The 61,202-nt window shown below is 45.6% G+C and overlaps 3 protein-coding genes across 5 annotated transcripts; 1 reads left to right on the top strand and 2 right to left on the bottom strand.

Moving 5' to 3' along the window:
* Window positions 1-5,510: 5,510 nt before the first annotated feature.
* TRMT12 (tRNA methyltransferase 12 homolog) lies at window positions 5,511-12,039 on the bottom strand. 2 transcript variants are annotated; one of them, XM_060249315.1, is made up of 7 exons: window positions 11,876-12,039; window positions 10,755-10,923; window positions 9,815-10,013; window positions 9,572-9,722; window positions 8,613-8,722; window positions 7,592-7,749; window positions 5,511-6,119 (listed from the first exon to the last, which is right to left on the bottom strand). In XM_060249315.1, the coding sequence occupies exons 1-7, from the start codon at window positions 11,947-11,949 to the stop codon at window positions 5,679-5,681; spliced, it is 1,302 nt and encodes a 433-aa protein (XP_060105298.1). In that variant the 5' UTR covers window positions 11,950-12,039; the 3' UTR covers window positions 5,511-5,678. The 2 variants fall into 2 exon arrangements, with proteins under 2 accessions (XP_060105298.1, XP_060105297.1); XM_060249314.1 differs by having other exon boundaries at window positions 8,613-8,749; window positions 11,876-11,986.
* Window positions 12,040-15,728: 3,689 nt separating this feature from the next.
* Window positions 15,729-43,801, top strand: CSTF2 (cleavage stimulation factor subunit 2). Of its 2 annotated transcripts, XM_060249072.1 has the most exons (16): window positions 15,729-15,854; window positions 20,218-20,296; window positions 20,513-20,682; window positions 20,820-20,956; window positions 21,476-21,595; window positions 21,723-21,881; window positions 24,700-24,817; window positions 26,668-26,712; window positions 26,938-26,979; window positions 31,229-31,288; window positions 33,674-33,815; window positions 35,484-35,653; window positions 38,140-38,756; window positions 40,029-40,154; window positions 41,656-41,794; window positions 43,596-43,801. In XM_060249072.1, the coding sequence occupies exons 1-15, from the start codon at window positions 15,797-15,799 to the stop codon at window positions 41,776-41,778; spliced, it is 2,166 nt and encodes a 721-aa protein (XP_060105055.1). In that variant the 5' UTR covers window positions 15,729-15,796; the 3' UTR covers window positions 41,779-41,794; window positions 43,596-43,801. The 2 variants fall into 2 exon arrangements, with proteins under 2 accessions (XP_060105055.1, XP_060105057.1); XM_060249074.1 differs by lacking the exon at window positions 31,229-31,288.
* Window positions 43,802-46,023: 2,222 nt separating this feature from the next.
* On the bottom strand, window positions 46,024-58,716 carry NOX1 (NADPH oxidase 1). Its single transcript, XM_060249124.1, has 10 exons — window positions 58,647-58,716; window positions 56,931-57,073; window positions 54,260-54,441; window positions 53,136-53,274; window positions 52,179-52,271; window positions 50,838-51,073; window positions 49,792-49,954; window positions 48,861-49,007; window positions 47,208-47,332; window positions 46,024-46,166 (listed from the first exon to the last, which is right to left on the bottom strand). The coding sequence occupies exons 1-10, from the start codon at window positions 58,714-58,716 to the stop codon at window positions 46,040-46,042; spliced, it is 1,425 nt and encodes a 474-aa protein (XP_060105107.1). The 3' UTR covers window positions 46,024-46,039.
* Window positions 58,717-61,202: the final 2,486 nt, after the last annotated feature.

Below are 61,202 nucleotides of genomic sequence, written 5' to 3'. Positions count from 1 at the left end.
ATTGTATCTGAGGAAGTGTGCATGCACAGAAAAGCTCACACCAGAAATAAAACATTGGTATCAAGGGTTCCACTGGACTCAAAATTTGTAAGTAAAAAGGCTGTGGGAGAAGGACAAGTGGATGATAGTACAGGTGGTGGGAAGGCTTACAAACCAGCAAACTGGTGTGGAAGGAAGCGCAGGCAAGCAGGGCCTGATGAACAATTAGGCCAACTAGGCACTGGCCTATGGGCCCCCACAGCTTTACGGGCCCTGGGCCAGCCTTCCCCACCCCCCGTTTTCCCCCTGCTTGCAGTCCTCCCAGCCTGCACGCACAGCCAGCAACTGAGCTGCTCTTTGCTCGACTTGCCTGGTGCGGCTGCTGCTGGCATCATTACCAAGTTTGCCTCTCTCTGCTTCTCCCCCACAGTTTTGTCAAAGGGGCTTTTGAGAAAGGACCTGCAGGCTGCAGTGGGGGCTGCGGACAGCAGAGTGGGCACTCTGACTCAGAGATAATTTGCAAGGGGGCCCCTGAGATTTTGACTACCTAGGGCCTCCACAGGGTTTAATCCAGCACTGCTGAGGCAAGTAGTGAGGAATGGGCATGTGGGTGGATGGGTGGGCAGTCCAGTGGCAGGCAGGGGATGGGCCCCCAGGCTTACTGCAAAACCTGAGATTGGCCTTGCAGTGGAGAATAAAGACCCGGCAACTTTAATTTGCCTTTTCTGTTCAGATTTTCCTCAACAGTTATGTAGCTCTGGTGTCATGCTGTTGTCTTAATGGCCATTGGCCTCATTTTGTAATGACTACTTGAGGTTCTAAATCCATCGGTGCCTTGCCAGGATTGTCAGCTGCTGCTTTATTGTTATTGCGAACTGCTTTGGGAGCTTTCACAGCTGAAAAACAATATGCAAATGCTGTACATTTAAAAAGACATATAACATTGTGTCAAATTTGGCATCACAAGAGTAAAGCAAAGGTGGGCTGGCCCACTCCAAGGAGCGTACAGGTAGCATATTTGCACAGCATCACCTGCAAGGCAGGAGCTCCTCCCCACGAATACACAAAGAACCCAGCAAGAGATTATGCAGGTGGGGTCCAGGGTCGGAGGATAGCCTGAAAGCTGCCTTATAACCTTTTTGCCAAGGAGGACTTCCAAGTCTCCTCCTCTTCCTCCTCTGTCTCTTTGCTTGCTCTCCTGATCTTCCCCTTGGCAGCTGTTTCTTCTCGGGTCTGGGTTTGAGACAAGGCAAACACATCCTCTGAAACAGGGAGGCAGTGTCCAGAACAAACAGAATGTTGGCCAACCATGACTCACCTTCCATTTGCTCAGGGCTCTATCTCTGGGCAATGTTAACACAGAGGACAGGCCAAAAGTGCCACGGGGGAGCCGCCCAAACTGGGAGTTTGCAGCTCCCATTGTTCTCCTGCAGCGGGAGATTAGATTAAGGCAAAGGGCATCGTCTCTGCATCCCGGAGTGAACCAATGTCATGCAAGCCTCTTCTGCCCAACCAGGAAAAGGCCAACCGGAAAAGGAGCCCTTTCTGCAGATATCAGAAGGGAACAAGGGGCAGTGCAGAGCAGTGCAGCAATCAGCGTTGGCTCAGAGTTGGAAGACCCAGGTTCATATCCTAAACAGCGATACACTCTACAAGATGACTGTAGGGCAGGGTGTCATACTCATTTGTTGTAAGGCAGGGGTCCCCAACCACTAGGCCATGGACCAGTACCGGTCCGTGGCCTGCTAGCAACCAGGCCGTGAAATGAGGCAGAGCAGCCCTGGACTAAAGAGGCAGCACAGCCTTGCTCCAGAAGGACACAGCACAACAGAAGGGGCAGCACTGCTATGACCTTAGCCTACCCCTCATTTATAGACCTCCACCGATCAACTGATCAGCGGGGTCTTTAAATGGGAGAGGAAGGCAGAAACAGCCCCAGTCTCCCCACCACCACCACTATTTAAAGACCTCCACGGGGGACATGGATGTGGCATGGGCAGGGGGGGCAGCCTGGGGTGGCAAAAATCCCAGTGCTGCCCCCCTCCACCGGTCCATGGAAAAATTGACTTCCACAAAGCCTGTCCCTGGTGCCAAAAAGGTTGGGGGCCACTGTTATAAGGGATGGATCTGACATAAATGAGACCTCGTCAGGCCAGGCCATGGGTGTCATAAAACGTAACGTCAAGAGGCAGAGCTATAAACTTTATAAAGGACACAAGCACAATTTAAGATTTAAAAAAAAAAACCCTTAAAATAAAACATGCTTAAAAGATTAGCATTCTTCCAATATTTTGTTTATTTAAGTCTCGGATAACGGACACCTCTTGCTCTGAATTATTGCATGAAAATTGCAATAAGCTGCGTTGTGATCCACCCTGAGCCCACTTCAGTGGGGAGGGCAGGATAGAAACAGCAAAAATAATAAATGAAATCTGAAGACAATGTCTGCGCTGTAGCAATCTTTTTCATTTACTGACACTCATTACAGAAATCTCATGGTCAACGCTTTGAGCCTAAGACCCAGATGCAAACATGAAATGGCTGGGCTTTGCAATTTTTGCTCTGCTCTGTAGCTCCTGTGCGATTGAGCAAGCCTGGCAAAGCAAGCTGCAATGCAGAAAGAAGCAAAGAGAAGGAAGCAGACTTGCTTGCAGGCCTGATAGGAGCCTTCTGATCCGGCCCCCCGGCCACGTTTGCCACCTCTGCATCCACTATTCCTCAGGCTAACTTATGGCACAGGGCTGTGGCAAGGATGAAATGAAGAAGAGGCACATGAATGCTATCCTAAACTCCTTGAAGTTAGAGTGGGATAAAAATGAGAGAGAATTGCTGAATTCTCCTCAGCTCTCTCTATGCACTTTCTGCACATACAGGAATTTGCTTTTTTTACACTCCACAAGTTCAGTAAAGTTCTGGGAAGGCAGAGGAAGAGGCCTTCTCTGCTCAGCTGCCCAGAGCAATTCATCTTCATGCTATGGTAGACAGAGGCAAAATGGGAAAAAATCAAGTAGGTTGCACTCTTAATATACCTCTACACAAACAATTCAGGATGAAGGCGTGGACTTGTCTGGGAAAAGGAATGTGTTTCCCCCTGCTTTCCTCTGTCCTTTAATTCCTGCTTTGGGCCCGTATCTAACCAAACCAACAGCTGCACAGTTTTATCTATTGTGATTTTCTTACCCTTCTGGCAGTCGGCTCAGTTCCCTCCCTGTGCTGCATCCCAGTTGATCACCACAACCCCCGTGTGAGGCCAGTTAGGCCAAAACATGACAAGGCTTCATCGCTGAGGGGGAAACCTGAATCTGGGCCTCCTGGCTTCAACCACTATAACACAATGGATCCTCACCTATGGAAATGGCACCATGTGAAGGGCCAAGAAAGTTGTCCACACAGAATATTGAATCTGAGGCTCGATTCAAGTCAACTTTAATTTCATTGGAAAGGGACAGAGAAGCCATTAGGTGGGGTATTGATTTGAACATTACAAAATATTATAATTAATCCCTCGGGGCTTTTGACAGGGGATGTAAATCACAGGACACTTCTTTGCGTGAATTGACAGCCAGACTGCTGATCTGTCCTCGCTCATTAGTACTTTGCTTCCTCTCTCTCCTGCTGGGGTTGCCAACCTCCAGGGGGTATGAGCAACATCCTCTTTTCCTGTGAACTTCCCATTGTCGTAACCTCCAGGGGGTGGCTGGTGATCTTCCGGAGTTACAACTGATCTCCAGAGGGACATAATACAGTTCCCCTGGAGAAAATGGCTGCCGTGGTGGGTTGGCTGTATGGCATACTCCACTGAAGTCCCACCCCTTCCCAAACCCCACTCCCCAACTGCCAGGCATTCCAAACAGGAGCTGGCAACCCTCTGTACCTCCCATGTTCCCCAAAGCCTCTCAAAAGTCAAGAAAGGCCTGAGCCATTTCCATTCCTTGAGGCTCCTGGTACATTAAAAAAAAAATAAGAAATGCCAAAACAGTATTACAAAAATCCTGGTACATTTATTTTAAATGTTTCAGAGCGTGCACTACAGGCAGTGTGACTCAGTAATGGGACACACAAGCTTAAAACTGTATGATGAACATCATCTTCTTCAGTTCTGCCAGTGTATTTCTGCAACGGCATGTATAACATCAGTTGGAGAGAACATCAAAAGTCTAAATTTGAATGTGAAGCCTTCCTTTCCCCGCCCCCAGGATAGGTCCTGGGAAGGAACAGAATTCTTTCCTCCTTCCTCACAGTTCCTCCACCATCTACAGAAGAAGATGACCCGCAGATTTATACCCCACCCTTCTCTCTGAATCAGTCTCTAGAGTGGCTCACAATCTCCTTTATCTTCTTCCACCACAACAGACACCCTGTGAGGTAGGTGGGGTTGAGAGAGCTCTCGCAGAAGCTGCCCTTTCAAGGACAGATCTGCGAAAGCTATGGCTGACCCAGGGCCATTTCAGCAGCTGCAAGTGGAGGAGAGGGGAATCAAACCCAGTTCTCCCAGATAAGAGTCTACACATTTAACCACTACACCAAACTGGCTCCACTGCAGGAGACAGGCATGCTCATTCTTCTTCCACAAAGTTGCTATGGGTAGGGAGGAGAAAGGAGTTTAGCAGGGAAAGGCAATGTGACTTCACAGCAAATGGTCATCCAAGGATTCTAACAGGCCCACAGTCTGCAAGGTGCAATAGGAAGCTGAGAGCATCAGTGAGCTCACTGAGATGCACAAAATGCTGACGGCATGAAAAAGGTGCACTGAAGTGTTCTTTAGCTACGCTACACTAACACAGTTAGTGCTTTGGAATCAGCATTAAAAGAAACATCCTGGTAGAAAAAAGCAGCTTGACTATGAAGCCAATAACCAGAGAGGGAGCAAAAGACTTGCCCACTCTGAGGCTTTTGGAGCAGACGCCATACCATCATCTGCTGGGAATGATCTGGACTAGATTTCTTGCAAGGGACACAGGGTGTGTAAACACAGTCCCTTCTGTTTTTAGGACTATGGTTCACAGCAAGTGGAGCAGCCAACCTGGCCCTTTTTTCACCACGTTCACAAATTGAACAAGTTCAGTGACCTGCCCGATTTTTGAAAGACTAACAAGAAAATGGGGAAGGACACAAAATCTTTCCTCCATAGGACACAATTTAAAACAGAAAACCTCTCCCGCTGCTCAGAAGACACTTCTGATCACCTGCTTCTTGCTGGGTACAAGTGAACTGAATTCGTTTATCGACTTCCCGTTCCAGCTAGCAGGTTAGCATGCTCAGAAGGCCAAGACTACAACTCCCATCTTCCTCTGGCAGCTCCAAAGGCTGTAAAAGGTTGACCCTGTCCAAACTAAGCGTATGTGAAGTGCTGTCAAGTCATGGCCAACTTGCAGCAACACCTTAGGGTTTTCAAAGCAAGGGGCCATGGAGGCAGTTTCCCATTGCCTGCCTCTGCATAGCAACCCTGGACTTCCTTGGTGGTCTCCCACTGAAGCACTGACCAAGGTCAACCCTGCTTAGCTCCTCTGATCTGATGTGACTGGGCGAGACTAAGTCATCCAGATCAGAGCCAAACCATATCAGCTTTTTACTGACTTTGAGCTTGGCACAAAGTCCTGCTTGGGCACAGCTTCATTTCCACTGAGACTTTGTCCATTACCATGAAGAGAAGAGGACATTCTGGGGCTGCCCCATGCAGAAGAACCAGTTCCTGGGTGTTATGAGAGAGGGCGACAGTCCAGATCTAACACGATATGGTGCACATGGGGAGCATAGGATTTCACAAGCTCTATGTGCAGGATGTTTGTCCTCCACGGCTTCCCATTCAGCTTCTGAAGCAACGTCCTGATCTGGGTCCCCGTAGCTTCTGCCCACTTCTGCCACGCAGTCTGGGCTGTGGGGCACAGGGCCCTCCTACCAGTTCCTGATACCACATCCTTCCCCCCATGGATTCCTTTGTCCTCGTGCTTCTCGGTCGCCGGAAGCTGGTGATCCTGTCCTGGCTGAAGGGCCTTCCCAGGAAAGGATTCTACGTTCTGGTGGATGTGAAGGATCCCTCCAATGTCCTTTCGCAAGACCTTGCAGGCAACCGGCCAGCCTTCTTCTGACATTGGGATGAGTCCCAGATTCACTCTGTTGGCTACATCTCGCAGTTCCAGCTGCAGACAGGAGAAAAAAATGAGAGCAGACAGAGGGAAAAAAAGAACAGACCGAGGAGAAGCCTCAACATGCCGTTTGATCTAAACTTTCAGATCTGCGACACACCATTCATTTCAATCTTTTACCAAACGGAGGGGCCGCCTTACAATAGGTGTCAAACCATTTGTGGGCTCCAAATTACCAGCTAAAGACATCTGTACAGAATGCAGGAAAAGACAGCCCAGAACTGTCTTAAGGTTACAGCCCTATGCACACTTGCTAGGGAGTAAGCCCCACTAAACTAAGTGGAAATAACTCTTGAATAAACATGCACGGTATTGGGCTCACTCACTCACAGCAGTGGCTGCAGATATGACAAGGCCGGAATACCCACATTTCCCTTTCCAACCCCTTCACAGCTGTTCCCCCCTGGAACACAGAATCCTCCTTTCCTCATTTCTTCTCTAAGCTTCTCGAAAGAGATCATACCAAACTCCAGGGCTCCCTGAATTCTTTCAAGATTACTTTCTCTTACAAGATGTTCATCCACCCTTTTGGTAACCAAACCTTCACGAGAATTTGGGAACGGAGAGGTACAGATTCTGTGCCATTTTTTTAAAAGGGCTGGGGGCCAGGAGCAAAGGGAATGATCTCCTCTAGTTCCTAGGCAGGGGAAACAGTCAGCTGCACTAGCCAGCAATAAGCTGATAAAATACAATCCGAGAGAGGTCACTATAATGGATAATACAACAAAAAAATGCAAGCTAGTGATCAATTTACTAAGAAATATACAGAAACCAGTCCAAATGTCCAAAACATGTACATTCAAGTCCCAAAGTAGTGTGGTGACAAGCCAATCGATTAAGTACTTGTTTCTTTCCAGTCTTCATCAGACCTGGGACCAATATTGATTCAATTATATAGATTCTTTACATAATTTTTTTTTTAAAAAGGGGACGCAGAGCATCTCCAGAAGCAATTTCACATCGGCTATAGCTTAGTATGAGGCTTCTTGCGCCAAGAAACAATACTGGAAAGAAACAAGTACTTAATCAATTGGCTTGTCACCACACTACTTTGGGACTTGAATGTACATGTTTTGGACATCTGGACTGGTTTCTATATATTTCTTAGTAAATTGTTCACTAACTTGCATTTTTTGTTGTGTTAGCAATAAGCTGATGGCAGTCAGGATGAGAGGGCACCAAACCTGCCACCTGGGTCAACCATCTCAGGTCACCTCCTTACCAAGTAGCCCTTTTCCATCTCAGGAGCAAAAGGCTCCCACTGAATGGTTCCCATAGTTTGAAATTAAAAGTTTGGGAAGTGGGGGAAGAAATGATGATGCATAGCCAGGCAAGAAAGAAAGAGGAATGAGCACGCACTTTGCAGGAAGCTGCTTTGGGGGAAAGCCTCTTTGCCTTCTCAGTCTGGCCATTCAAACCACTTTCTCCTTCAAACTGTTTTCCCCCACCCCCACCCCGCCACTTACCTTCCTGTTGTCTCCCTGGTGAATGCGGCACCGATGCTGAACCCCATTCAGCTGGAGGTTCTGCTGCAGGGCTTCCACAGCATGGGGGTTCCACTCGCAAGCATGAACGAAAGCAGCGCCAGCATGAACCAAATAAGGCAGGGTGAAATAGCCAATCCCTGAGGACAAAGGAGGGGAAAGCGGCCGGCTGCAAGATCTGGGAGCAACCATTTAGCTTGCTCTGCAGTTTAACAGCATAAGGGAGGGGGTGGGAAAGAAGGTTGCTCACTAAGGCCAGAGAAACACATCAGGCTCGCACTAAAAGCTCTGAAGGAGAGAGGAAAAAATTCCCAGTCAGCAAAAAACACCCAGCATGTGTGGGAAACTAATTCTGCCCAGCACCGTCCCACAGTGCTTCCTGTCTGTGGAACCACACCAGCCCTGATATTTCTGCTTTGACATTTACCATGAGCTAAGAATGATGTGGTTTACAGCGCTGCTCATTATTCCTTTAAAGAACATAAGAACGTAAGAGAAGCCATGTTGGATCAGGCCAATGGCCCATCCAGTCCAACACTCTGTGTCACACAGTGGCCAAAAAAACCCAGGCGCCATCAGGAGGTCCATCATTGGGACCAGAACTCTAGAAGCCCCTCCCACGCACCAAGAATACAAAGCATCACTGCCCCAATTTTCTAAATCTTGCCTAAAACTTAAAAGCAGCACGTGTGGCTTCTACTCCCATTTTCTCACAACAACCCTGTTAAGTAGTTAGCCAGAGAGTGAGTCATTGGCCTATGATCACTCGGGCAGGTTCGTGATAGAATAAGGATTTGAATCTGGGTCTCTCTGATCCCAGTCACTCACTAAACCACACCAGCACTGAAAGAGGGGAGAGAGAAGAAGTAGGTGGGTGAAGACCCCATTCACGCTGCGACCCTACGGTGGCCAGAACCCAGCCCTCCAGATTCCTCAATTCCTTAGAAAGTGCTGGCAGTAAAGAAACAATTGCCCTTTTTTCACTGCACAGAGCGATACTCACCAGCATACAGATCCACTACTACTTCCCCAGCACAATGCAGAGATGCTATCCGCAGCTTCTCGGTGATGTTTCCAGGAGACAACATGCACAGCGTCACATCGAACCTATACCTGGGGATGCAACACAGATTCAGAGGCCTGAGAGAAACAAACTTTTCCCGAGGATAATCTAATGAAGTATGGCTTGGTTAAAAGGATCGTACCTCATTTTTGACCAGCCCTTCTTTAGATTCAGGGATTCGAAGCAATAAGTAGAATAATCAGAAATAATGAATAATGTTGAGTGTTCTTTGGAAAAGGGAGCAAAACCCCCTGAAAACTATTTTAATTGGATTATTGGTTGGATCCAACTGACTTTTATACTGGGAAAAATGGAAAAAGAGGGTTTCCACTCTAGCAACAAAAAAGACTATGCTAGGAATGATGGGATCTGCATAGACCCTGGTCTGCAATTTGAAGGGGTGAAAAAACAAATATGGGTCTACTGGCTCTATGAGAACTAAGGCTGTAATCCTAGTAAGGTATGTCTCACAGGAGGTATGTAATTGGGCCTCCCAAATTAACTGAAACGCAGTAGCAGAGGATTACCAGTTTTGATTCGAGTTGCAAAGGAGGGGTGCTAACTTTGGTCACTTTCTGGTGCAGTCTTCTCAATCAAAATCACACAAATACCCCCAGGTTGTTTTCCCACAGGGGAAAAGAGTAAAAGAATACAGGTGTCTGTATTCCACCCCACCCCCCCTAAGGCAAACAGCAGCTTGGGGAAGAAATGGTTTTGAGTGGGAAAACAGTAGAGAAAAATACTAAGCATAGACACGTTCTAATTACATTGGTAGTCCCTTGCATCTATATTTCAGGGATTTTAAAGATTAAGAATCAGAAAGTCCAACTGACTTCTTGCATAACATGCAACCCAGCCCCTATTTAAAGAAGAAAAGGGGGGTGAAATCTTGCACTGACCGGATTCCGTTGTCGACATGTTCAACCCAGCCATCTTCCCCCAACAACAAGGTGACTGTCGGGGATCGAAAGGAATCTGACTGAACGCAGCCGCGTCTTGCTAAACGTTTGGCACCCACAGCACCAGCAACCGTCTCCCAGAGCTCTTGTCCTGAAAGAGAGCCCAACCTGGGGTCTTCGAGAGCCACACAAGGCAGGAGGATGCCTTGAACAGCCCACCAAAGCACCACATTATCCATTTACCCATCTCTCCCCAAAGTGTCGCTCTGAAGCAGTCCTTGCTCAGCAGAACCAGGTCCCCGTGCCGCTGCCAGGATTTCGGCAGATCTTTTTCCAGTTCTTCAGACCACGCAGCTCCACAGCGCAATACCAGAGACTCCAGCTCTTCACGCAGTTTCTGGGTGGGTGAGCGGACCTGAGCTGATTTTGAGAGAATGGGATTCTGGGAAATAATTGCAAATGATTAGCTAGTGACCTCTCTCTGGCTCTTTCCAGTTCACTCTCAATGCCCTCCATTTTCAGATCTCATCCAACAATTAGCAGGAAGACAGAAAGACTATTCATCTCGGCCTGTTACTCAAGCCATACTTTTACAGGCAAGGGGGTTTGACTTCCCCTATACAAGTTGCTGGACCTCCTATCTCACATTCTAAGACCACAAAGCATTCCATTAAGCACTGATTCAAGACAGGTCAGTCCCTTTATGGCATCAGAGCAACGAAGCCAATAGTATCAAGCAAGGCAATGCAAGCAGAGAGAAAGAGGAAGAAGAGGAAGAATACTGCAAATTTATACCCTGCCCTTCTCTCTGAATCAGAGACTCAGAGTGGCTTACAATCTCCTATATCTTCTCCCCCCCGACAACAGACACTCTGTGAGGTGGGTGGGGCTGAGAGGGCTCTCACAGCGGCTGCCCTTTCAAGGACAACTCCTCCGATAGCTATGGCTGACCCAAGGCCATTCCAGCAGCTGCAAGTGGAGGAGTAGGGAACCAAACCCAGTTCTCCCAGATAAGAGTCCACGCACTTAACCACTATACCAAACTGCAAAGTAAAAATGAGAAAGGAAGAGGAGCAGGCAAGGGGGAAGATGTGCCCAAAATCCTTGTTTGTTATGCTGCTAAATTCCCTGCTAGTTATTGAAAAAAATGCTTGCCTCCTTTCCAACAAGATAAACAATTTACCTGGATCCAAATCAAAGCACAGGTCCTCCCAGGTGGGATACTCTCCTTCAAGTGCTGCAGGTGATGCTCCTGGAGGCTTTGGCCTAGCACAGGCAGTGCCACGGCGCCATCCGGAAGCTTCTGCACACGGAAACGGCTATCTATGACTCCCTCTCTTTCTAAATATTTCCTGCAAAAGCCAATAAATCTATGAGGGGTCAAAGAACAGAAAACTAACACCACTACTGCAGAGGGGGGAGGGATGCAGTGGGAACCTTAATCAGCTCTAGAAAAATCATAATTAAGCCAAGTCTGCAGTACAGCGCCCCAGCCCAGTTCAACTGACAGCGGGTGAAAGTTATGACTTGGAAGCCAAATGGAAAATGGCAGAACAAGGCAAGTCCAATGAGCCTGGGTGCTGGGGGAACCTATCAAATTGGGAAACTGGGAAGGATAGAAAGAGGCTTACTTCAACAAGGAAGACATCAGGCTGCAGGCCAAATGTTAGCCCAGGGGTGGCCAAACCTGCTTAACCTAGGAGCCGCATAGAAAAAACACCAGATGTTTGAAAGCTGCAAAAAAGGGAGGAAGAAATGGAAAGAAGGCAACTTTAACTTTAAATGCATTCTCCAAGCCATCAGTTGGCTTGACTTGGAGAAATGATTCAAAGAGAGAAATGCCTTCTCCAAGACGGCCGACAGGACACTGGGGTCTTCGAGAGCCACACAATATGTGTGAAAGAACCACGTGCGGCTCCCAAGCTGCAGTATGGCCACCCCTGTGTTAGCCTCTAGTGACCCTAATCACTCCGAATCAGTCCTACTCCTAGCCATACAATCTCATCCCACTGCCAACACAGACTAATCTTGGACTCTGTTTCTTAGTCACATTTTTTAAAAAAAGGTAGTTCCCTGTGTAAGTACCAGTCCTTTCCGACTCTGGGGTGACGTTGCTTTCACAACGTTTTCACGGCAGCCTTTTTACGAGGTGGTTTGCCATTGCCTTTCCCAGTCATCTACACTTTCCCCCCAGCAAGCTGGGTACTCATTTTACTGACCTCGGAAGGATGGACTCAATTTCATACAGACAGAAGATGGTCTTTCCATAGAATGTACATTTTGTTCCATTTCCTGTGCTCTTACCTGAATAGCTGAGTAAACTGTGGTTCAGTAACGAGAGCAGCAGTTCCATGAGAGTTCAAATCTTCTGCCTCCATCTTGTCAGAAATCAGGAGGGAGGGGAACAGTTTGCTTGAATCAGAAGTTTCATATGTGGGCTGGCATTCCCATCTCAAAATGTTTTTTCCACCCAGCTGAAAAGAAAACCCAACATTTTTTTTAAACCACTTTTAGCCATTTTATTAAATATAAAATGATGCCCATAATAATTATAAAGAAAAACCAGAATGTCACATTAAAAACAATCCTGGTTGCCTACATCAATGATTTGTAAAATAGAACAATTTTCTGAACAGATATTCACTTACAGACTGTGAAGGCTGAAGCACAGGAACAAAAAGACAAGATATATTTGTGAAGAGGTACATGAACAAGATAATTTGGGCCAAGCCTGTTAATCTCCCTACAACACCTCCCTCCCATTTGAATAGGATGTTTCTGTTCAGGTTCATTTAGTGCTTATCATTTCTTTTAATTATGCTGTAATGCTTTTGAGCTGTGGTGCTGGAGAAGAATCTTGAGAGTCCCTTGGACTGCAAGAAGATCAAGTCAGTCAGTTCTAAGGGAAATCAACCCAGACTGTTCACTGGAAGGTCAGATGCTGAAGCTCAAATACTTTGGCCACCAAATGAGAAGGCAGCACTCCCTGGAGAAGATCCTGATGCTAGGAAAGACAGAATGCAAAAGAAGAAGGGGACAGCAAAAGATGAGCTGGCTGGACAGCATTACTGATGTAACAAAACACGAATTTGAGCAGACATCAGAGGATGGTGGAAGACAGGAGGGCCTGGTGTGACTTTGTCCATGGGGTCGCCAAGAGTCAGACTCGACTGTGCAACTGAACAACAACAATAACAACAATGTTATGACTTAAAACAGTCTTTAAAAGTCTATTGTTATCCTCTTCTGGGAAAACACCCCCCCACAACATTTCTAAAATTAACCCTTCTCTTCCAAGGTTGTCAACATTAGGAAATGTTCATAACAGGAGTTGTCAGTCCAGTTGTATAGTAATGTTAGTTTGTCACCACAAAAAACAAACAGCACAATCACAGGCAAGTCTATGCAGAAGCTAGTCCTATTACAATCAATCCTGTACATGCTCCCAGGGGTACATACAGGGTCACTACCAGAGAATTTGGAGGCACCTTAAAGACTAATTTCTTAGGGCAGGTATGGATTTGAGCTCTCTCCAGCAGATGCATGAAAAGAAGCTAGCAGATTATAGAAGGAACAACATTACACAGTGGGGTCAAAAAGCCAAGGAAATGCATAGAATCAGAATTGGAAGGAACTCCAAGGTCATCTAGTCCAACCCCCTGCACAATGCAGGAAATTAATGAATACCTCTCCCCATGTGCACCCAGTGAGAAATAACCCTGCTCCATGCCCAGAAAATGACAAAAAACTTTCAGGATCCCTGGCCAAACAGGCCTGGAAAAAAACTGCTGCCTAACCCCAAAGGGGCAATCAGCATTTCCCTGGACATGTAAGAAAAGGCCATGAGAACGAAGCACTGCTGCAACCCTTCCTGCCCCCCTTCTCATGATCTGCCTAAGTTCACAGAATCAGCATTGCCATCGAGCCTCTGTTTAAAAATCTCCAAAGGAGGACAGCCCACCACCTCCCGAGGAAGCCTGTTCCACTGAGGAACTGCTGTCAGGAAGTTCTTCCTAATGTTTAGCCAAAAACTCTTTCGATTTAATTTCAACCCATTGGTTCTGGTCTGACCTTCTTTACATTTATTCCCATTAAAATTCATTTTATTTGTTTTAGCCCAGTTTTCCAGCCTGTCAAGATCATCCTGTATCCTGACTGTCTTCTACCCCTCCCAATTTAGTATCATCTGCAAATTTAATAAGCATTCCCTCTGTTCCTTCATCCAAATCAACAGGTCCCAGGGCAGATCCTTGAGGTACTCTATTTGTCATTCCTTTCTAAGAGGATGAGGAACCATTCACATGCACTCTTTGGGTGTGATCTGTCAACCAGTTATAGATCCACCTAACAGTAAAAGGATCCAAACTACATTTTGCCAACTTGTCAACAAGAATATTATGTCGAACCTTATCCAAAGCCTTACAGAAATCAAAATAAACTATATCTACAGCATTCCTTTATCCAGAAATGTAGTAACTCTTTCAAATTTAAAAAAAAAGATGAGCTGAGTCTGAAATGACTTGTTCTTGAGAAACCCATGCTGATTTTTAGTAATCACAGCCATCATTTCTAAATGCTCAAGGACTGACCGTTTATTGTTCTAAAACTTCTCAAGGTATAGACATCAAGCAGATGGGTCAGCTTATTTTATTTATTGAAATATTTATACCTAACCTTGTCCATAGCTCAAGGCTGCTTTCAAATTCAAATTTAAAAACGACAATAGAATTCCATATAACCTTCTGCTAAAAATGCCTGCAACCTATGCCCCATTAAAAACCTTAGCTTTTATTGCACTTAAGGGCCTTTTTTTGTAGAAAAAGTCCAGCAGGAACTCATTTCCATATTAGGCCACACCTCCTGACGCCAAGCCAGCCGCAACTGCATTCCTGTGCGTTGCAGCTCAAAAAAGGCCCTGCTGCATTTCCTGAATGCATCTGGAGATTATGCTCCCCATTCACAGAATCACAGAGTTGGCAGGGGCCATCCAGTTCAACCCCCTGCTCAATGCATCAGCCTAGAGCAGTGGTGGCCAAATTGTGGCTCTTTCACCAATATTGTGTGGCTCTCAAAGCCCCTGCTGCCCCGTTGGCCAGCTATGAGAAGCCATTTCTCTTTTTAAATAACTTCTCCAAGCCAAGCCAGCTGGTGGATTAGAGAATGCATTTAAAGTTGCTTTCTTTCCACCTCTCCCTCCCTCCACACATCTATTTGCCTTCTTGCCTGCCCTTCTGCTCTCAAACATCTGATGTTCACGTCTTGCTGCTCTCAAATATCTGACATTTATTCAATGTGGCTCTTATGTTAAGCAAGTATGGCCACCCTTGGCGAGTGTTTGTCCAGCCGCTGCTTAAAGACTGCCAGTGAAGGGGAGCCCACCACCTCCCTCGATAGCTGATTCCACTGTTGAACAACTCTTACTGCAAAAAAAGTGTTTTTCTGGTATCACCAATGTCTTGTTTGGAGTCAAGTTCTGCCTTAGCCACCTAACAGCGAGTAGCAGAAAAAGATTCTTAGTGATATAAAAAAAATCAAGTCAGAGCCAATGTTAATCTATCGTAAAGTTGGGCAGTTAACAGAGCGCGTACATGCGGCTTTATACAACCCCCTACCTCCGTTTCACTCATCCATTCGTCGCGCAGGCGCATCAACAGCATGCCACTCTGCCCCTTGACTCGTTGGTCGGTCACTAGCTCCACCACCGCCCATAAAGGACTCGCTAGACCTGCCATCTTTGTCATGGGCAAGCTACCGACGAACTACTAGCTCTCCTTCACTGGGTTTCATTTGGTTGCGCGAGTAGCGTAACGACTGAAGTGTGAGGAGTCTGGGGACGTAAGAGGGTCTCTGCAGTTAGAAACATCGCAGTTTCCCCCCTAGTCACGTAAACAGTCGCGGTGGTCTTTCCTTCCTTCAGTCAATATACGTAGAAAAACAAATGGAGATGAGGGGGAATCCTCCCAAACATAACAGCCGCGCTGGCTCTGGAATCTCTCTCAAGCGGAGGGAATCCAGCAAGGGAGAGGAAGCGATGAGGGCGGCGCGGGAGGAATAGAAGACAGGCGCGGTGCCGCCGCGGAACTGTCGTTTCGGGGATGGCGTTTCCGGGAGTGAGAAAAAGAAAGTTGGACGCAGAGTGAAGAGGGACAGTTTTAGGCTGAGGGCCGGAAGTGTGGTGGCTCGAGCGGCAGAAGCGGCGGTGGGCGAAAGCGCCGGAGAAGGAGGATGGCGGGGCTGTCGGTGCGGGACCCCGCCGTGGATCGGTCCCTGCGCTCGGTGTTCGGTGAGGGAAGAGGGAGGGCGCAAAGCCAATTCCCAGTCCCCGACCCCCTCCCCGGCCGTGGAGGGTAGAGCCGCTCCTCGCCACACCCCTCTGCTGCTTTATCTCCATAGAAACTAGGAGCTCTGCAGTGGCCTCGTGCTGTGTGGAAAGCTGTAGGCCTCTGGTCTCCATAAGGCAGGAAAGTGCAAGGCTTCTTTAGGAAACGATGGAGGCTTTCGGGTTTTTTAACCTGTGCCCTCCTCACCTTCCGTGCTTCGAGGCACCGCTTCTTTTCCTCTGCCTCTCGAGGAATCGCGTGATGGGGAAAGGTTTCTAGGCGAAGGAGGCTGAAGAGAAGTAAGCCAGTGTGGTGGAGTGTCGGGTCAGGAGGGGTGGGGGAATCCTTGTCTGAAGCTTCCTTCAGCTGTGGAACTCCCCTCACCCTAACCTCCCTCACAGGGCTGTTGTGAGAATAAAATAAACCAGGCGAGATGTGTGTCTTGTGCATCTTTGGAGGAAAGGGGTGTTTTTAAAAAGCTTAGGACGGTGGAACAAAGAGATGATGTAGAAGACTATTAGGAAAGCAAAGTTTTTGCTGTAACGTGGTAAAAAGCTGTGTTTGAGAGGTCACTGGCTCAAGTCTTGTTTCTGCCACAAACTTGCTCCTTAAGCAAATTGCTGTCAGCAGCTCTCCCTTCTACATTCTGTAATATGGGGTTTTAAAAAAAACTGTGGCTGTTGTAGGGCTGTGACAAACTAATGCACCTGAATAACTGAGTCCCAAATATTAATGCTACATACATTAAAGAATACAGTAAATAGCTTCTTAATATACCTAATGTACCGAGGCTTGAAGCTGGGCAGTGAAAGGAGGAAAGACTTTGTGGGAGCCTCTGCCGTGAACTGTACTGAGGATCATGCACAAATGATTGTCAGTGTGACATTATGCCTAGTATTGGTTTTCAAGGTTCCTGCTTTCTGAGAGCTTTTCTACATCATCTGGGGTGCTGAGGAGCTTGGTGTTTCCTAATGTCAGCTGAAAATAGACATGGATGTTGGTCTAGAGGATACAAAAGGACTTGGTAGCATCTTACAGATAGACACACTTATTGTAATATAAGCTTTTGTGGGCTTGTAAGATGCAGTGGCAACATGGGCTCAGGACCTTAAAAGCTTATGCTACAATAATGTTTGTCTTTAATATGCCACTTTTTGTTGTTTATTGCTGAAATAGACTAACACAGCTGCCTCATTGGAATTTGTACTGAGAAAACATGACTTTTAATCCTGGCTTTGTAACACAAGTATAGTGTAGGTAGGGCATTGGCAGGGCAGAAGTGCTGAAAGGGTTGTTTAATACTTTTATAACTCCCAGACCTTTCCTCTTCCCCAGAATTATAAGTAGTATAATTCCCCCTTAGTGGGGGGAGGGGGAACCAGATGAAACACACATAGGGAGGCTTGCAGGGGAAAAGCAAATGTCTTGTTGTAGCTTTACATTCTTCCATCAGTTGGTTCTCCTCGGCATTAGCATGTGTAGCTCTGTTCCACAGGTACTTCTCAGAACATCCCTGACACTGTGCTTAAGCTGTATTGCAGGGGAAGATCAGTAATTATAGGCAAACTGTCTTTCATAGAGAGGGCTGTCTGCCATTACTGATCTTGTTAGGAGATGTCTGATAGGTTTCCTGGGAATCCCTGTTTTTTTGTTTTGTTTTTTTTTGCAACACAGTATGAAAATTACTGGCATTGAGGACAAATAAACATCACCAGCTAGCTTTTATTTCTTCCTATCCTATTTTTTGTCCCCTTTAACATTTTCCTTAACACAAGCATAATCATGCAGATAGATACTCTAAAAGGGGCAGGAAGCAATAAGTGCTTGTTGGATTACTGCATTCAAATATTTTCAAATTTAACTCTTTAGCTTGGAGAAACGTCGACTGCGGGGTGACATGATAGAGGTTTACAAGGTTATGCATGGGATGGAGAAAGTAGAGAAAGAAGTACTTTTCTCCCTTTCTTACAATACAAGAACTCGTGGGCATTCGATGAAATTGCTGAGCAGTCGGGTTAAAACGGATAAAAGGAAGTACTTCTTCACCCAAAGGGTGATTAACATGTGGAATTCACTGCCACAGGAGGTGGTGGCATCTACAAGCATAGCCAGCTTCAAGAAGGGGTTAGATAAAAATATAGAGCAGAGGTCCATCAGTGGCTATTAGCCACAGTGTGTGTGTGTGTATATAATATATAATTTTTTGACCACTGTGTGACACAGAGTGTTGGACTGGATGTGCCATTGGCCTGATCCAACATGGCTTCTCTTATGTTCTTAACATTGCCTGTTCCCTAAAATGTAGTCTCCAAATTAAGCCTAGAGGTGATGCTCAAGAATTGGGATCTGTCTTGCGTCCATTCCATTGTTCAGTGCTAAAGGATGAGTTGTGAATAAAACAATTGAAACCTGAGTTTGCTCCGTTACTGTCTCTGTAAGTGTGGGGATGGAGCTGTAGGAGAGAATCGTTTTGTTAACTGTGTGTTTGCTGCAGCTAATGTGAAGTTCCTTTTATGCTCACTTATTTTTTACCTATTGGATATATGTAGAGCAGTAAGTTTCATTCAGCTTCTAACATAAAACTTGATTGTTTGCTTGTATGCTCAGGTGTGTTATGATTATGGTCAGGTATTTTGATGAATGTGCTATTGTGTTGAAATTGTTAAAATTAATTTTAAAATGGTGGGGGGGGGAGACATAGTTTCCAGTTAGTTAAAAATAAGACAGACTTGTGGATTTGTTGTTCCCTAGCTATTTCTAGAAACTACTTTGTATTTCTGTTGTGGGCTCAGTGGTTGAAGAAATTAAATAGCTGCAGCAAGGAAAGCAAAGCAGTGGAGGTCATCACTTTTTATGCCTTGCTTGGGAACTTCCCCAAAGCATCTGACTGGCTGCTGTTGTGAACAATGGGAATGGTATATTAAAGGTAAAAGTAGTCCCCTGTACAAGCACCAGTCATTTCTGACTCTGGGGTGATGTCCCATCATGACGTTTCATGGCAGACTTTTTACGGGGTGGTTTGCCATTGCCTTCCCCAGTCATCTACACTTTACCCCCAGCAAGCTGGGTACTCATTTTACCAACCTTGGAGGGATGGAAGGCAGAGTCAACCTTGAGCTGGCTACCTGAACCCAGCTTCCACCAGGATTGAACTCAGGTTGTGAGCAGAGCTTGAACTGCAGTACTGCAACCTACCGCTCTGCATCCCGGGACTTCTCAGTGGTATATTAAGTGACCTTTTAGTCTGATCCAGAAAGTTGTTCTTGCGAAAGAATGTGGCTAATGGTGCATGAATACAAGAAAGCCACAAATACTTCCATCATTAGAAGCTGCCCAGGATGCTTACTTTGAAGAAAGTTCCTTCGATTACTGTAGGGTTTGCTTACAAGTAAATACACTTAGGATTGCGCCATGTTTGGAGACCCTTGTAGTTCTTTAAAGGAGCTAGTGGTCTTGAGGAATGCTTGCTTTATTAGCAGATGGTTAAAAGTCTAGATATTAGTCAGTAGGCTTTTTAGACTGTTGTAAAATGTGTGTCTGCTTCTTCATCTTCAACGAAAGGAAACTGCACCGCTGGAAATATACCAAAAGCAGGCAAATGAAAGTCAAGTGTCTCAACCTGCAGAAGTCATTTTAGTGAACATTTTCCTATTCACTGTATCGTTTTCATCACCATCTTCTAAAACTTCAGTGTTTCTGTGTTGCAAGCAAAATTTCAGTGCATTACTAGCTATTAGCAACCCAAGTGTTCTGGGTTGATGTATGTAGAAATATAGAAACAAGTTTAGATCGACTCATTGAATTAGAGGCATGGAAATCTCAGAAGCCATTGGTTCAAAATGAATAGAAAAGCTGCTTTTAAAAGAAAAGCTGTTGACTCATGAATCATTAAACCATCTGGTTAAGAACAGTTTAGGAATCAAGTTTAGGAATCCTGGTTTAGGAATCAAGTAAAGGGAGTACAATTTGGAAATCCTGCTCCAGCCCCCAGAATCTCCCCTTTCAATATTCTCTTAACTGTATCTTACCTACTGGTGATTTGCACATAGGTGCCAGCCAGTTTATTGTTTTTCTGCATCATTGTTTTGGTTTCATAAAATCAAGTTCAGCAAAGATCTTTCAGTTAGTTTTAGAATACTTAATGTCACATAGAATTTTCTTAAGCTTATGACGTGCAGCCTGATTTGAAACCATGAATATTCCATTAGTTTTAATTCCTCAAAGCCCCTGTTCTGTTGCCTCTCATCTTCCTCAATATATGTCTTCTGATGTGTAGCTTATGGGCTGTGCATTTGTACTGATGATCTGCTCCTGTCTCTCCTGTAGTGGGGAATATCCCTTATGAAGCCACAGAGGAGCAGTTAAAGGACATTTTCTCAGAGGTTGGACCTGTCGTCAGTTTCCGGTGAGAACCAGCCTTAAGAGTTCCCCAATCCAGAGACTTGTATGGATGTGAAATTGGGCATGGGTGGCACAAAGTTTGGGAATGGGCAACTGGGCGTGGGTGACACAGAGTTTGGGAAAGGATTTTGCTGCAACGTATTGGAGCCCTTTTCTGGCTGCTGCTGCTGCTGTCTATCTGTGTGTAAGAATGACAGTGTTTCCGTCCTCTCCTGACCAGATTGGTGTATGACAGAGAGACAGGCAAACCAAAAGGCTATGGCTTCTGTGAGTACCAAGACCAAGAAACAGCCCTCAGTGCCATGCGGAACCTGAACGGGCGCGAATTCAGTGGGAGGGCTCTGCGTGTGGACAACGCAGCCAGCGAGAAGAATAAAGAGGAGCTGAAGAGTGAGTCCAAACGCCTTAAGGAATGGGGCGGCAAAGGCAGCCATTGTGGCCTGCTGCCTCTGGCATGGAGCAGGCAAGCAACCAGTTAAGCCCAAGAAGCCTCCTGCTCTAAAGTTTTTCCCCTTCTTCTCTGCCAGGCTTGGGCACCGGGGCCCCCATCATTGAGTCACCCTACGGAGACCCAGTGAACCCTGAAGATGCTCCCGAGTCCATCAGCAGGGCTGTTGCCAGCCTTCCTCCCGAGCAGATGTTTGAGCTGATGAAGCAGATGAAGGTCAGTGGAGCAGGAAAGCAGAGACTAATCTGCATTCGGTCCATCCAAAGTTGAAAGTAGCTGAATGGGAAGACATGTTTGAAAGCTTGTCCAGTAAAAAGATCTCCAGCAACAGGGCTTGTAGGAAGACCTCTGTGCAACCCGAGTCCCCAGCATTACCATGAACTTGATGGCCCAGTGTCCTTGCCTGGTTCATGGAAGTTCTGTATATCTTTACCCACAATCCTGTGAGAGTTTGGCCTTCTGGGCAAAGTGCATGGTGGAGTGCCTTCGCTGGCATTTGGGAATGTAATGCTGGAGAAACTTTCAGGCTTATTAATTCAGGCGTGTGGCTCTCTTATCACTTCAGAATTCATCTCTGTTCCTACGAATCTGAATTGTTTTTCCTCTCCTGTTTTCTGAGTTTTGTTCAATGGTTGGAGGAATGTCCTGTTGAACGGTCAAGGCCTGGGCTAGGGGAAAGCACTCCAGAAACTTGGAACTTCAGTTTAGCTGTTGTGTGTGCATCTCTCTCCCCAGCTGTGTGTCCAGAACAGCCCTCAGGAGGCTCGGAGCATGCTGCTGCAGAACCCACAGCTTGCCTATGCTCTGCTGCAGGCCCAGGTGGTGATGCGGATTGTTGATCCTGAGATCGCTCTGGTATGCTCATGACCGGCGGGGAAGGGGCTGTTGCATGGTGGAGCAATGTACTTTGATGATTCAAGCTTCTTTGTGGTGCTTTTGCAAGCTCTTTAGTGCCATCTCTCTCTTTTCCCCCTCTCTCTAGAAAATCTTGCATCGCCAGACCACTGTTCCTTCTCTGATTCCGGGCAATCCACAAGCAGTTCCAGGGCCTGGTCCTGGTCCTGGACCAGCTGGGCCTGGACCTGGTCCGAATGCACAGATGAACCAACCGAATGTCCCCGTATCCCAGCCACAGCCAATAGTAAGAAGCCTCTGTTTCCAGTTTGATGGCCTCCCGTGGCAAGTGACTGTGCTCTGTGTGGAAGAGTTTGTTGGACTAGATGCTTACTGGTGTAGTCCACAAAACAGACCTTGTAATTGACTAAGAAAGTGTTTCTATTAAATAAGCATAATAGCATTTAAAAAATTCCCATAATTTCATAGCAAATTCTCAAAGTCCAGTGTCTCGTAAAGCAACAATAAATAAATGCTTCCTGTGTGACTCATGAAAATTACTTCTCCTTTCCCAAAATTATGGGAATGTTTTTAAATGCTGTTATGCTTATTTAATAGAAACACTTTCTTAGTCAATTACAAGGTCTGTTTTGTGGGCACAGTTGTTTTTCTTTCCTTATTCTCACTGTGCCACCACTGGCTTTTTGTTTACTGGTGTAGTCCGGCAGGAATTTTCTTACGCTCTTCTGAGTTTGAATTCAGGTTTCATAGGCCTGTTAGCCTGTTTGTGTTGTGTTAGAGTGTTCCAAGTCTTGTCTCTGCCACTTTGAATAATTTTCCATGCCCTTTTAGCCATCTTGACCCTCAGCCAAAAAATTGTGGGAACTATAGGTTGGGGGAGATGGGGGTTAAGAGCTTGACGTTGCTACCAAAGATTCCCTTAGCACATCCATAAGATATCATTTCCCTTAATTCTTAACACAAGTATCTGTGACAAGTATGTGCGTCAAACTGTGGTTGTGCAAAAGTAAACAGGTGCTGTATTTTAATGTTAAGACCTGGGGTAAGGGTTGGTTGTTCTTATCGTTGGGATTTCTGACCTGCAGCTGATTTTTTTCCAATCAAATAATGAGATCACCTACAAAGCTGCATGGTGAAATTAATCTTTAGGAAATCTGAAGGTTATAGGGAGAACAGTTGGGCTCCCTTTATGCTTCTGACGAGCAAGCTCTGTGGAAGAGAAAGACTTGTGTGTATGTATACTATGCACTTGCTCATCTTGAGTGGTTTTATAAAATTTCCTTCTAGAAGAGCATCCACATTGCATACAATACAATAACCTTTATTGGCATGATATCGAACATAACAAGGAACCAATCCATCCATCAAATGGATGCTAAATATAAAAATTTTGCAACAGTTTCAATTACCAGTTGGTTCCGAGTTGACAAGAGGAAGACAATTTTATTTCTAGAAGAATTATGCACCTGAGGCAGCTTTCAAAATATGTACGAGTGTGTCCTGACCTGGATAGCCCAGGCAAACCCAATCCCATCAGATCTCAGAAGCTAAGCAGGGCCAACCCTGGCAAGAACTTGGATGGGAGTCTTTGGAATACCAGGGTCAGGACACAGAGGCAGGCAAGCAAACCACCTCTCTGAAATGTCTAAAGCCCCATTAGGGAGTTATCAGAAGTCAACCATGACTTCCAGGCATGCATGCACACACACATGCATTCACACACTTGCACACAAATACTAATTTCTTAAAAAGTATGAGCATAAAAAATATGCAGAATGACAGATTTAAACATTAAAAATGCCTATCTAACCCTCAACCAAACCAAAACTGCATCTCTTTTTATGTATTGATCCTTTGATCTCTTAGAAAGGAGGTAATTGTGTTTGCAGACAAAAAGGGCGTTGATAAAACAATAATGAACACTACTAATGCACTACTTAGTGAGTCTTGAACTTGGAGCTTCTGGAGGTTATAAAGCTGAGTCTGGACTGTACCATTTCAGTCAGTGACTCCTCTGATTCAACATTTCTCCATACAATGTAATGACCCACACGCAGGAAACCAGATCTTATTTGCTGCTGTTTGGAAAGTGCTTGCAAAGGGTTCACCTTTTTCCAAGTTGGATTTTGGTTAATGCTGGTAGCAGTATGTTTCTGGACAGTATAAAAATTTGCATTTTTTGCATGTTGTTAATCGTAACATTTATTGCCGGTGTTTCTGGCGTAGTACTCTTGAGGAAGCTTCCACATAAAAATTAAAACAATGTGCAATTAGAAACCCACATTAAAACCATTGAACACAGCAGTTAAAAGATCCTTAAATATTTTAAAGCCCTATTAGCAAGGGAATGAAGAACCAGTCAGCAGAGAACAGCAAATCAAACGGTAAATTAGGAAAAACAATTTAACAAACCCTTAAAGAGGCGATATAGAAGGGAGAGACCAAAATGGTTCCTCTCACTGAACAACCATATCTTTAACGGAGGGAGAAATAGCCACAGAAACTGGATTAGGAGAAACCAGTCACAAAGCCAACAAACTGGATCAGGAGAAACCAGCCACAAAGTGCAGGTTTTGCCAGGCACCCAGAACTCAAAAGGCTAGGTGGTAGGCTAACTAATTCTGAGAAGCAGTTCCATCAGTAAGGTGCCAGCAGAAAGGAAAGGCACGTGTGTTGGTCTGTTATGCACATCTGGAATATTTGTTGATGGACAGCTCTGGTTGCTATAGGATCTCAGAACTTGCAACAGACTACGTTAACATGATGGGACATTCTCTTATGGAGCTGGGGGGGGGGGTTTGAGAAAATTGCTGTCTTGTTCTTCAGCTTTGCATGTGACTTTGCAATTCTCCATGTATTGTGATCAGGTTTCTTAATGGATTTTAATAATCCTTAGTTTTGATTCCTCATAAGCCACAAGTGAACTTCAGCTAGGTGTTGGGGAGAAGGGATCTAACCTAGCTTTCTTCCTGTCATGCTGCTTTTCTGTGTGGAAGATGTGTTTGTTTCATCATGCCAGCCTCTGCCTGAAGTGACAGGATGTAAAGCCATGTTTTTCTTCTGCCTGAGACCTTAGCTTCAGTGTACTCTCTTTTCCCAAGCAGGGTGGCATGCATGTCAATGGAGCCCCTCCTCTGATGCAGCCTTCTATGCCAGGGGGAGTACCAGCCCCAGGTCAGATGCCCACCTCTGTACCCGGCCCTGGCCCTATGGCTCCAGGTGGTGAGTTCCCCTGTGTTTCTTGTCCAGCATTTCTCCTTGAGCTTATAGGTGTCAGTTTGGACCAAAGGGCCTGTAGGGATCTTTATGCAAGTATAGAGTGATAATAAACTGCATGACAGAAGAGCTTTGTTTGGCCAAGACTGGATGCAGCAGCGTTGTGGTTCAGTAGATTTAAGGAGTCAGAGGATGGGTAGAGCCCATAAAATGTAAGTACTACACTCATGCAGCCTCAATATGCCATGGGGCTGTGCATGCAAGAGAGAAGAGGATGTTCAGTGGCTCACCCTCACTTGTTTGTTTTGAATCCGTGTTCCTTGCTTTGCAAGCTTTTAAAGAAGCCAAGACATGTCCTTTAAAAGCAGGTTTTTTTTAAAAAAAAAGTTCAACAAAGAAGGATCTTGGTTTTGAACTACAGAAGTGAACAGAATTTGAAGGGTTAGCCCAGGGATGGGGAACAGTGGCTCTCCAGATGTTTTTTGCCTACAACTCCCATCAGCCTCAGCCAGTATGGCCAATGGCTGGGGCTGATGGAAGTTGTAGGCAAAAAACATCTGGAGAGCCACTGTTCCCCACCCCTGGGTTAACCTAACCCTTTCCTTTCCTTGCACTGTTCTGAGGAAAGATGAAGCTGCAGGTGAGGCTCCTTAGTGACAGGTGTAGGAACATGAGCCTTGTTCTTGCAGCAGAAGGGAATTTTACTATCAGAAAGAAAAACAGCAAGAACTGCGGAAGTAAGAAGGTGCGAGGTGGTTGTAGATCATTTGTCTTTCCCCTTCAGGAGTTATCACAGTTTTTAAAACAGCAGGGCAATATAAGCAGTTGCCCTAATAATTTTTTTTAAAAGCAGTAACAGTAATAAACAAATATTGCATGATTGCCTCCTGATCTGTAATGTATCAGGCAGATGAATTGAATAATAAATCAAATGTTATGAGCAGGGCAATGGAAAGCTGTGTAAGCAGCTGAATAAGAACAAAGGCAAAGTACTGAATTTCATTGTCTCTGAATGCAGTTGCTTTAAAAGACTCGGGGTGCTTCATAGTCAAAACAGGTCTGGTCATGGACTGGTTAGATAATGGGACAACTATTCTTAAGGTGTCCATCTTTCTTAGAACAACAAAGGACATACATCAGTCACCAGAAGTTTTTGATAGGCTAATTACAAAAATAAAGTAGCAGATATCTTTTCACAGCTAGATTTGCCCCTGACTGCCATAGGACTGGTGGGATGCCTTCCTGCCCTTAATAACAAACGGCACCATAATAATAATAGCAGCAGAAGCTGCCACCCATGCCCAGTGGCATTCCTGGCTTCATGCAGTATTGGACTGCAGCCCATTAACAGGCAAGTAACTGACAATGTTTGACTCTCAGTTGGCTGGTGTGCTAATCCTAGATTAAGCCCAACGTCTGTGTTCTTTTCTTGAGTTCAGCCTGGAAGTGTGAAAGAGCAACAAAGAAGGGGTTACCTGAATATAGGCTGAATGTTCTCCCTCACCTCTGATGATTCAACTGTACCCTCCCATCGCACACCCCCGGAAATCAAAGGTTAAAGCTAAACAGTTCACTTTGGGATGTATGACTTCTAAGCAAGCATGGACCCCAACAAATTTTAATTTATGGTGTAAATAATCATAGGTGGATGCTATGGGTTGTGATGCTAGCTCAAGTGGGAAGGCATCAAGCTACGAAGGATGGAATGGAAGAAGTCTATGTAGGATTTGGTTGCTGTTTGCCAGTGCTGCTAAGTTTTGTGGCAGGTTTGCTTTGGATGATTTTTCTGCCCTTTTTCTGTGCCCTGTAACCTACCCAAAGCCATCTGGATACTGAAACAATTCTCTCTTCCGCAGGGGGCATGCCAGGAGGCGGGCCAATGCTCATGGAACGCGGGCAAGGTAAAACAAATGATGGTCAGATCCTGGTTAGAAAGCATGTCCCAGGAAGGCTCCTGGTTTCTAAGTGGGGGCATGGATAAGTTCTGGGTGGAGAGGGAGTCACAAACTGGGAGTGGGGCAGGGCAGTTCCTTTGAATAAAATATGGATCCTCCCCCTGTTTAATGGCATATAACCCGCTTTCATGCTCTCTGTGACTCTGTCCCTCCATTTCTCTTTGCGCTTAGTGGACAATGAGAGTGATGCTTTCCCCAGTAATGCTCCATCAGGTACTTTGCATGTGCTGCAGAAAGCAGGGAAAACACTGTTTGGTTGGGCTCCACAGTCATTCGGGTAGCGCTTGAGCAGCGTGGCACCTGCTTTCTTTTGTTTCTCCAGCAGAGGGTGCCCTGGCAGTGCTTTTTTTCCCCTCCTCCTTTTCGTGCAAGGTAACGGGGCTTGCTTTGTTCTGGTGATGGAAGCCCAGGAAAAGTGTGTGTGAGTGTGCTTGTGTGTATGTTCACATAAGAGAGCGGGAAAGAGCCGGAGATGTAACTGCATGTTCTTCCACTTAGTTTTTGCAGAACGCCGCCTTAGTTCTGCAGCATTGCTTTCCTGCTTCAGACCAAAGTCCCTTTTTGTCCAGAGACCCAACAGTGGCCAGCCCATTTTATTTATCTACTTTGTCTATATTCTGCATTTCTCACTAAGGTGGAGTGCAACAGTGTAATAAACAGTTGCAACAGTGTAACATGATGTGCAACAGTGTAATAAAATAGCTTGAGAATTCTAATAAGACATGCAGTAGGGCTAGGATTACAAAAATCAAACATGCAAACAGGGCAAGGATTACAAAAATTAGAAATGCGGGGGCGGGGGTGGAATTTGCAGACATGATATCTCAAGTGATCTCAATGGAATGACAAATGTTGAAAGTAATGCAGCAAGAGCCAGGTAAGACATGCACCAAAAAGATAATATATAGTACAGGGGTGGCCAAACTGTGGCTCTTTCACACATATTGTGTGGCTCTTGAAGCCCACCCCCCCCCCACCCCATCAGCCAGCTTGGAGAAGGCATTTGTCTCTTTAAATCACTTCTCCAAGCCAAGATAGCCAACGGCTTGGAGAATGTCTTTAAAGTTGCTTTTTTCCCATCTCTCCTTCCTCCCCATGTCTTGCCTTCCTTCCTTCCTTCCTTCCTTCCTTCCTTCCTTCCTTCCTTCCTTCCTTCCTTCCTTCCTTCCTTCCTTCCTTCCTTCCTTCCTTCCTTCCTTCCTTCCTTCCTTTCCTTCCTGTCTTGGTGCTTTCAAAAAACTGATGTTTATGTCTTGCGGCTCTCAAACATCTGATGTTTATGTCTTGCGACTTTCAAACATCTGATGTTTATGTCTTGCGACTCTCAAACATCTGACGTTTATTCCATGTGGCTCTTACGTTAAAGCAAGTTTGGCCACCCCTGATATAGTATATACAGTGACATAGACAACAGTCCTGTTCTCCCCTTCCTGAACCATCCTTTCACCTTATTAATAATAATAATATTTAATTTGTATTCCGCCCTCCCTGCCGAAGCAGACTCAGGGCGGCTCACATAGCATAGCATAATATACAACATTTCAACAGTTACAACAAAGTGCTTACAAAACATATGACAAATCATATATACATGTTATTATCATACATTAAAACCATCAAATTAGTTTGGTGCTAAAACCTCGATGTTACCCATCTTCGTTTTTCCATGGCAACGGTATTCCTTCTACAGTAGATTCCACGTTAAGTAAAAGTCAGCTGAAAGAGAGTAGTCTTGCACGCCTTGCGGAACTGGGCAAAGCTCCGCAAGGCCCGCACCTCCTCTGGCAATTGGTTCCACCAGTGGAGAGCTGTAATCAAGCCCTTTTGTATTGCCCTTTTACCTTTATAAAAATGCCCTCCTGAATAGTTCTGCCATATAGTTTGCAAAATGACTGAAGCATGGGAGCTGACTGCCTCAGGCAAGCCATTCCAGAGGTGGGAGGGGGGCAACAACAGCAGACTCATTTGCTGGATGGCACCTTCAGAAGGCTTTGGTCAGACAGGTGAAGCTGTTGCAGTGGAGCATGGCAGGCGAGGAGATCTTACAGACAGGGAGGCCTAAGGCCAGGAAGGGTTCTGTGCACGATAACCAGGACCTTGAATTGAACCTGCTACCTGATGGGTGGCCAATGAAGAAAGCATGTGGAATGGGTGAAATATGTATACTCCACCTATCTCCTGATAGTAATGGAGCTGCAACATTCTGTAGATCTGGAGTTTGAGTTGAGATCCCCCCCACCCCAGGGTGTAATGGCTAGTGATGCAGTCAGGTGATCTGTGATGCAGGACTTAATATGCATCTCCCAACTCCCCCCCCCCCCCCACACACACACACTATATCATACGCTTCAAATACAAAGCTACAGGCTGCTTTTAGGGCCCCTTTGCCAAACCTGTGAGCAAGGGCACTGGACTTTGGGCACCAAATCTGGCCCTGATGGTGCTGCTTTGCATTCCCATTTTGCTTTCCTAACAGCTGACTGAGAGAGTGATTTGCAGCCTGACTACTGTACATCTTTACATAGGTATAAATCTCACTGTGTAAATGTGCACAGGGCTCCAGGCTTAGTTTTGATGTCAAGCGGGGATTTGTGGCTGGGTCTTCATTTCTGCACTCAAGATATCCTGGGCATGTTTGCTAGACTGCTCTTTGGTTTTCTACATTTTGGCCTTGTTGGGAGCCAGGGGAGGGAGCCTGTTCTACTTTCCATGTGACTTCTTAGGCAATCATGAGGAGGAGGACAAGAAAGGTTGCATCAGTTCTGAGTTCTCGTGGCCCCTTCTTACACTCCCAGGGAAATGCTGATCACCACTTTGGGGTCAGGAAGCAATTCTCTCTAGGCCAGTTTGAGAGTCAAAACTCTACGCAGAAGTACAACATTAATCATTCCTATAATGGACGTCTTAAGCGCAGCAATGTTTTTTTCAAATACTTATTTAGCGATATGGCTATGTGTGTCCCACTGGTTGACCAGAAGAATTTAATTCAGTTCTTCTCTCCACCGTGGTCCCTTTTTCTAGGTGTTTGAGAAAACAGAATGACTTTTTGTTGATAGCACAAAAATGGGGTGTCCCAGTATAAGGCATCCCAGTGATCAGGCACAGCAATGGAGAAGTCTCCACTGTGGAGCCTTTGTTATGTCTCCCTGGGTAGTGGGACACAAGGAAGAGAAAGGAAAAGACAGTAATATCAGACTGTAGTCCACAAGCAGCTATTAGCAGAATGGCCCAGTCTTTGGTTTGGTTTAGATTAAATGGTTACCTCATATAAATGAGTCTAGGGGATCCAGGTTCATGCTGTCCCTCCTTTCTGCACACATGGCTGAGTAATTAAGCATTCCCAGGTTTGCAATAAACCACATTTCTCCTTGCAGTCTAAACTGACAAATTAGAGTTCATGTAGACCAGAATTCTAATGTGAATACAAACCACTGTTTGGTGTTCTGGTTCACAGGGCAAGTACAAACCATAGTTTGCTGTAAATGCAGAAATATCTAATAATCTGGCTATATACAGGAGAGGGGAGCAAGTTAGCCCTAGTGATCTCCCAGGCTTGCTCACATACAAGGCAAATGGTGGCTTGCCATTCCATCTGAACCACTGGAGAAGGGTTTATATCTGGTGACGCCTTGCAGGCTTTCTATCCAGTAAGTGCTTTATTCCCAGCATTCACCAGTATTCGTTCAGCGCTTTTGCATAATGCCCTTCCGCTGTAGCACCCTGACATCATCATTGTGAGAAGAAGCAATCAGGCACCTGGTTAGTGTTTATTTTCTTTCTTTCTTTGCTTACTTCATTTTCTACCCTGCCTCTCTTCCCAATGGGAACCAAGAGCAGCTTACATAGTTCTCCTCTCCTCTGTTTTATCTTCACACCAACCTTGAAAGGTAGGTTAGGCTGTGTGTGTGTGTGTGTGTTACTGGCTCAAGGTCACCCAGCACGCTTCCCTGGCAGAGTGGGGATTCAAACCTGGGTCTCCCAGGTTCTAGTCTAATGCTCTGACCATGGCACCACGATGGAATTTTACTGCCCCCCTGCTGCCTACCATGATGATGTAGTCTATTATGTTTGCCACCCATCTTTTTTCAGCAGAACACACCCATCCCTCAGAGCAGCATAAGATGCAAATAGATCACAGCAAACCAACAAGAGCAATGCTTATAAAGTTCAGGGCTTGTAAAGATCACACACCACCAGTTCCTTTCAGGCTTAAAACAGAATACTTTTGCTGGAAGAACACTTAGAAAAAAGTCTCAGCCTTTTGTAGTTGAGACCACCTCCCTGAAATATGGAATCAGATTCCAGAGGGGGGGGGCCTCTCTCTTTCCATAAGAGCCGGAAGTGTAATGGATGAGATGTTCTTATCAGAGTGTGAGTGGAGTGTGGGCACACGTGCGTCCGATGAGTGCATCTCCTACTGATGTGACTGCTCTTTTTCCCTCTCTTCCTGCTGTGCGGCCAGGGAACATGCAGCTCTCTCCTGTGGGACCTGCCAGGCCTGCCTCTATTGAGCGAGTTCAAGGTACCATTAGCTGTTACTGGCTCTTCCTGCTTGTTTGTCCTTTGCATGGAATACACAAGGCAAGGACTTTGGGATGGTGTTGCTTGGAAAAAAAGAACATCGTGGTTTCCAAGAAGGAGCTGCTTCTGGGGGGAAAAGGGCAAGCCCCTTTTGGTTGTGGATAGAGGGGGTAGACCATTCCAGGGAACAGTTTCCCCACACTGGGCCTTCACAGGTTCACTCTTTGGCCTTCCAGTCACCTCCTGCACACTTCAGCCAGGTCTGGGGTCACTTCTTACAAGGTGTTTTGTACCTGGGCACAGATTCCAAACCTCGAGAATTTGAAACTGCTTTCTATCTTGCTTTGTGTTGGAATTTTAGACTATAAGACTTGTAGGGCAGGTTTGCTCTGTTCTTTAAGTACATCATGTTCTTCGTGAAGCGCCGCATACACCAATGGTGCTGTGTAGCAAAAGGAGGAGGAATAATACAAATTCAGCAGTTATGAAAGGTAGGCATGTGTTACAGTGAACAAAAGCTGGCGCCCAGTCCTCTCCCAGTAGCTGGTTATCTAAATTTTGGGGGGACAGCTGTGGTTAAGGAGGAGGACAGGAAGTAAAGTCCACGCCTTTTTTGCCGGCATATTTGCAGGGAGAGACCTCTACCAGCAGTCTTGAAGGTATGCTGCTGTAAGATTCTGCCAGTTATCAATTCCACATATCCCATTCTCATACGAATACGGTTAGGATTTATTCGCGTCAGATACAAGAGATAACATTCTGCTAGAAAGCCATTGCCAGGAACTATTCGATAGGCAAAGGGGTTACAATTATACACAGCAAAAAAACGCAGGTTGACATTATCCCCACTCCCTGGGTCCATTGGTCCCCATAGCGGTTTGTACTTCAAGGTGCGAAGCATCTTCCGAGGCTTTTTGCCTCAAAGAGCAATGCTCCCTCTAAGCTGTGGAGTCTTGTGAGCAAAAATCCTACTTCGTGAGCTACCAGCGTTAAAATTGCGAGCTGCTGCATAAATTAGTTTGCTCTGGGGCTGTTTTCTCTCGAGCCAAGACAAAAATATATAAGCTAGAGGCCAAAAAACTGTGAGCTAGCTCACACTAACTCAGCTTAGAGGGGACACTGTCCAAGACTACAGTTGCATTCTCAGGTCCACTGGCCCGTTACTGTAGCACCTACATAAGCAAGCTGGTTACAGCAACGATATATGTATAACAAGGTCTCTGTCTTCCATCCTCCTCCTGCAAACACTTAACGAGGTGCAAGCACTCCATGCAAACACTAGAGCAGGGGTGTTAAACTCATTTGTTATAAGGGCTGGATCTGACATAAATGAGACCTTGCTGGGCTAGATCATGTTAGGATGGGCCGTGTGTGTACCTATTTAAGATTAGGTAGCAGAGAGATAAATTTTATGAAGGACACAGATAAACGCAAATATGTATTTTTAAAAAATTAAAACATGTTTAAAATGTTAGCACTCATTGGTCTTAAAGATGCTTCCTTTGTATTTCTCCCATGGGATCCAGGGAACTGGGCAAAGGAAGCTCTGGCTCTTTCCTTCCTTCCCCAGGGGATGGGGGAGGGGCACCTCAGCCAATAGAAGGAAGAGAGGCTTGGCTCAGTAGCTCTGCTGTACAATTGAGAGAGCCTGGCAAAGCAAGCTCTCCCCTCCTCCCCAAGGGAGGAGCCTCATCCAGTGGAGAAAATAGAGGTTTTTTTCTGTAGCTCCTGTGCAATTGAGCAAGCCCTACAAAGCAAGCTGTTAAACAGAAGGAAGCAAATGACAGCCAGTTGCTCAGGGGCCTGATAGGAAACCCTCTGGGGGCCTGATTTGGCCCTGAACTGCATGTTTGACAGCCCTGTACTAGAGAAACAAAACTTAACATAGTTCTGAAGAAAAAAACCATGGCAGGCTCAGCCTGACAGCTGCCAGTTAGAGGAATCAGTACTGAAGTAGAGGGACTGACTCACTATAAGGCAGCATTCTGCGGTTGTATCTGTGGATAACTGCTGTGAAAAGATACGTGGCTTGGACAGGTCCATTATTGGGGCTACGCAAGTAATAGGGCATACAAAACGCGCAGGGTGCAAAGGGTCTTCTAGGAAGCATCTCTGCCAAGTTCCTGTTTGTGTCTCCCCCGCTGTTCTTGATCCTGACTGTTCTGGAGCAGGCAGAAATGGTATCTCGGAGAAAATGAGCCCTGGCAGATGAACTACAGGGCTGTGGACAATTTTTCATCAGGCACACTGTGGTTTCTTCCCACAGCATGCTTATCTCTGAGTGGAGTGTGTGCATGACACTCATGCATCTCAACCTAAGCAGTGCTGAACTTCTGTTGGCCTCGAGATACCCATGGTTCCCCCCTTTTTGTTGCCTTTTTGACAGTACCAATGCCAGACCCAAGGGCTCCCATGCAACGTGGACCAATGCCAGCTAGTGGCCCGCCACCCCGAGGCCTTTTGGGAGATGCGCCCAATGACCCCCGCGGAGGGACCTTGCTTTCAGTCACTGGAGAAGTCGAACCCAGGTAGGTAGAACAGAACGGAGCTTGGTGGAGTTGGTGCAATAAGGGAACTGTGGACTTTCCCTGAGAACCTGGACCGTTGGCAGTGTTGAAGTTGAAGATGGTCTCCATCTCCCTTTGTTGGGGAGCAGATCTTCTTTTGTTGTTCCCCTGCAGATGAGGGTGTTAACCTGTGTACAGACAGTTTCACTTCATATTGCAGGTACGGGGTTTGTAACAGCAGACTGTTAACCCATTAAGGTGACTATGATTTTAGTGATTCTCAATTCATTGAACAAATATACATACATACATCTCCCCATATATTCCCCAGAGGGTACTGGGCCGAGGGAGGCCAAACTGAAAGTCACCAGAGAAAGGGCCTTCTCGATTCTAGGCCCCCAATTGCCAGAGGAGGTGCAGCCTTGCGGAGCCTTGCCCAGTTCCGCAGGGCCTGCAAGACCACTCTTTTTCAGCTGGCCTTTCCTTAAGAAGGAATTTACTGTAGAAGGAATATCATTGCCACGGAAAAACTGTAAGCTGCGTAACATCAAGATTTTAGCTCCAAATCAACTTAGATGGTTTTAATGTATGATTTATAATATTTGATTTATAATGTATGATTTATAATATGTAGGTATGATTTCTAATATGCATTGCTTTAATTGTTGAAGTTTTTACGTTGTGAGCCGCCCTGAGCCTGCTTCGGCGGGGAGGGCGGGATATAAATTAAATATTATTATTGTTATTATTAAATCTCCATATGGGCAAAATAATTCTAAAGGACATTTTAGGCAACACAGCATTGGAAGAGGCGTTTTCCCCGTCTCTCTCCGCACAGAATGGAATGCAGCTTCTAAGGCACTGCTTGCCATCTGCAGTTTATATATATTTATATTTCTGTAACTATATAAATAAACATAGAAAAAGGTAGGATAAGATAGAAATACCACAGTGGTTCATCTATACATAAACAATTACATTTTGGCTAACACGAGCTTAAAAATAAGTGAAAGAAGTCATCAGTATTAGCTAGAAAATTGTAACTAGTAAAAAAATTTCTATCTGTAAGATTGCTAAATAGATCTTACATCGTTAAGAGCAAATTACTTAAATACTTTTGATTTTGGTCCGCAAATACATTAAAGTTCCTGACATTTCTAATGTTGGGTCATTGTAAGTATAAACGTTGTGAACATACGGTACTCAATTCTGTCGCAATCTTTTTGGACTTACCATTTTATTCTTTAAAGCTATGCAGCCTCATTTTGATCAATATAGCTATCTGCAGTTTTCACTTGTTTTCAAAGGAATGTGCTTAAGAAATTGCTAACTGATTAACGGGGAGCATTCTGTAGTCAGCAAAAATGGCTTTTAGTTTATCAATCTAGCCTATTAATTGGCGTAACTGTTGCAACTCTAATTTCTAATTCCATAGAACACTGTCGTTTCAGGGAGATAGCTAGGCTAGCAGTTTTCTTCCTGCTGTTTAGCTTTCTGTATGGAGGGGAGGGTGGGGGTTGTATGAAGTAACAGTCATGCGCTCCAGAAGTCAGCAGCAGTGCAGCCCAGTCTCAGACTTACCCCCTCATCAGCTGGTAATGAGAACTAAGACCCAGGTTTCAAGCTGATACCTCTCACGCCTTTTCCATATTTCTCTTTTTCTAATCCACCTCTTGCCACCTTCTGCAGAGGCTACCTTGGCCCACCCCACCAGGGCCCGCCTCACCAAGGCCCACCCATGCACCACATGCCTGGCCACGACAACCGAGGACCACCCCCACATGAAATGAGAGGAGGACCGATGGGAGAACCCAGGCCCTTGATGGGAGAGCCTCGAGGACCCATGATGGACAGCCGAGGTGAGAGAAGATACTGAGCACCGGGGCTGGTACTCAAACAAGGCAACATTTAAGCTAACAAAATTTGAGAGATGGGGAACAACAGAGGCCTGGATTGGCTGTAAATGGCAGATCATGAACTGACTGTTGGGGCTGTACCTCAGCCTCATGCGCTTTCCCTAGTGACACTTTTCCCTCACCTCCTTCAGTTTCCTCCCTGATGGCTGCTTTGCAGTAGACCATACTGTTGCCGTTGCATCTGAATCTTGGCACTCTAGGCAGAGGTTTCTGTGTGCACTCACTGAGGTTTCTGTGTGCACTCACTGAGACTTTCGTGTCCGGGCCACAGTCGTGATACCCTATCAGCGGCTTGCCCGCTGTGCACCAGGCCAGCTGGGTCATATTGAAAGACACGTGAGGCTACCTTTTGCAAGCAGGAGCATTTAAGCCCTCAGACCTGATTGTGCTGAACTTTTTAAAGCTGCTGAATTTGATGACTTTTCCCATTTATCACTTGCGTTCTTGTTCCTAGGTAGATCAGGTACCCAACTGGCAGTGTCATCTTTACAGGGGTGTGTGCTCTGTACATTGTGCCCTGAGAGAGGTTGATTGGAATAGTTTATGTTCCCAGTGTGGCACCATGGGTGCTGTGTAAGAATGGGCACGAACCCCTAATGAACAAAAGTTTGTGATGAATTTTGACAGGTTCATGGTTCACGAAGCGATGTTCACAAACCAAAGAGCTGTCACATACTTTCACGAATTTTAAGACGGTTTGTGAAGGGCAGAAAGCTGGGGTGTAAGTAGGCCCAAGCTATATAAATCCCTGCTTTTTGCTCCCTTCCGTTTTTTGTGAAGGAACCTAGGCTTTCTACTCACCGCAAAAAGTGGAGGGAGCCAGAAAACATGGGTCACAAACCAATACAACTCAGTTCCATTTGCAAACCAAGCTCCCGGTTCATATCAGTTCATGGTTCAGCCACGAACCGAACCACAGAAATACAGTTTGTGCCCATCCCTAGTGCTGTGGCGTCCACTGACACCCTTGCCGGCACCCACCAAGTGTTTTTAGAAAGTGGATAGGCTGGATGGAGCTTTTGCCTCATAGGGCTTCTGTTGACCATTGGAGATTTGATTGGCTGTGTAAATTTTTTAAAGGACGCTTCTGCAGTAGCTGCCACTGTAGCACAAGGATCTTCGCTGTGTTACTTTGTATGTTTGCAAAAAAATATGTTAAAATAATATGTTCATTTTACTGTTAGTTATGCATAATCTCACTGATTGTGGATAATTTCAAGGTTCTGGTTGGCTTCCCCTCCAGTGGCAACTCTTTTGTGATTGGGCCCATTCTGTGGCAGAATTCTGAATGTACCTGCAGGCTCAAAAAAGTCGGTGACCATGGTCTAAAGACATATGCGCAGGTTGTTTCTTTAGAAATTATAATTGCTTGACAAAAGTAATGCTGGGAATTATTAGGAAGGGAATTGAAAACAAATCAGCCAGTATCATAATGCCCCTGTATAAATCGATGGTGCGGTCTCATTTGGAGTACTGTGTGCAGTTCTGGTCGCCGCACCTCAAAAAGGATATTATAGCATTAGAGAAGGTGCAGAGAAGGGCAACTAGAATGATTAAAGGGCTGGAGCACTTTCCCTATGAAGAAAGGTTGAAACGCTTGGGACTCTTTAGCTTGGAGAAACGTCGACTGCGGGGTGACATGATAGAGGTTTACAAGATAATGCATGGGATGGAGAAAGTAGAGAAAGAAGTACTTTTCTCCCTTTCTCACAATACAAGAACTCGTGGGCATTCGATGAAATTGCTGAGCAGACAGGTTAAAACGGATAAAAGGAAGTACTTCTTCACCCAAAGGGTGATTAACATGTGGAATTCACTGCCACAGGAGGTGGTGGCGGCCACAAGTATAGCCACCTTCAAGAGGGGTTTAGATAAAAATATGGAGCACAGGTCCATCAGTGGCTATTAGCCACAGTGTATGTGTGTATATAACATTTTTTGCCACTGTGTGACACAGAGTGTTGGACTTGATGGGCCGTTGGCCTGATCCAACATGGCTTCTCTTATGTTCTTATGTTCTAAATAAGCAGGCCTCAGCTCAGAACTGCTTTGCAACCTAAAAGCAGACAACGGAATAAGAACTGATAACAGTATACACACAGTGTGCTGTAATTTTAGATGGTAAGCAATTTGAGTTACTAAATTTCTTGTCATCTCCCTGATCTCTCTTCCTGCCTCCACATCACTCTTGCCCCCAAAAGGTTGTGAATCCTGCAAAAGCTAAGGACCAGTTCAAGGTAGAAAGCACAGGTGAAGCAGAGTACACTAGTGGAAATTAAGCAAAAGGTCTCAGGGGCCTTTTAAATGGGTTTGAACCTCTGGGTCTCAGATCCAGGTCAGTAACTCTGGCTTGTGCTCTGTCTATGACTTTGGGCACTTCCACATCTTTAGAACAGAACGTCCATAAGTTTTAATTGCTTTTTGTTTAGGGGGAAGAGATCCGAGAGGCATGGAGCCTCGGGGCATGGACGGCAGAGGCATGGAGTCCAGAGTGATGGATGCCAGGGGCATGGAGCCCAGAGGCATGGAGCCCAGAGTGATGGATGCCAGGGGCATGGAACCGAGAGGAATGGAGCAAAGAGGAATGGAATCTAGAGGAATGGAGCCCAGGGGCATGGAGCCTCGTGGAATGGAACCAAGGGGCATGGACACCAGAGGCATGGAGCCCCCAAGGGGCATGGATGCCAGAGGCATGGAGCCCCCAAGAGGCATGGATGCCAGAGGCATGGACGCCAGAGGCATGGAGCCCCCAAGAGGCATGGACGCCAGAGGCATGGAGCCCCCAAGGGGCATGGACGCCAGAGGCATGGAGCCCCCAAGAGGCATGGACACCAGAGGCATGGAGCCCCCAAGGGGCATGGAGCCCAGAGGCTTGGAGCCCCCAAGGGGGATGGAGCCTAGAGGCATGGAGCCCCCGAGGGGCATGGAACCCAGAGGCATGGAGCCTCGGGGGCCCGGCCCCAACCCACGCGGTCCAATGGCTGGAGGAATCCAAGGCCCTGGGCCTCTTAGCATGGGAGCCAGTGGTCCTCAGGGGCCTAGACAGGTATGTGCACCTCTTCATTGCTGCTGCGTTTTTTTTCATTAAGAGGCACTGAGACACCCAGGATGTGGGGGTTGAAGAGTCCCAGGTTGAACCAGGCCAGGCCACTCACGTAATGATCATTTTCTTTGCAGCTGCCACCCAAACTTTTTGACTTCCGGCAGAGACTGGTGCACATGGCATAAAAGACTTAAGTCATTGCCCTGGGAGAGGCTTTAAAGGCAAATGTGTTTGAGGGCTGCCTGCCTGCCTGCTACTTCTCATGTGCCATCGCCTGATGGAATGGGTCATTGTCTTGGGTCATTCTGACCATGCCTTGGGAGAGAACTGGGGTGGAGGAGCTAAGAGTGGCAGTGACATCAGCAGTTCCAAGCCTCCTATCCTCTGCACTGCCAGCCTCCTTGAAGACCTGTCAGGCTAATCCGAACCATTAATAAGTTTATCCTGCCCCAAATTGTGGGCTGGATTGGGGAATGGGCAGGAGCAGCCCCTTTATTTCAACTCTTATTCCAGTTTGTTTGCCAGATACAGCTGGGCCTTGTGCGACCACTGAAAGCCAGTGCTCTGGTAGGCTCGAGAGAGTGAAGAGCTGAAGACACCAGGGCTCAGATCTTTGCCCCGCCACAAAACTTACCTTTTAGTGTTGTTATGAAGATAATTGGGATGGGGTTTGGAGCAATACTCCCTCTAAGCTGTGGAGTCTCGGGAGCAAAAATTGTACATCGTGAGCTACTGGCATTAAAATTGTGAGCTACTGCATAAATTGCAGTAGGCTAGAAAACTGAGCTAGCTCACACTAACTCAGATTACGAGGGAACACTGGTGGGGAGAGGAAGTTACTGTGCTGCCCTGGAGCCTTGGAAGAGCACAAGGTCAAAATCCTAACTGACAAATTACTGCCAGCGGTGGGTCAGTAGGTCACATCCATATATCAGCCTATTAATACTGTGCCCAAAGCTAAAGTAGCTAGTGGTTTCTTCTGCCATTTGCAGAGACTAATGTCCATGTTTTCAAATGTGTCTGCATCTCAATTGCAGCAAGAGGGTCCCTCAGTGGCAGGGCCCCTGATCTGCAGGCTAACCTGTTCACCTTCTGTTTGTGGCTTCCCTAGTTGAAGAATTTCAGGTGTTGGGAAAGACCTTTTGCCAGAGAGAACAGCACTGAGTTAGATGGACTAAATGCTCTGCCTCAGTATAAGGCAGCTTCCTATGTTCAACTCTTAACAGCACAGCGGGCAGTGCATTTAAATACACATATTTCTCCTCTTGCCCACAGGTTCCTAATATTGCAGGGACAGCCATGCAAGCCGGAGGCATGCCCGGGGCAGGGGTGCAAGCAGCCAGCCAGCCTGGGGGCTTCAGTCCTGGCCAAAACCAGGTAACGCCCCAGGATCATGAAAAGGTAGGTGAAATGAGGCTGGCCGGGGCAAGACCTGGGTTTTTGATGCTGTGGGTTTGTTTATGCATCTTTTTGCATCTCCTCTGAAGGCCAGAGGAAATGCTTGCTCTCAAGGTTGCCAGCAGATCCCCCAAGACACAGCACCAGCTGAGATGAAGAAGCTGATTGGGAAATTGCAAGCGCCGCCTCCCGCCAGAGCTGTTGAATGAGCATAGCCTAGTTCCCTCAGGCTGCCTTTGTACTTCCCTGTTCTGTGAGGCAGCTGCAGACTGAGGGCCTGGTTTGTGACTTCGTTGACAGCCCTTGACCACGGCTGGTGTGACAGAAGTGTCATGCTGTCTACAAGCATTCAAGAGTTTATGCTGTCATACCATTTCATGGTGCAAGTATGTAGGGCCATAATAGCCGAGGGAGAAGCATTAGAAGGAAACATTATACTCCCTTCGGCTAGAGAATTGTGATAGATGCCAGTAATAGCATGGCTTCTTTTGTGCTGGCCTCCACATTCTGAAATGAGTTTGGTTTAGTCGTGTGCCTCCCTAATAACTTTCAAGAAATGTAATTTACATCATATTCTTAAATTTAGCTGAATTCCAGCAAGCTACAACAGTTGTTCGGATTGTCTGCCTGTTTACAGTAGATAAAAATTGATATGCCTGTCTATTTAGATCTCTGTTGCTTTTCTATAAAACGACGCTGAAAACAGCTTGCAATAAAAAGATACGCAAAAATAGAAAAGGTTAAAATGAGAACGAAGACCCAGGATAAGTGCTTCTATTCAAAGGCCTCCTGGAATGAGCAGATGTTCAGCTGCTGCTGCGTGGCCTGCAAAGAGGACGGCTGCAATTCCTGAGGGAGGGATTTTCAAAGTACAGGGGTGTTTGTCCTGGAAGGCCTCTATAGAGAGCCTCACTGCACATGCCCAAAGCAACATGGTTTCCTGCAGCAAAGAGACCTCAGTGTGCAGGCAGGTCTGTTGGAGGAAGGTGATCCTTCAAGGAGCTTTGAACTCCACTTAGGATTTCAGAGGTCACATGCAGCACTTTGTGTTGGACTGAAAACTACTGAAAGCCATTGTAGTAGGCCCAGAACTGGTGTGAACTATGGCAAACCCCACATCTGCCGCATTCTGAATTGATCCTCCCTGTGTCTGATAACAAGTGGAGAATACCACTCCCTTTCCAGCACTACGATAATACGGTTAGAAAGGGAATCTGCTACATGCTTACTGATTTACATCATTTATACCCTGCTTTTCTTCCCATTGGGGACTCAGAGTTGCCTCAAACATATCTCCTCTTCTGCATTTTATCATTGCAACACCCCTGTGGAGTAGATTAGGCTGAGAGTTTGTAACCTGCCCAAGGTTAACCCGGCAAGCTTTAATGACTGAGCAAGGATATGAGCGAGAGGATATGAGGACTGTGTGTTGCATCCAAAGAGCAAAGCTCTGAAATGTCTGGGTTTTCCCATTCTCACCCATTTCCTCCGTCTCTCCCTTTAGGCCGCACTCATCATGCAGGTCCTCCAGTTGACGGCAGACCAGATAGCCATGTTGCCTCCCGAGCAAAGGCAGAGCATCCTGATTTTGAAAGAGCAGATACAGAAGTCCACTGGTGCCCCTTGACAAGCTGCATCCTTGGGTAAGAAAATGGGTTTTCTTCACTGCACTCTGCAGAACAGCATGAGTCATTTAGTCAGCCGCTTTAAGCTGGAAAGTCTAATTAAACAGTAGACTTCCATATTAATGCTGAGATTCTCTTTCTGGAGAAGCTGGCAGTGGGAAGCTCTCAAGTGCAATAACGGCGGAAGCCTCATCGTATATATTCTACTCTCAAAAGACAATTCTGTCTTGGTTCAGGGCAGCCACAGTTGCATCTGGGCAGTCCCATCCTACCGCCTCCCCCCCCCCATGAGACCCAAGGACGATAGGACTGTTCAGCGCCATCTCTTAGTTCCATTTCTGCTTTTATGAATTTTATTCTGTTTCAATTGGTGTTTTATACGATACGTTGTGCACCGCCTTAGCCTGGCTTTGTCAGGGAGAGCTGTTGAAAAACAAATTGAATTAAATAAATAGTAAAATTATTTGGAGCGTCCTCCTCAGAGGATTTCTCCTGGCTACATCCTTAAGTGACATGAACCGGAGCTTTGCAAGGGCACCCCCAGACTCTTGTTCTGCACCTGGTCATTTCAGTGGGATTTGCACAGAAGATTCCAGGGGGATTGTGCCTTTTGTGAAATGTTTAGCCAAGACCCCAGCTTCTCCCGGAAGCTATATAGCATTGTATAAATTTACAAACTGCCACAGATATTTAATATATTAGCGCCACAGTAATTATTTATCTTCTCCAGAGAGCCTCCATAAGGCAGCTTAAAAACAAAATGCAATACAAGTTCCCCAGTATTTGTAACTTAGCCAAAGCAGAAGGGCGTTAACACGGAGCAGCTTAAAACAAGTCTCAAAACAGTTCAGTCTGTTAAAAAGGTGGCAGAAAGGTCAGCCCTTAATTAAATGTTTTGAGTATTTAAAAATGTTTTAGCCTGGCACTTAAGAGTAGAGGAGGAGGCAGTCAAGTATCAAGGAGAAGAGCATTCCACAGGCAAGGTGCTACTGCTGAGAAAGACCCGTCTTTGGTCACTGTGTGCCTCTGAGGAAGACCTCAGCTGGCCATGGTGGGAGTGGGCAGTCCTTCAGGGTTTCTGTGGAGCTTCAGGGAGGGAAATGGCTTTGAAGAGGCCAAAGGAAAATCCCTTGTCGATATTGCAGGCACAGAATTGTACTGAGATGCATGCTTGCTGACACTGGCAGAAGACTCTGTGGAAGATCTAGCCAACCCCGACTGAAGCAAAAATAGAATCCTTTGCTTAAACCATCCCCAAAAAACACTTTGGTTTGATGGTTTGTTTTTTGGGTTAGTAGAGGCCACATGTCCTGCTTTTAAGTTCTTCTGCGAAAGGCGAGATTTAGAAAATTGGGGCAGGGATGCTCTGTATTCTTGGTGCTTGGGAGGGACAACAGTGGGAGAGCTTCGAGAGTCCTGGTCCCACTGATGGACCTCCTGATGGCACCTGGGTTTTTTTGGCCACTGTGTGACACAGAGTGTTGGGCTGGATGGGCCATTGGCCTGATCCAACATGGCTTCTCTTACGTTCTTATGTGTTAACACTTCCAAGCAAGGAGGCTGTGTCGTCTCCTTTGGCAGCTGGCTGTAGCACTCAAGTTCTTATGCATAGGAAGTTGTTCCTAAATTGTCACCTAATTCTGACTCCCTGCACGTTTAAGAATTGCTTCCTGTCTTCTCCATGCCAACTAGATTGAACAGCTGTGGCCCTTCTTTCAATGTGTTTGAAAATGGTCACCGTATCCTTTTTTTAAAAGGTTTGTTTTTGTCTATTGAGGGAGGAGGGTAATCTGAAGTGGTATTCCTTTTATTGTCCTAGAGTTTGGAAGATCTCTGATGAAACATTTTCAAAATGCAGCCCCTTGTTGAAGACAGCGCTGAAGGTCCTTTCCTTATCTGAGCCAGAGCAGCAAGTGAGGAAAGAAGTTTCCCTTCTTCTCCCCCTCCTCCTCCTCGATTAATTCTTCACTCATTTTATTTAGTTCATTGTGTTTCAAATAAAATTTTGTCCTGGATTTAAGTAAACTTTGTGTCTTGGTAGCAGTCTGCCTTATATGTGTGCCCCTTTCTCATCTTCTGACTTCGCAGAGCTGTTTAAGTGAGCCATTCCTCCTGCTAGTCCTCTATCATGGGGTGGCCAACGGTAGTTCTCCAGATGTTTTTTGCCTACAACTCCCATCAGCCCCAGCCAGCATGGCTGATGGCTGGGGCTGATGGGAGTTGTAGGCAAAAAAATCTGGAAAGCTACCGTTGGCCACCCCTGATCTGTCATATTCAGTTTTAAAACAACACTGGATTAAGGTTCACTGGTGCTTGCCCCTTCAGTAAATGCCAATTGAAACTAGATCTTAGAACACTTCCAGGAAATTAGTCAGGTAGCACTCTGGTGGACTCCTAAAAGAGGGTTGTTCCCAGGGCTCTTTTTTGTAGCAGGAACTCCTTTGCATATTAGGCTACATCCCCCTGATGTAGCCAATCCTCCAAGTTGGCCCTGTAATAAGAGCCCTGTAAGCTCTTGGAGGATTGGCTAATTAGGGGTGTGTGTCCTAATATGCAAAGGAGTTCCTGCTACAAAAAAAGCCCTGGTCCACATCCAATCAGCAGTGGGGGGATGTGACTAAGGAGGGATATGATGGAGACCAAAAACAATCAGCGGTGCAGAGAGCGGCCAGAATCCTCCCAAAGTACTAGAATCTGGAGGCCTCCACTGAAGTTGATTCTCAGTAGCCTGAACGCACCCAAAAGGAAGTACTTCCTCACATGATGCATGATTGATCAATGGAAGTCCCTGCCTCTGAGGATTCTAGCTTAGCTGACTTTAAAAAGGGGGTTAGACAAATTTCTGGAAAGATGGATCCGTGGGCGATAGCCAAAGGGAATCTTCATGATGTGAGGCAGCATTCCTCAACGCCACTTGCTGGAGCAAAGGGGCAACACCTGGGGGAGGCTTTTGCCTCCCTGCCCTGCCTGAGGGCCTTCTGGTCTAGCCAGTGTCGGAAACAAGGATGCTGGATTAGATGGAGCCAGCAGGGCTGCTCTTGCATAATGCCACTGCTGTCCTGACAAGGCAGATGGGGTCTGGTTAGAAGCTTGTCAGTGCTGGTACAGCTCTTCCCCTCGCACACACATTTAGGTTGTACAGTGCAGGGGTGGAAATTGTGGGCTCACAGATCACTCCTCAAAGGTAGAATATCAAATGGTTGGTGGCCAGACCTGGAGATCCCTACCAGCGTATTCTCAGCCCTGCACAATCAAACCTTGTCATTTTGCAGTGGGGGTTATGTGCCCCTGACTATTCCTATGGCTATTAATGGGTTGTAGTAGTTTATTATAACTATTAATTACAAAATTTCTATTCAAGGCGGCTAATAATTTAAAACAAACATGATAAAATCCCATTTTAAAACCGTTAAAACTGTCTGATTTCCAAACACACCTCATTAGGACAATTAAAAAACAAGAGTCCAGCCACATACAAAATGGAATTTAAAAATCCTTTCATGATTGATGGCTGAGGCATAATCCATTTGACCCATTCTGTTTCAGAACACTTTTTTTTTTAAAAAAGAGAGCTTCAACCGCCTCCAGAATTTAGTTTTCCAAGCATGGGCTTCCTCAGAATCTCTGCTTTCATTTTTAACAAAACATTTAAGAATCAAGAGTAACTAAACACAAGATACCTTTTTAACACAAAGCTGCTCACAAAGCAGTTTAACAACACTGACATGCATTTTTTTTACAAAGTAAAAGGATGGTACCTGAGAGACGCCAGCTCTCTACCTGATCAAAACTTAGCAGCAAAATACATTTTTCATATTGTCACAGAAGCTAGTTCTGGGCGGATTAAGGATAAAATGTTGGGACGATATAATAGCACAGTATTTGCAGGATAACAACAGTCCATGGTTTTGAGGCCATCTTGCTAAGATACATTAACTAGCCTTGTTATTCAGAAGTCTGCTCTCCAAAATGCAAGAGTGTTATGGAAACTGATGCTGAGACGTTATCCGATTTACAGCACAAAATCCGTTGCCTTTTGCATAGAATTGGAACTGACTCATATCTTCTACCAAAATAGAACTCTGGGAACTTTGACACTGAAATCACAATCCAGGAGGAGGAGAATGTGGCTTTATTTTCCAGTTCCTGCAGCCTCAGTAGCATTAGTCCTAATTCAGTTGAAGAAAGAGTTGCACCAGTTCAGCGTACAGCTTACAGCAAGGCACTTTAGCTAGAAACTGTCCCCCCCTTCCCCTCTGTGCTCTAGAAATTCTCTTTATTGAAGTAGAACTGGACTTTCCTAGGGTCCAGGCTGGAGTGCTGATGGCAGCACTTTTGCAGAGATTTAGCCAGTGGGCCTGGTCCGCACAGGAAAACACCTACCACAGACCTGCAGAAACCAACAGAGGAGCTTCAGCAAAAAAATCTATTAATTTAGAGAGGAAAGGAGAGCGAAGAAATTAATTTATGAACAGTCTTTGCATACACTCCTTTGGGAGCAAGCAAGCAATTCTGTATCAGAAGGACAATCTGCTGTAATTAGAATACATTCTGCACAGTCAGAAAGCACACATTGGCTAACTGGCGTAATTGTTACTAATAGGAACAAAAATGATATAACATGCTGTAGCCCTGCCTCTGGAAAGCTGCTTCTACCACCACCTCGCCCTGTAAAAACATCCATGCTTGGCAGATATCAAGTTATAGATACACCATAAACGTAAGACTTGATTCTTCCTTCCCGGGAAACTAGTTTTGAAAGCGGAGCTAGGGTTCTCAAAGAATTCACAGTCCCTTCACCGAACTAAAACCATCACATTTAAACTTGAATGAAATCGGTGTGGCTGTTGTAGATTTTCCGGGCTGTGTCGCCATGGGAAACCTACAACAGCCAATGGGCTTCAGCCGTGAAAGTCTTCAACAACATATTGAAATAGGTGTGGCTTTGTAGCATAGATTTACCATTTAAAACCTCAGCAGTTTCAAATCAGCGATCAGGGCAAAGGCTTCAGAAGAATCTACAATTCAATAGGAGACTTCATGTGTTGCTCATGGAAATTCTGTGCTTTTAAATGTCTCTGGCAGGAGCATGGGAAAAATCCTCCTTAGGCCACAGAGAACCACAGAGCAGACAATACAGCTGCTTCGTTATGCATCTGTATAGCTCCTTTTCTATCCCCAGCAAAGCAGAATGCTTTACAAATGTGTGCATTTTGCATCATTTATGTAGAGCACAGAACCTGGAGGTTGCCTTGATTTTCTTATTTACATCATTTATACCCCATTTTTCTCCCTAAGGGGGACCAAAGTGGCTTCTATCATTCTCCTGAAACTCTTAGCCCAGAGCCCAAGGCTCAGTAAAGCCTAAAAATGGACAATCTATGGTTAGTCTCAGCTCCCACATCCTGTGAATGGAATAACAAGCACTCACTTGGGGTGTGCAGCTGCCACTGCTGAAAATTCATTGCTCCACATGGGCCTTCCAAAGGAGGTTTTCTGCCTCAGGCCTGTCACCACATCCGTGGCTTTGTCAACGTTGAGGGCTGCATGGCCCACCTGGATTCTCGGCAAAGAGAGACAGTTGGCATTAGCCCCATGTCGCAACAGCGTTTCACGCATTCCAAACAGCTTGAGAAGACTGGGTTTCTCAGATGCTAGAGACTGCTGAACTTCATAGCTGATGCTTTTAGTAATAAGCTAGTTCAATCATGGCTTAGGGTGTAACAAGTTTGGGGGAAATGTAAGCTTAGCTTTGTGCATTCTGTAACTTTGCTGTGAAAGCGCAGAAAACTGGTACTGATCAAGGTTCCCTTTAGTGTGAGCACGTGACCAAATACGCACAGATTTTCACTGCTCTGCTCACAGCTTTTCACTCTAAATGCACAGATGCTTCCTCTAGGCTAGGTTTACGTGATAGTCAAATGTAGGCTTGCTCACAACTTTAATGCTAGTAGCTCACACAGAATCTTTGCCCACAAGAACCCTGGGCTTAGAGAGAACATTGGTACTGACTGCAAAATTCAGCCTCCTAGAACTCTCAGGGTGGAATGGAAGGTTACAGGCCTACAAGAAACCACTTGTCAGTTTTTCTTAAGGGAGGTGATTTTGAGAGACAAAAGACTGGCGAGAAATGAGAGGCACAGCCCTTCTGAAGTGGACTTTTCATGTTTGTTTGTGTGTGTGTGTTAAGTGCCATCAAGTCTCTTCTGACCCTATGAATTAATGTCCTCCCAAGATGTCCTATCATTAACAGCCTTGCTAAGGTCACACAGACCGAGGGCCACGGTTTCCTGGACTGAGTCTCGTCTTTTAATATGCAAACCAATTGTTAGATTTACAAGGGTATGCCATAATGCGTCACTGCATCTTCAGCTTTCATTTGTGCTTTAAAAATGATTTTAATCATGAATGGTGTTGGTGAGGTGCTCTGCCCTGGTGCTCTCAAGAAAACCAAAGGGTGCCCTAGGCAAGCCAAGACAGCTTGAAATATGTATGCTGCAAAGCAGGGCTTTTTTGTAGCAGGAACTCCTTTGCATATTAGGCCACACCCCCGTTATGCAGCCAAACCTTTAAGAATTTACAGGGCTCTTGTTAGAGGGCCTACTGTAAACTCCAGGAGGACTGGCTACATAAGAGGGATGTGGCCTAATATGCAAAGGAGTTCCTGCTGCAAAAAAAGCCCTGCTGCGAAGGAATGCATTTCCTTTCCTTGCTCTGATCTGGATAGCCCAGGTAAGCCCGGTCTCATCAGATCTCGGGAGCTAAGCAGGGTTGACTCTGGCAAGTACTTGGACGGGAGATCTCCTTGGAATACCAGCAGTTGGGAGGCGGGGGGCAGGCTTTATTCAGGCACCTCCCTGAATATCCTCCAGGCCTTCCAGTAGGGGTCAGTCATCAGAGGCTGCCATGACTTCCAGGTGCACACACACACATGCACAAAATACAAAAAGTACCCCAAAAAAGAGAATTTCCTTTCCTTGGTGCATCCATCAGATTTCAAAAGCTTTGGAGAGTGGCAAATAGGCCTCATCAGTCCTGCCCATGAATAAGAGGGAGCTGCACAGGGGCTGGCTCTGCCACTCACCATACTGCTGTTCCAGCCAGTGAGGAAGAGGTGGTAGCTCAAGAAACCAGCTTTGCCGGAGCCCTCTATCTCTAGCTCCAGGGAAGCCAGAAGGGTCCTGAACCAGCCAAAGGACCCAGTATCGCGGCAGATCCAGTAGAAGTAAATCTGGGGATCCAGAAATACAGACAAAGTGAGATGCTGAATTTGGAGGCGGACAAAAAGAATTTGAGCAAACTTCGGAGGATAGTGGAAGACAGGGGGGCCTGGTGTGACTTTGTCCATGGGGGTCGCAAAGAGTCAGACTCAACTGTGCGGCTGAACAACAACAACAAAGAAGAAGACTGGAGATTTATACCCCGGCCTTCTCCCTGAATCAGAGACTCAGAGTGGCTTACAATCTCCTATATCTTCTCCCCCCACAACAGGCATTCTGTGAGGTGGATGGGGCTAAGAGGGCTCTCCCAGAAGCTGCCCTTTCAAGGACAACCTCTGCCAGAGCTATGGCTGACCCAAGGCCATGCCAGCAGGTGCAAGTGGAGGAATGGAAATCAAATCCAATTCTCCCAGATAAGAGTCCGCACACTTAACCACTACACCAAATTTGAAGATACTTGAAAACATGACAGGGTCATAGTTGCTTTACTCAATATATCCTGGTATATTTTGCCTCACTGTTCAGATATGGTCAGATCGGCACTACAGGTTTTGGAAGCACTACAGAAACCTTTAAATCCTGTTTCATCAAAGATGCTAAACAGGATGAGCAGGGCAATGGGGTTCCTCTGACAGCATTATCAGCTCTCTGAAAAGCAATCGTCTGTCCCTTGTGTGAGACTGCAGAGTGCTCTAGGGTCTTTGCTTGGTGCAAAAAACGAGCCTTCTCTTGTGAACAGAATAAGAAGAGACGGATCTCTGTGTAAATAGCCGCCTCGCCTTCACCCGAAGTTACCTTTTTGGTTTTGAGGTTCTGATCATCATGCTGGAGCTTGTACCAAATGGATCTCAGCACCGAGGCAAAAGGTGTCACTCCGATCCCTGCTCCCACCAACATGGCCACCTCATACTGGAAGACGTCCTCACTGGCTGTGCCAAAGGGGCCGTCCACCTTGATCCTGAAAAGATGAGAAGAGCTGTGAGCCAGTTGCCTTCCCTGCATGAAATACAAAGTCAGACCACCATAAACACAACTATAATTGGGGGGGAAGGAAATATTAATTCTGCAATTAGAATATCTGAGGAAATGTCCATATTAAATGGGTTAAAGAGATGTTACTCGTGTGATCTTGACTGAATTGATTCTCCACTGAATTAATTCATAGGTATGCATTCCACTGAAACAATACATCTAAAGAAGAAAGCAACTTGCGTTTGGATTACACATGCTCATATCATGTAATCTATCCTAATATTCCCTCAAGATTTCCAAACTAAATTTGGAACAAAAGGTATTTCTGAAAATTCCCCCTGCCAGCTGCAGACCTCTAGTTTGCCCTTTGAGCCATCTTAAAGTCTTCTGTTCCCCAGGAACAGCATTTCAGAGGCTGGAACAGGAGGAAGAGAGCTGGAAACAGCTGGAACAGGAGGAAGAGAGGTAGGAAAATTCTGTTCCGCTTCTGTGTCTTCTGTTAGTGGAAAACTTAGTCAGGATACAGCCCTATGTGCAAGGGGCGAATGCTTTTTGTAACAAGAAAATTTTAAATAATTAGCTGCCCTGTTTGGGGCACCATTGTAGGTTTTTAACTGATGAATCTAACTGAATAATTCATGAAACAATACATATTTGTTGCTAAACATATTTTTCAGTTAGTCTTGCTTTGAACCTGATGTACGCTTTCTCTTCTGGCCCTCAGAAAGGACAAAGATCTATGCAGAATATTAAAGCCCCAATACTTTACTGCTACTGATGCTGTTCAGTTGTATCTCTGGTTCTGAGATCTCCCCATGCCCTGCCAACACATATTCAGTCCCTGCTGCAATATTCCTGCTTCCACTCACCTGGGTGTCTTTGGACTCTGTTGCTCAAAGGTGTCGATTAGAGACTCGGTCCAGTCACCTGCTGCCCGGATGTGGACCGAGAAGAAGTTCTCCTCCGGTGCGGATGTGAGGGTGAACGGATGCCATTCCCAATGGGAGACGGTGGGGCAGTTCAGGAAAACATACTGCCCGACTTCCATCCGGAAGCCCTTCTTGCGCATATGCAGTTCAAGCACTTTGGAGGGATGCTTGACAACCTAAAGACAAAAGCCTGACCATGAAGCAAAATAACGTCAAGCTTCCTAGTTTGGGAGGCCATGACAACTTCCCAGTTAGAATTATGGGGTTTATCCTAATTTCTGTTCCCATTGCACAAGCAAACAGCAAGGTGTCCCTCACCTTCATCATAAGTGCCCATGCTGGCTCTTTTTCTAACCAGATGGAAGGGGAAATGACAAAGACAATGTTCATCTTCCTTTTCTATTTCCTCATCCATTTATTTTTAAAAACACAATGTAGCTCCTTATTCAACTCCACCTGCCAAGCTATACAAAAACTTAGTTCCCAGGACCTCTGTTTTCCTGGGTGTGCGAGAACAGAATTTCTATAGACCAGGGGTGGCCAAACTTGCTTAATGTAAGAGCCACACAAAATAAGCATCAGATGTTTGAGAGCCACAAGACAGGAAGGAAGGAAATAGGGGAGGGAGAGGTGGAAAGAAAGCAACTTTAAATGCATTCTCCACACCACCGGTCAACAGGGCAGTGGGAGCTTTGTCAGCCACACAATATGTGTGAAAGAGCCTCATGTGGCTCCTGAGCCACAGTTTGGCCACCCCTGCTATAGACAGATCAGCTTTTGCATAACTGTCAAAAGCTAGTTTCAAAAGTCATTGTCTGACACACTTTCCCTTCTTTGGGACTTCTCAGCAGCAGCTAGGCAGGAGTTCTCTCAACATGCATAGATTGCCCTCAACAAATACATACCCTATCAAGATTCACCGCGGTATACATAAACCACAGTCCTGCTTGAACTGGACAAAAGAAATCACTGAGTCCCACCAGTTGCTTTGGGGTGAAACTGATACTCCCATACTCACTGATTGGCCTGCCACCGTATATCACAAGCAGTGCTGAACCTCACTGCAGAAGATGGTTAGAAAGCCAGATGACTCAAATCACTGCCCAATCATGTCCAAAAGAATATTGCTTCCCAATCTAAATATTGCAGTCATTCAGATTTAGAGGATGAGCCAAATCATCCAACACTCCAAATAGAAAATACTAATAGAATCCCCAAGACAGCCTTCATGAACGTATCCCACTTTAAAAGACTGAGCTGAGAGGCAGCCTCAACGCTTACCTTGGTGACGGCCACCTCCTGACAGGAACGCCAAAACCGCAAGACTCGTTCGAAGGCATAGAGAATCAGAGGGGCCAAAACCCATTTCCAGGACTTTAAAGAAAGAACAGAGTCATATCATATCTATGCTAAGAGGACAATCACAATTATGAGTTTTGTCACTTTTTGTATAACTGCCTCTCTCCTTAATCCCAGTACCTCCCTCATACTGGGCTCCACTGACCAGATTCCACCTGCTCCTCAACAAGCACTCCCAGTTATGAATGAAATTAGAAATAGGATTGTTAGAATAAAAAAGGAACACAATTATTAAATTTAACGTGATGACTCTAAAAATATTCAAGAAGACTTGATGTTTAAATTCTAAATGCCTTTGAGTAACCTTCAAAGGCAAATTTTAGAATCAGAATATAATTTTAAAAAAATTGAAATTCTAACTACATTTCAAATGTAATAGATCACTTAATTTCCGCTCTACAGGGAAACCAATTTCTGCCATCCCCACTGTTTGTTATTCCTCTAACCTAGTAATGTTTTGCTCTCCCTTTCCTGAGCAGTGGGGTGCTCAGAGCTACTTCTGAAGGGCCATTTTCCTGGGGGAGGAATGATTGCAATCCTGCAAGCATCCCTGATACATAAATGTACAGACTGAAAAACAATGATGTAGATGTAGAATCCTGGAAAGCTGGAAAGATTTCAAAAGAAAAGCCATGCAGGTCACAACTCCCCATTAATTTCTAGAGTAAACAAGGGTATTCCTTAAACCCTCCGATTCCAAAAACACCCTATGCACTCCTTTCAAAAGCAAAAGGTTCTGACACACTCTAATCACATAGTTCAAGTTCCTTTGCTAAAAGAACTGGATCTAAATTTCTCCAAAATGAACTGGACAAAAAGAAGCACTGGTGTGTCTATGTTTTCAGCCTCGTCAGGAGAACAACGGTTTCATATTCTTACTTCAGCAGGGATACCCCCAAACTTGGGCTCTTTGCAGTGATAATGGCTGCTGTTGCGATCCCACTCTGTATAATGGAATGCACATTCCTTTGGATTGTTCTCCTTCAAGCTGTCTGCAGTTTGCCCGCGGACGACACCTCTGGAAAAAGAAGAAAACCCTCAAAGCTGCTCTTTTGAAATCCTTCTCAACAGAAAGTCCAGTAGCACCTTAAAAACTAACAAAATACATGGCAGGGAATGAGCTTCCGTGAGTCACTGCTCACTTCTTCAGATAGTTCTCCAGACGCAACTAGAATTCTGAAGGAGTGATCAGTGACTCCCAAAAGCCACAAGTTTTGTTAGTCCTTTAGGCACTACTGGACACTTGCTGTTTTCTACTGCTACAGACAGACTAACACAGCTACCCATCTTGATCTTCTAGAAGGAAAGTGAGATGGTAGAAAGATCCACAGGGGGAGGGGACAATCCACATTGGGGTAATAAATATGGGCAGGGCTTCTTTGTAGCAGGAATGACTTTGCATATTAGGCCACACACCCCTTATGTAGCCAATCATTCTGGAGCTTACAGAAGGCCCTGTACTAAGAGTCCTGTAAGCTCTTGGAGGATTGGCTACATCAGGGATGTGTGGCCTAATATGCAAAAGAGTTCCTGCTACAAAAAAGCCCTGAATATGGGCCATCTCAAACCTCTCTATGCCTTCAGCTCTTCTGAGAGAGGCTGTAGCTCAGTTGGTAGAGCATCTGCTTTGCCTGCAGGACCAATCCCTGACACCTCCATAAAAAAAGGCCCCCCTCAGTATAGATGCGAAAAGTTTCTGTCCTGGAGAGCTGCTGCCAGTCTAAGTGGATAATATTGACTGTGATGAACTGATGTCTGAGTCTGACTCAGTATAAGGCAGCTTCATGTGTTCTCCCTCCCTCATACCCATTGCCTCAGAACATTTCTCTGTTGTTTGAGGTGGCTTCAGTACTGAGGTAAAGCTCTTGTATTTCTTTACGAGATGGTGCATTCCTCTCCAGAAACACATTCAGAAAGAAAGCTGGAAGCCAAGACTTCAGCTACAGTACAAGTGTACAAGGGCACATAGGACAGGCCGCTGAATTTCTCTGAGTTAGCCTTACGCAATGCCATGGATGACGAGGCCTGCGAAATAGATGACGAAGAGGTGATGGGTGTACCAGAAGACCTCAAAGTAGTTCCGACGGATGAACTCCACAGAAGAGGTGACCATCAGGATTAAAGCCAACGTGATTATCACACCGGTTAAGCCCGGAATGGTGGTAAATGCCACACGCAAAGGTGTCTGTAAGTGGGAGAAAAGGAACATCAGTTGATGTTATACAAAGGCCACACTAAGCAAGTCACAGGGTGAAGACTTATAGACAAAACTTATGTTGCTCCTAGTAGACATTGTACACTTGGACTTTCAAAAAGCTTTCAACAAGGTACTTCGCCAAAGACTCCTGAGCAAACTTGGCAGTCACAGGATGACAGAATGATTTTTCTTATGGATTAAAAAATGGTTAAATGACAGGAAGTGAATGAGTAGAGGAAAGTAAAGAGTGGGATCCTACAAGGATTGGTATTAGGGCCAGTACTGTTTAATTAATGTATTTATTCATAAATGATCTGGAACTAAGGGTGACTAGCGCAGTTTGCAGATGACACAAAATTATTCAGGCTGGTGAAAACCAAGACTGACTGTCAAGAGCTGCAAAAGGACCTGCATAAACTGAGTGAGTGGACTACAATATGCCAAATGAAGTTTGGTAAGTATAAGGTGATGCACATTACGACAAAAAAATCCCAACTTCAAGTATAGGCTATTAGGATTTGAACTTGATGAGACTGAGAGGGAAAAAACATCTTGAGGTCCTAGTTCTTAGCTCAATAAAAGTGTTCATCCGATATGCTGCAACAGTGAAAAAGGGAAGCTCTGTGTTAGGGGTTGAGAATAAAATGGCTGATATTGTAATGCCCCTGAATAGATCTATGGTGTAGCCTCATTTGGTCACCGTATCTGAAAAGGACATAGCAGAGCTGGGAAAAGTATAGAGGAAGGTAACCAAGATAATTAGGGGGTTGGAACACCTTCCCAGTGAGGAAAGGCTGAAGTCTGGGACTTTAAAGTTTAGAAAAAAGATGACTTAAGAGGGGACACGATGGAGATTTATAAAACTATGCGTGCAGTGGAGACAGTTGACAAAAAGAAAATTTTCTCCCTCTCCTAAAACACTAAAACTAAGCTGATGAGCAGTAGGTTCAGGATGGACAAAAGGAAATACTACTTTACACAGAGAATGATTCAAATGTGAAGTATGCTGCCAGAGGATATAGTTTTGGCCACAGGAATAAACAACTTTCAAAGGGGATTAGATAGATTCATGGAGGATATGTCTATCATTGGCCACTAGTCATAGTAACTGAAGGGAGCATCCACATTCAGAAGCACTAAACCTCTGAACCCCAGAGCCATGAGGCAATATCAGGGGAAGGCCTGTGTTTCTATGCCCTGTTGTTGGCCCTCCAGAGGAATATGGCCATCCAGAGGAATAGGGTTGCCAAGTCTCTCTGCCGCTGCAGTGGGGTTCCTTGCACGTGCTTTGCATGCACGGCACAATGATGTCACCTGGAAGTGACATCATTGCGCTTGGGACGCCACATCAGGGATGCTCTAGGACTTGCGCTAAAACTCTATGGTACCATCGAGTTTTTACCATGAGTCCCAGAGCATCCCTGGCATGATATTCCTGGTGCGATAACGTCACTTCCAGGTGATGTCATCGTGTCATGCACGCAAGGAACAAGTCACCCGCCGCAGTGGCAGATAGACTTGGCAACCCTATTCCTCTGGAGGGCCAACAGCAGGTCATAGAAGCTGAGGCCTTCCCCTGGGGACAGCATTAGGTGACGGGGCGATTTGGGTGTGGAGGATCCCCCCAGTGGCCTGCACCCTGTTGGTGGGTAAGAGCCCTCCAGGCCGGGGGATTCCTGCCCCCAGCGGGAGCCTGGCAGCCCTACAGAGGAACTGGTTGGCCACTGTGTAAGATGGGATACCAGACAAGATGGATCATTGGACTGATCCATCAGGGCTGTTCTTGTGTTCTTAATATAAGAACTGCACTGCTACTGGATAAGGCCCAGGATCCATCTTGTCTTGTATCCTGTTTCTTTAAGTGACCATTCAGATACTCCTGGAAAGCCCACAAGTAGGGCCCAAAAGATAACTGTTCTCCCCCCAATATCTGTTCCCTGTATCTAATATGCAGAGGTATAACGCGTCTGACTCTGGAGGTTCGATTTAATTATTGTGGCTCACAGCCATTGACAGATCTATCCTTCCTCAGTCTGTCTATTCCTTTTAAAAGTCATTTCAGCTACTGGCTGTCAACACAGTAGCGAATTTCATTACAGTTAGGTTTTGTATAGATATCAAAGGTCAGTTGGGAATAAAAAATTGGGGACTTGTACAAATTGCCATTTTCTTCTAATATAGTAAAATAACATAACAGATAAGAATTTATAGGCATCTAATAAAATTTCTTCTCCATTGTTTCAAGTTGCCTTACACTAAGGCATACTGTTGGTCTATGGAGCTCCACTGCAGCTGGTCAAGATCTCAGGCAAAGCCTCTTCCTTGCCATAGAACATCCTTTAATTAGGCATACAAGGGATTGGGACCTTCTGGATACCAAAGCACATGCTCTGCTCATGGACTATGGGCACTCTCGGTGCTTGAGCACGGGCAAACCTCGTTTCAGAAAGCGGTTGCTAAGGACCAAGGTTACTCACCGTAGTGTTGGAACAGATGGGGTTCAGCCATGGCCCATCATCCTGGTGCAGTTTAGAGAGGACGGAAGGCAGGCTTTTAACTGTCGCTTGCTGGGCGTCATTGTACCACTCAAAGTTGCACAGGTGAGCGATGACGTGAATAGCTGGGGATACAAGGCAAACCTGAGCCAATTCCTTGCAAGCAACCAGTCTCAACAGCAGATGGACCTCTTTCTCCTTCCGCTGGCCTGATAGAACTCCAAAGCCTTGTGGGTGGGTTGCCCTTGAGGCAGGAGGTAAGTGTCTAGAAAAAGATACTTGGGCCTGCTTCCGTGTATGTCAGTTGAATTTCCTTCCTCTAAACTAGGATTTCTGGGTCCTCCCAGCCACTGGTGTGAGATGGGGAAGTAGGGTTGCCAGATCCATGTTGGAAAAGTCCTGGAGATTTGAGGGTGGGGCTTGGGGAGAACAGGGGCCTTAGTGGGACACAATGCCATGATAGAAGAAGAAGAAGAAGATATTGGATTTATATCCTGCCCTATACTCTGAATCTCAGAGTCTCAGAGCGGTCACAATCTCCTTTACCTCCCCACCCTCAACAGACACCCTGTGAGGTGGGTGGGGCTGAGAGAGCTCTTGCAGCAGTTGCCCTTTCAAGGACAACTCCTACGAGAGCTATGGCTGACCCAAAGCCATTCCAGCAAAGTCCATCCTCCAAAGCATCCATTTACTCCAGGTCTGGAGATGAGCTGCAATTCCAGGGGATCCCCAGGTCCCACCTGGAGGCTGGTATCCCTAATAGGCGTGGGAGCTTTCAGACGATGGTTCTAAGTGGTAAGAGGGTGAGCAGAGCAGAAAAAGTTTTGTATAAGACGAAAATTTTAAACAATGTTTTCGAAATGTATCAGCATTTATTAGATTCCCCCCCCCCCCGCCCTTCCTCTAAAGAGTTTGGAATTGTCTACAGAGTGTGACAGAGAGATTATATTTTCACTTGTTTCCTCAGGACTTTTTTTTTTTGTAGGAAAAGCCCAGCATGAACTGATTTGCATATTAGGTCACACCCCCTGACATCACCATTGTTTCACACAGGGCTTTTTTTGGTAGAAAAAGCCCAGCAGGAATTCATTTACATATTAGGCCACACCCCCTGACACCAAGCCAGTCTGAAGGAGGTGAGTTCCTACTAAAAAAAAAGCCCTGTGTTTCCCAATCAAGCCCTTGCCACATAAACCTCCCTTCATATTATTCTGACAGCCCTTCCCACAAAGGAGACGTGGTAGAAAGATGGTGACTGGCCCAGAGTCACCCAGAAAGCTTCAGGGTAGCATAGAATGCAAATTCGAACCCAAATCTTTCTGGTCCTATCCCAACAACATGCAAACTACTCCAATCACTCTGGTTTGGGAAAGTAAAAAAATATATCTTAAGGCTTGTACGTTTTTTGTTTTTTTTAAAGGATAACTATTGTCAACATTAGTTATTAACATAATGACCCTTGAATCTTTTCTTTAACTGGGATTTAGTCTGAACACAGTTTAGAATATAGCTAGCAAATTGCACTGATTTCCACACACACACACACACACACACACACCCCTCAAAAAACAAAATCATTTATGTTCTGTTGGTGACATTATGCCAAATTCCTTCCAAATGCTATATTTGGAGCATCTGTGGGGTGCCTCAGGGAATTCTCTTACTCAGGATGCTGGGTTTGGGCAGATGTCAGCGTACCTGTGTGCAGGACGATCATGTAGGCTACCAGCTTGTGAAAAGTCAGGTTGTGGTCCAGTTGCTTCCTCATAGTGCGCCTGCAGCACTGAATGAAAGCACAATTGTCAAATTTAGTAACAGCACATTTATTCTCTAGGAGAAAACCACAAGGTTTCCAGCCCATGTTTGCCACATAAGGAAAATGCAGGATAGAGAAAAGCTAGTAGGCACTGTTTTCCCACACACACACACACACAGTCCCCTTTTATTTTTAATAATTTCTTCCTCAGTTGTGCTCTGAAATTTGGTGTAAACCTAGCTGAGTATAAAATGGGAGGGGAAGAAGGGGAAGAAATCAGCCAGTGAAAATAGGGTTGCCAATCCCAAGGTAGGGGCAGGGGATCCCCTGGTTTGGAGGCCCTTCCCCCATTTCAGGGTCATCAGAAAGCCGGGGAGCGAAGGGAAATGTCTGCTGGGCTTTCCATTATTCCATATGGAAACTGATTCCCATAGGGTATTATGCAGAATTGATCTGTGGGTATCTGGGGCTCTGGGGGATGTTTTTTGAGACAGAGGCACCAAATTTTCAGCATAGCATCTAGTGCCTCTCCTCAAAATACCCTCCAAGGTTCAAAAAGATTGGGCCAGGTTGTCCAATTCTATTAGCCCCAAAAGCAGAGGCTATCCTTCATTATTTACAATGAAGGGAGGGCATTTAAAAGACGTGGTAAAAAAGGTAACGGTAGTCCCCTGTGCAAGCACCAGTCGTTCCCGACTCTGGGGTGACATTGCTTTCACAACGTTTTCACGGCAGACTTTTTACAGGATGGTTTGCCATTGCCTTCCCCAGTCATCTACACTTTCTGCCGGCCAGCTGGGTCCTCATTTTACCAACCTCGGAAGGATGGAAGGCTGAGTCAACCTGGAGCCAGCTACCTGAACCAGCTTCCTCTGGGATCGAACTCAGGTCGTGAGCAGAGGGCTCCGACTGCAGTACTGCAGCTTTACCACTCTGCGCCATGGGGCTCTTTAAAAGGCGTGTGACAGCCAGAACTCCCTTTGGAGTTCAATTATGCTTGTCACAATCTTGCTCCTGACTCCACCCCCAAAGTCTCCAGATATTTCTTGAATTGGACCTGGCAACCCTAAGTGAAAATCCACTTAAATGCCTTTCCTTCTCTTTTCTTGATTCTCCCCACATGTCTGTCCGTTCCCGTATGTTATCTCAGGAAACATATTTGTTTGATAGCATGTTTTTCTGTCCCAAATAAATACCAAGTGTTTAGGGTAAAAGCTAGAAATAAGTTTGAATGGTATTCAGTTGTTGTTGTTATTATTATTATTATCTTTATTAATTGCATTTGATTAATCGTCCTATCCCGGCTAGTGCCAGGCAATATACAACAGGAAAAACACACATATATAAAATCAATTACATAAAAATTTACAGACCCTGATGGCGTCTTTAAAGCACTCTTAGTTATTATATCACATTAGGGGTGGGAGGATCCCCCCAAGAGGGGGTGGAGAGAAGAAGGTGCCAGCACGGCAACCATTGCTATCCTTATACAAAGGCCTGGCGGAACAACTCTGCCTTACAGGCCCTGCGAAAGAATATGTGCATGTTCTTAAGTTTTCATTTTTTTAATAATATATAAGCCACTTGTGACAAGTAAATAAGTAATGGATTACCTCCTACTGCAGGGGTGGCCAACAGTAGCTCTCCAGATGTTTTTTGCCTACAACTCCCATCATCCCCAGCCAGCATGGCCAATGGCTGGGACTGATGGGAGTTGTAGGCAAAAAACATCTGGAGAGCTACCATTGGCCACCCCATCCTACTGTATTCCTTTATTACTCTTTCTTTGTATACCGCACTTTGCATATAGTGCACTCCTGTTGCAGAATTGCTTCAGTTTAAACCCACAGGCTTGGACTGAAGTAAATCTGCACAAGGGTAAGAACTATTAATTGAACAAAAACTCAGAAGTGGGTCACATTTTAACATTTCCATCCAAGGATCATCTTCAGAAATGAGCCATCACTAGGGTTGCCGGGTCTGTGTCAGAAAATACCTGGAAACTTTGGGGGTGGATCTTAGAGAGGGCTGGGTTTGGGAGGGAGGGGCCTCAGTGTGGTACAATGCCACTGAGTCCACCCTCCAAAGCAGCCATTTTCTCCAGGGGAGCTGATCTCTGCCCGCTGGAGATCAGTTGTAAAAGTGGGAGGGTTCCAGGCCCCACCTGGAGGCTGAGCAACCACAGATAAACGCACTGTAAATACTTGTTTAAAGCAGCATGTGTTTACACGCTCACATATTCAGCAAGAACTATACATACAACCAAAGCCTTAGTACACAAATTCTTTTACATTCAACAATGCAAAAGTCCAAACATAAGCTTCTGGAGGGCTCTTTTTCTAGCAGGAGCTCCTCTGCATATTAGGCCACACACCCCTGATGTAGCCAATCCTCCAAGAGCTTAAAGGGCTCTTAGTACAGGGCCTACTGTAAGCACCAGGAGGATTGGCTACATCAGGGGTGCGTGGCCTAATATGCAAAGGAGTTCCTGCTACAAA

The sequence above is a fragment of the Heteronotia binoei genome, chromosome 11 (assembly GCF_032191835.1).
Source record: "Heteronotia binoei isolate CCM8104 ecotype False Entrance Well chromosome 11, APGP_CSIRO_Hbin_v1, whole genome shotgun sequence".
NCBI lineage: Eukaryota > Metazoa > Chordata > Lepidosauria > Squamata > Gekkonidae > Heteronotia > Heteronotia binoei.
This window is presented reverse-complemented; position numbering and strand designations above follow the sequence as displayed.

What these genes read in the sequence shown, in the direction of transcription:
- NOX1 (XM_060249124.1), bottom strand. Translation starts at nt 58,716, where the DNA reads ATGAGGAAGCAACTGGACCACAACCTGACTTTTCACAAGCTGGTAGCC. An exon ending in CAGAGTCCAAAGACACCCAG is followed by an intron (nt 49,955 to 50,837) that starts GTGAGTGGAAGC and finishes TCATCTTTTCAG; the next exon opens with GATCAAGGTGGACGGCCCCT. An exon ending in GTGGCAGCTGCACACCCCAA is followed by an intron (nt 46,167 to 47,207) that starts GTGAGTGCTTGT and finishes TGGTTTCTGCAG; the next exon opens with GTCTGTGGTAGGTGTTTTCC.
- TRMT12 (XM_060249314.1), bottom strand. Translation starts at nt 11,949, where the DNA reads ATGGAGGCAGAAGATTTGAACTCTCATGGAACTGCTGCTCTCGTTACT. An exon ending in AGTAGTGGATCTGTATGCTG is followed by an intron (nt 7,750 to 8,612) that starts GTGAGTATCGCT and finishes CTTTGTCCTCAG; the next exon opens with GGATTGGCTATTTCACCCTG. An exon ending in ACCAGGGAGACAACAGGAAG is followed by an intron (nt 6,120 to 7,591) that starts GTAAGTGGCGGG and finishes TCCTGTCTGCAG; the next exon opens with CTGGAACTGCGAGATGTAGC.
- CSTF2 (XM_060249072.1), top strand. Translation starts at nt 15,797, where the DNA reads ATGGCGGGGCTGTCGGTGCGGGACCCCGCCGTGGATCGGTCCCTGCGC. An exon ending in GGACCTGTCGTCAGTTTCCG is followed by an intron (nt 20,297 to 20,512) that starts GTGAGAACCAGC and finishes TCTCCTGACCAG; the next exon opens with ATTGGTGTATGACAGAGAGA. An exon ending in CCCCAGTAATGCTCCATCAG is followed by an intron (nt 26,980 to 31,228) that starts GTACTTTGCATG and finishes CTGTGCGGCCAG; the next exon opens with GGAACATGCAGCTCTCTCCT.